This window comes from Palaemon carinicauda, chromosome 25 (genome assembly GCF_036898095.1).
Source record: "Palaemon carinicauda isolate YSFRI2023 chromosome 25, ASM3689809v2, whole genome shotgun sequence".
Classification (NCBI taxonomy): Eukaryota; Metazoa; Arthropoda; class Malacostraca; order Decapoda; family Palaemonidae; genus Palaemon; species Palaemon carinicauda.
Genome location: NC_090749.1, coordinates 102,460,588 through 102,524,033, shown reverse-complemented (window position 1 = coordinate 102,524,033; position 63,446 = coordinate 102,460,588). Strand labels below are relative to the sequence as shown.

Genomic DNA, 63,446 nt, shown 5'->3' with positions numbered 1-63,446 from the left:
AAATATACTTTGTATTAGAAAGGAAAAAAATTTTTTTTTATGCTCGAAAACCACTCTTGATTCCAACAGAGGCCATGATGATCATGTATGGAGTACCGATGGGTTACTCGACCCCCCTGACGATGACTGACCGTTCCAGCAAGATCAAGAGAGGCAGCAAGGGGGACTGCACGATCCTGCAGCCGACTATGATGGCCGCTGTTCCAGTAAGTATCGTTTGAAGGAACACATTACTGTAGGTAGCATCTCTTTAGGGGTGCCCTGTATTAGTAGACAACAGCTGTTTTATTTATCGTTCAGTCGTTTTTATCTATGGCGCCTCTTCTGCTTTTCGTCCCCAGCTGATTCTCGACCGCATCTACAAAGGCATTTTGGAGAAAGTACAATCGCAGGGCCCTTGGTTAACTCATCTCTTCAATTATGGTCTGCAATACAAGCTCAACTGGATGCACCGCGGATGGGACACACCCATCTGTAACTGGTGAGTCTTCTGCCGTCTCCCCGGCACGATTTATCCCATCTTCGCTATTGTCGAATCTACCGGCAATCGAAGTGTACTTTTCAGTACCTTTGGCATTCCAATAGGTGTATTAATAAGAAATATAGACAAAAGTTGACAGATATGCTCTGAATAATGTTTCATAATTATTAATTATTGGATGAATAAAAACAAATTACAGTATTGATAGAGAGAGCATTTGCATTCATAAAATAGGTCCTCAACTAACAGACATTCGGATGTTGTCAAAAGTTCATATACTGTAATAAGATAGAGAAATACTTTAAGAAAACAATATATCATTTCAGTAAGCAAAACTACATTTGCAATAACCTGATGTTAATTTCATATGAAAAGGGATTATTTGTTGACTTTCGCAGCTGGAAGTCTTAGGCATGAGGGTCATGTTAGGCCTAAACTAGGCCAAAATTTAATAAAATTCAATTTATAAATATCTTGGAATTTATATGATGTTAACCCTTTTACCCCCAAAGGACGTACTGGTACGTTTCACAAAACTCATCCCTTTTTCCCCCATGGACGTACCAATTCGTTTTTGGAAAAAACTACTATTTACATTTTTTTCATATTTTTGATAATGTTTTGAGAAACTTCAGGCATTTTCCAAGAGAATGAGACCAACCTGACCTCTCTATGACGAAAATTAAGGCTGTTAGAGCAATTTGAAAAAAATATACTGCAAAGTGTGCTTGATAAAAAATAACCCTCTGGGGTTGGAAAGTTCCAAATAGCCTGGGGGTGAAAGGGTTAAGAACCTTCTGTCTACCGTACCACATTCCAAAACCGTACCACATTCCAAAAAATTCCTCATACGACTATCGTCCCGCAGGATCGTGTTCCGCAAAATCAGAGCCCTCTTAGGTGGAAGCGTAAGAATTATGGCCGTGGGCGGCGCCCCTCTCTCTCCCGAGACGCACGACTTCATCAGGGCCAGCATCGGCTCACCCGTCTTGCAGGTGAGCAAATCTCTATCTTTCTCGGCTCTTTTTTAAAGTGCCTTTGCAGTTTCTGCTTCAGGGGTCTGTTGAGAGTCCTAAAGGATGTAAGAAAGCTTTTAAGGGGACAGAAATTTTCCTGTGTGCTTACTCGTAAGACTTTCCATTATTTGCTAACTTATAGAGCTCTCCTTGTTCGCAAGATTGTGGAACTTTTCCTCGTTTGGAAACTTATAGAACTTTACTTATTTACGAACTTTCCTTACAGTATTTGCATACTTTTAAAACTTTCTTTATTTTCAAATTTAACAATTTACATTATACATTAACGAGACAAATCACCATTAAGTTCATCCATAAACTTTCTAACATTGCATGCAATTCATTTTTAAATCCTTGAAAGTAGAGTAGTGTTCATTACTTTTTTTTTACTTCTCAACAATTGTCTAGGCAAAAAAGAATCACTAATCCTAAGTGCAATTGCTTCAATGATGGGGTTATCAAATTGTGAAGACTTCAGGAGCTGTGTTTAAACTCAATTATAGGCAATTTAAATTATACAAATTATGTAACATAAACATTGTGTATTTCTATGAATGTAGGTAACCTGGAGCATAAAAATAAGCATGTTATTGGTTGATTATAACCACGTCCCTTTGCGATTGTATTAAAAACTCCAAGGACACTCCAGGAGAACCTTCTTAGAACCGGGGACTTTAGATGAAAATCTTTAATAAACAGTAACAAACAAATGTAAAAAAACTGGTGGAGGAATTAGAAATTCTTATGTCATCCTTTTGATAACAGTGCAAAGGTTTCACGTAAAACGATTGTCTTTTCCGGGTTGTGAACGTACGAAGGAAAGACCTTTGGTGCGATGGTTAACTAGCATTCGTTAGGAAGGCAACTGGTGGCCCTATCTTAACACTGCTGTCACTCATGCGTTGGGTAGAAGCAGAATCCTAACGTAAATGGAAGTGAAACGGTCTCATCCCTGCCTTTGGAGATCTGTCGTCGTCACTTCTTAGATGTGTTGACTTTTACTTCCGTCAAAGTTGCAGCAAATGTACTCTGATAATCTCGTTAGATTTGTTGACATTTCCTTTCTGTCAAACTCGCAGTAAATGTCCTCCGATAACTTTTATCTCATACAAATATCCTCTCATAATCTCTATAATCTCGTGTAGAGTTTCTTCAACTAAAAAATCCATGATTGTACCTAGAGGTATGTCTCTGTCCCAATAAGTTGATAATCAGAAAGGTGTGCAGCATGAAGATTGTGCAAAATCGAATCAAATTGTTTTCTGGTATTAACTAGATCATTTACTTCTAGACAAACCAGATTATTCTTAATGAAGGCCCAGTGGTGGTTCCCGACATCAGCGATTATTTTCTAAGAAAAAAACAAATCTGCTCTCCTCTTTTTAGGGTAAATTTCCAATACATTTGTGCTAGTTCCAAAGAATTGCTATGCGTCTAAAATATTCTAAAACTTTGTTAAATCACCTTGACATTTAAATTAACTGGTCTCTTGACTTTGAGCTACCCTAGAATTATACTGTATGAAACCTTTTTGCTGGAGATGATAGAGAAACTCCTTCATTTAAAGCAGTAAGCAGTAACTAACTTAGAAGAAACTGTTACAGTACATGCTCTACAGAGGGAACTGACAAACACAATGTTCTGAAAATGAAGGTTCTGTTGTAAATAATTGAATCCCACCAATTTCTGTTTTTAATATTCCCAAGCCAATAAAATCAGATCAGCTATGTCTTTTTAATTCACGACTAATCACTTTTACACGTTGAATCCCCAAATCACTAACGTGTTCTACTCGGTAGAGGAAGAGGAAGAGAACGATGCAACCTGAGAAACAACTGACCTCAAACATTTGGCCTTTCCTAAAGATCTAGTCTCGGCTATAAGCTCTGCTGATAAATGACCACAATTGCGATGATCCGTTCATGTCGCTGCATTGAAAATTTATCCAGCTTTCAAATGCTAAGTTTCTCTCTTTGTTCCTTCGTTAGTTATGCTAAAAACCGTCGACATGAGTAGGTCAATACGATATTGCTCGATGTGATCCTGACAATTTTTGTCACGGCCATGATCACCAGGGGGTTTAAATGAGTCTCCACTTTGTCCGATAGCTTATTATATTTTTGTTTTCTAAAATCTTGGCCTTACAAATTTAGAAGATATACAGTACCTACATTATAAATACACACAAGAGCCCTTGTCGCCGATTGAAATGGAAAAGTGTATAAAACAAAAAGTTTGGATGAGATAAGCTCATTATAAATGTAACTAGCAAAAAGAGGCATTTCAAAAATGATAATTTATTACCATTTGATTAATTCTCTTTAAACAAAATCGAAAAAAAAAAAAAAACGGCACTGTAGCAAACAGCTGTGTCGAAGGAACGAGTCGCAGGAACGTATAGGGGCACTCGAAGGTGATAGGATGAACAACGGCTCCCTATATTTCCTTTCCCTCAGTGGATTAGACTGGGTAAGGTCTGTTTGGGGTGCAGATATCTATGGTTATCTTAGGATACGTCCCTGATTATACATGATATCTTCGGATAGTCATTTCAGGGGGTTGGAACTCCGTGATACCCGACATTAATTCTCTCGTAATATCAGTCGCAGAAATATTATACTATAGAATTTGCCGGAAGGAACTTTCCATCAGGACGACATGGCTCAAGCCCAGAAAACTCTTTGAACAAAATCTTCCTTTTTCAGGGCTACGGTCTCACCGAAACCTGCGCGTGCGCCACCTTGATGGACGAGCACGACATGTCCGTGGGTCGCGTCGGCGCCCCCTCGTCCATCTGCGACATCAAGCTCATCAACTGGGACGAAGGCAACTACAGGATCACCGACAAACCAAGACCCCGTGGAGAGGTGGTCATCGGTAAGTGGTTCGAAGGTTCAGTATGAGGAACTGCGCTTAGATGACTCGTGTTCTTTGGCATTTATCGTAGCATGTGAGTTATTTTACTTTAGTTGCAAATGTTGACATTCATCAAGATATTTGTAGGAGCACCAGTCCTTGAACAATAGAGTAATGAGAGAGAGTTTTGCTGAATCAAAGGGAAAACTAACTAAAGTGAGGTAGTTCATATGGTTCTTTGCAATGTCCTTGCACCGACCATTGCAAAATCACGTTCTGCTTTTTGTTCTTCTTTCATTCTGGGAGAGTCTGGTCCGAATTAGCTTCTAGTTTCTTCCACTTTAACCTGACTGATCTGTCTCCTAAACAACTTGATAATACTGATTTTCAGATATTTTAATATTGTCACTGATCTTATATAATGTTCATTCCTCTTATAGCTTATTTATTTCCTTTACTCGCAGCTGTTTTCCCTATTGGAGTCTTTGGGGGTATAGCATCCTACTTTTCCAACTAGGGTTGTAGCTTAGCTAGTAATAATAACAACAATATGCCACTGGCTATAACCTGCCATTCAAATATGTTGAAGTGTTTGTCCGAGGATGTACGTCCTAACCAGCTACCCTCTTTTCCAGGTGGCAATAACATCGCTGTTGGCTATTACAAGAACAGTAAAAAGACCCAAGAAGATTTCGTAGAAGTCGACGGTAGGCGCTGGTTCTTCACGGGAGACGTAGGACAGTTTGACGAAGACGGCTGCTTGAGAATCGTCGGTGAGTTGAGAGCTTATCCACTGGTGTTTTTATAAAGCTTGTGTTGGAGGATAACCGAATCAGACCTTCTGTCTTTACTTTTATGCGTGTAAAAGAAACTCCTTTACATGACTAACTCCGTTGGGGTTTGTTTCTCTTAACATTTTATACCAAAAACTTATCTTTTATAATTCATTAGGAACTTCACAAACTCAAGGAAAATGAAAACCATGTTAAACATAGATAAGTTTTGTTTAACTTGTCAAAATTTACGTCTATAGCTTATAATGACGTGAAGCTGCACTGGTATTGACAGTACACGAGTAATTTTGTTGTGGAGAATTTATTATAAAAACGATTATGAAGACCCTTTGGAATATTGCATATTGTTCTCCAGATTTCACAATATATATTATACAAACAACAAATAGATACATTCCATCATCTTTAAAAATACACACTAACCCCTATATCGTCTCTCAGACCGTAAGAAGGACTTGCTCAAACTCCAGTTCGGCGAATACGTATCCCTGGGTAAGGTGGAGGCGGAGCTGAAGGTGTGCCCCCTGGTAGAAAACGTCTGCGTCTACGGAGAGTCCTCGAGCAACTACATCGTCGCCATCGTGAGCCCCGTGCAGAAGAACCTGGAGGAGATAGCGCAGGGACTGGGCAAGACCGACCTTCGTCGGGAGAAGCTGTGCCTGGACGAAGATGTTAAGAGTGCTATACTAAAAGAACTCGTAACAACGGGGAAAAAGGGTAGGTCGAGTTACTTGCTTCATGGCAGCTTCTGTCCAAGAGTAAATTTATGGTGTCGGGACAAGATCTCGTGTAAAATAAATGTTTTACGGCATGAATTTCAGCCGGAAATGTACTGGAATGTAGTAGTATTTAATTTGTTTTGCCATTAGAAAGTTAACCCTTTTACCCCCAAAGGACGTACTGGTACGTTTCACAAAAGCCATCCCTTTACCCCCATGGACGTACCGGTACGTCCTTACAAAAAAAGCTATAAAATTTGTTTTTTTTCTCATATTTTTGATAATTTTTTGAGAAAATTCAGGCATTTTCCAAGAGAATGAGACCAACCTGACCTTTCTATGACAAAAATTAAGGCTGTTAGAGCAATTTAAAAAAATATACTGCAAAATGTGCTGGGAAAAAAATAACCCCCTGGGGGTTAAGGGTTGTAAATTTCCAAATAGCCTGGGGGTAAAAGGGTTAAGGCAGGTAGATGTCCTGTAATTTATAAAGATTTATCTAGAAGTTCTCTGCATAGGTCGCAAGTCCGCATAGTAAATATAATGTTAAACTGCTATCTTTATCCAGTACTACATTATATTCAGATAACATGCCTCCTCCACCTCATTGGGTATTATCAAGTTATTAACAAGGCATTCAATCATCTAGGTTTGGTAAAATACTCTCAAATGACTACAAGGAACATTGAGACAGTTAAGGTGGCATTGAATCTTTGCACCAATTTGTTGAAGTACAGTAGGGTCCCGCATTATACGTGTTCGAATTATGCGATCGCTATTTTTCAAAAATAAATTTTCTGTATCTGCGAAGCTGTTCAAAGTCTGCTAGTCAAGGACTACAAAGCGTATCAAATATATTGTCTTTTTAAGTCTATTTGTAGCCCTAAATACGGTGATTTATAGTAATGTTACAAAACAATATTAACATTACATCTTATTAACATAATTTCATAATAAATAGCCTATTTAAGGATAAAATTCCACATCAACAATGAAATCAACTGTTAACTGTGCGAGTCCAGCTGACAAAATGTAAACAGAATTGTGGTTACGTTCTCAGCAATCTTTATCTTTCTACAACCTTTCGATAATTGTAATGGTAGTGTTAATGATGGTATATTAAAGCATTATTTTTGTTTAGTACAGTATATATAAAAGCTTTATTTTTCCCTTCGGGCGTTCAAGGTTTTCACGAGTAGACTGGGTTCGTTTATCGGCAGTGAATAGCCTAAACTTCGGTAACGAGTCGGCAATATTTTGTCATATTTTAAACAGTATACATTTGATTTGCAAAGATTGGTTTTGTAGAGTAGACGGTAAAATAAAAATATCTCTCTCTCTCTCTCTCTCTCTCTCTCTCTCTCTCTCCGTAAGAAATAAAACCTTAGTTCACATATGGCAACTTGTCTAAGAATGAAATTAACATGGAAATCGTTAGTTGGGGCTATAAATTCCTGGCTTCAGGAGGTTCGCGAAACAAAAACACGGCATTCAATTACAACAGCTGATTCTCTCTCTCTCTCTCTCTCTCTCTCTCTCTCTCTCTCGTGTTATACAATACTTATGAATAGATGAAGAAACCAAAATCGGTTTTCTTAAAGTGTCAATTAATACAAAACGAAAAAATTATACCGTGTATACATCCATTTCAATCATAGCTTAAAATATGGCATCCGATTTCGTCAGCAAACCCCTATTTTTTAGGAAACTCCATTCTATTCCAGAAAATTTTTACTCTTTAAATAGTCAATTGCGTTATAATAAAACATGTACTTATGTTTTTAAATTTCGGGTGTGTTTTAAAAATCGAGTATTGCTGACTTTTTGTTTTACTTTTGGCTGTGATTAGATCAGCTGATGTCTAGCTTCCGCTCTCACGAATATGCGCGTACGAATACGTTAACAAAGAATTGTTTACACCATGCCTTAATTTATTCAAACCATCAACACAGTTAATATCACATAAGCACCAATGTGTTATAACCTATCATATTTATTGTTTAGTACATTTAAACCCCTCTCTCTCTCTCTCTCTCTCTCTCTCTCTCTCTCTCTCTCTCTCTCTCTCTCTCTCTGTTACATCGAACATAATAGCGGTAACCTAATTGTTTGATGACTTTAAAAATAGGCCTTGTACTTTCTTCTTCTTTTACCTTTTTTTGCATATGGTTCCATAATTGAGGTGGGTACAAGTTGACTTATAACTGAAGTTAGGAAAAGTATTTTGGATATGGAAAGGACAATTATCTTTCGTAACAGTTTAGAATTATCGTAAATTATCATTCTGTCATTAGCGGCAGTTTGCTATTCTGGATTAAACACATAAGGAAAAAAAAGTTTTCCAGCTTTGCTACGAATTTAGGAATTTATATGGATAAGATAAGTAAAATATTTGTAATAACAATGTTTACTAAATGTTTGTAATATTATTAGTTATCACTTTGACCATGTGTGTTTATTGCGTTCGTTTGTTTATTGTGATCGAAGATGGAGCGTAAACAAATGGAAGGTTTCTGTTTCAGGCGGCGTCATAAAGAAAAACTTTATATAAATGGAATTAATTTCATTTATTTGGAAGTTCTAAGAAAAATTAAGTAGAACATTGGTAATAACAAAATCAACATATAATCTATACTTGGTAGAATTGCTGTCAATTAAAAAACTGACCTATACACAGACGTATAAATGCGTCTGTTTCTTCGTTGTGATCAGAGATAAACGTAAACAAAACATTGGTTGTCGTTTTCTATTGTGCTTTTTAGCGTGTTTAGGAAACGCATGATATAAAATCGCCTGTATTTTGATAATTCTGGATTTTCAATCATACAACAAAAGCTAGTCTATAGAGTGATCGTTTTGCAATTCACCAGTTGTCTTATACAATAGATATGACAAACAATAAAATTTACCTGTATTTTGGGTCGTGTTATAATGGGAAATATATGGTGTTTACACCTATCCTGGTTGTAATTTTAACCATTTTTCAAGTTATTAGAACTTTAAAGTATATTAAATGTTTGATTTATTTACAAGAACAATTTGATATTATAAAGAAATACAGTTTAGTACAAAGAAAGTATTGGAAATGGGTAGTAAACACATTTGAATAGGCAAATTGCTGGTTGCCATGGCCTCAATGGAATTATTTCTGTTAGGTGTGTGTTTCGAAATATGCGATTTTCCATTTATACGAGGTCATTAATCGACCAAATTCTCGCATAATTCGGGACCCTACTGTATCTACCAAAGATTTTAAATCATTCATTTAGCAAATGCAACCTTCGTATCACTCCCCTTTCCTCATTTTAAGAGCAGCTAAAATCCTTGGACATTTAGGTAAATCAAGTATAAGATTCTTTATCTTTAAATCAACTCGAGGGTCTTCTTGCTGATGTGCCTCCATCAACAATTAAGGAGTAGGAATCTGCAGGCTGAAAATATGGAGTTTAATTATGTAGTTTGTTAACCTATTTGTGAAAGATAAACTAACCCTCCGTAGTTATGTTGTTTAAACATATGAGAACCAAATTTTTCTCTTATATTTCACAGCTAAACTCGAAAAGTTCGAGCTACCCGCCGACGTCTACCTCACGCCAGACATATGGACTCCGGACACCGGCCTCGTCACCGCCGCCTTCAAGCTGAAGCGGAAAGACATCCAGTCGAAGTACCAGGAAGCTATAAACCGCATGTACGGTTAAGCGATTGTGGGGGGGCTGCTATTTCTGTAAATTGTGTTCTCGTTTTCAAGTTCTGCACGGTCGCTTCCACCGCTCGACGGTTGTTAAAAAAGGTCGAGCGGAGAAAAGCGTCGCTATTTATTTACGGAGAATGTGGTCGAAGTTAATTTATGGGATCGTTCCTTGATGCTTTGTGGGAAGGCGTACAATCAAAAGGCTGGACACTTTCCTTGTGTTAATTCATATTGGAAAAAATGCTCGGGCATTTCTTAATAGGCTTGTGAACTATGCTTTCTTTTTTGTGGAAAATATTTTGTATATAAGGAGTTGCATCAGCCGTCTTACTTTTTTATATTTTATATTTCTTCTGTTCTTCCGTTCACGGCCAAAGGGAATTTTTGGTTAGACTTTGTTTTGACTCGGATTTTTCTCAAGTAACGTTAGTTTTGGCGACCCCTTTAACCGAAGAATTACAAGCAGCTCCAAAGTTGTTGTTTATCAGTCTAAAATTAGAAATTATAACGGCGAAAAGCTATATAGAACGACTTTAAATTGGAGTTTCTTCAGTACTATAAGGTTGTATAACAGAACTATGTTTAGTGTTTTATTGAATGTTGGTTATATCCCAAGTTATGTGAACATCAGAACCAGCCAGTTTAACTTAAGCTATACAGTAATGGTTAAACGATGAAGAATCGTATCTGTGTTTGCTAGAGTAAGTACCGATAGAGATGCATTTTCATTCCATGTTTCCTCAAGTATTTTGAGCTGTTTGGAAATGGTTACTTGTCGTTGGGTCCGCTATTGTTGCGGCGGACTGATGTTTGGCAAATTATCTTTGACAAATATAGGTGCAGCTGTGCATAGGAAATAACTGTTAAGCCCTGTCCACACGATCGAGCAGGTTCGATTGGCACACCTGACCGCTATAGGTAGTAATACATACATACATATACCAAGGCACTTCCCCCAATTTTGGGGGGGTAGCCAACATCAACAAATGAAAAAAAAAATAAATAAATAAAGGGGGACCTCTACTCTCTACGTTCCTCCCAGCCTGACAAGGGACTCAACCGAGTTCAGCTGGTACTGCTAGGGTGCCACAGCCCACCCTCCCACATTATCCACCACAGATGAAGCTTCATAATGCTGAATCCCCTACTGCTGCTACCTCCGCGGTAGTAGCAGTAGGGGTTAATGATGTCAGAAGCAGGAAAATCGCAAGCGGTGGTGTTGCCAGATCCCTGTCCGTGGATTTTCCGCTTCCGACGTCATTAACCCTCATTATCACTACCTACTGTGGTCCGGTATCACTGTTTGCCCATCGAGCATACGCGATCGTGTGGACAGGACTTTAGAAGCTTTGTCAAAGTTTGTACGAATGATGGTTGGTTAGTTCTGCGAATACAATATTGGTGCCTAACATCAGTAGTAGTGTTATGTATATGCCATTTCATCCTCTCATTTGTCATAACAACTCATTCATGAATGTGTACATGTTGAACATTAACCCATAATCATTTCTTTAGTTTTCATTTTTGATAATCATCGCAACTTATTTCACTGACTGCACTCGGTCCTTGAGTTCCACAATGCAAGCAGGAGACGAGGATATGTACTACAGATATATCTATTGTTCTGGACAGTTTTTGTAAATCAACCCTCTGAGAGAGAGAGTGGCAAGGGCTAATAACGTCGTCTGCAAACTTTTCCGGCGAATATCGGTCTCATTTTTAGTTTCTTTTACAGCTTGGGTACAGACTGCAGAAACGCACAAATAACATTGGCCAGTACGAAAAAGATTACGGTCATTGAAAAATCTCGGAGGGTTATTATTGTATAGTATATTCATATGCATATTCTTTAGTCATGGCATAACACATTACCTGGTTACAAAGACTTCCTGTCCTCGCACACAGACGACAGCTCGGCCATCCCGCAGTTTACCCAAATCTTAAGTTCTTCAAAGTTTTGTTTTTCCAGTCTCATCCATCCTCAAGAAAGTGGATTTCAAGTCATTTCCCCCCCACAACAAATTGGGACCAGACATCTTCAATGATTTGAATTTAGAAGTCGTATCACCCTAAATAGTGTCTATGGGTTTTAGTCTCCCCTATTAGTTCATTTAGAATAAATCTTACGAGAACAGAAAGTCATTGGCCTATTTTTCTGTCGTTCGTTACGTGCAATTCTTGAGAACAGCCAGATTTTCAATTGTTATTGATGTTATTTTTTTTTTGGATAATGAACAAATATGTTTTATATTTATCATGAAGAACAGATTAATACATGGGAAAAAAATGTGTTTACTAAAAAAGACTGTAAAAAGTTATTTTCACTTATTAACAGTATAGAGATTTTCATCTAATTATCTTGCAAATTTAAAATGGAAAAAATGTTTATCATGAAATCAGTGTCGGGCGTTTTTGTACATCGTCAGGAGAGGCGATTTTGCGAGCTTCTTTTGCACTTAATTTTTATTTCAACCTGATTGAAAATAGTTTTATAACTTCATTTTTGCATTTAAACCAGATTTTTTTTTTTACTCTTCAGAATATTTGTTAAATGTCATTTTGATAAGTTTAGAAACAATGTGTTAACAAGCACTTAGAAACGTGTTAAGTTTTATAATCGAGCGATTATTAAATCGTGTTGAAAAAATTTGTGCTTTAAAGAAAATATCTTTGCAAATATTCAAAGATAGGAATAGTGTATGATTTTTTTTTTTTTTTTTTTATTAAATCCCTTAGCGTTCTATAATTCTTTCCCCCATTTTTTCACACGAATTTCATTACTGGTGAAGCGTGCCTTAACAGCCATGAATTTTCCTTCCTCGTCAAATCACGGATGTATAAATATTGTATTTATTTTGCATGTATTTTTGAATATGCATTATACAATACCTTACTTTTATCCCTTGCAAATTATAATAACCTTGTACGTGAGATTTTGTCCCGTATTATACGTACATTAAACTCGCCGAGGTCTTCTTTATGTTAGCAACTCTTAACTAATTGTTATATTTAAAATCAGTTTCCCCAAATAACCATATTTTTAGACCATACCAGTTTGAATTTCTAAGAATTAAACCGAGGCACAAAATGATGTACTTGTATGAAGTTTTACCTCTTTAAGTTTTAGCGTATTTTTGTCTTTGATATGAAAATCTGTTTCTTAAGTTTTACGGAACATTTCTAATTTTTTTAAAAGGCATTTAGTAGATGATTTAAAAGGCTTTAAAGCACTCAAATTGTACATAATGTAGGTAATTTTTCAATTTTTTTTTTTTAGTAATCAATGTGAAAATGGTAATAAATATTTAATATATTCTCTATCTTATTTTGTCACTTGATTGGTTCGTGGTTTAATCTAAAGGGAAAATCTAAGAAATATATTTCCTTTATAGCTATAAGAAAGCAAAGTTGGTTCAAAACTCTATATATGAAAAATATAAATTAATCAAAGACAAGATTTTATAGACTGGGAGCTTCAGACGACGCCACTAAAATGGTCTCTTGCAATCTGTCACTGGATTGGACGAGATTTGATCTTACAGAGCCACCATTAATAAGATATACGTTCATGGAGCCTTGGTGAGAATTTGGCTAAAAGTGGGTTAACATATAAGTTGGGGAACCTATTTTTTGCTATAGCTGGGCATTTTAAGCCTTTATAAACCTTCTACACACAGTTACAAGCCTTTCCCACACTTATAACACTTTTCTGCACACATGTGAACACTTTTAGTTATATAGTATACTTATTTATGCTATATGTATAAGTGCAATGCTGCATGCAGTACAAGTAAGGTTAGGATAAGCTATCCTAGCTTACTAATACAGAACTGGAGTACATCGTGCTACTCGCAGTCTCTACCGTATACGTACGGCACTAAATGGAAAACTTTAAGGCTACTAGACACGGAGAATTTCTTTAAAACAGTAAATGCCATAATCTTAAGTGGTTCTGTATCGGGTACTCGCCTAGTAAGATACACACTTCAACGAAACGAATAACAACGATGTCAATGAATTAGCTGTGCAGTAGATGTTAGACAATAATGCTATTTACTGCACGGCCTATCGTAGGATTTGATTGAATGTAACAAGTAAAAACTTTTAACAAAATTCTCACAAAAAGTAACACTTGCAGATGTACGCCTCACGAAAGGCAAAGTGAAATATGAAAAGATGATTTAAACCCAAGTGCTTCAAAAGGGAAAAGTAGCCCAGTGAGGAAAGGAAATAATTAACTATAACGAAAGTACCACAAAACACGAGTACAAAGTAACACTTTTAGAAATACGCCTCACAAAAGGCAAAATGGAATGTGAAAAGATGCTATATGCCCGAGGGCTCCAACAGGGAAAAGTAGCCCAGTGAGGAAAGGAAATAAATAACTATAAGAGAAATAATGAACAATTAAAATAACATTTTACAAACAATAACAACATTAAAATAGATCTTTCATAAATAAACTATGGAAAGGGACACGCCAACCTGTTCGACATAAAAACTTTCTTTACAAGTTTAAATTTTTCATGGCAATAAATGACCTAACAGCCGAAGGATTTGAGTACATCCACACTAATATCAGATAAAGATAAATGTGACCCAAGATGCCTGAGTATGGTATTAACCCATTTACCCCCAAAGGACGTACTGGTACGTTTAACAAAACTCATCCCTTTACCCCCATGGACGTACCGGTACGTCCTTGGAAAAAACTGCTATTTACATTTTTTCATATTTTTGATAATTTTTTGAGAAACTTCAGGCATTTTCCAAGAGAATGAGACCAACCTGACCTCTCTATGACAAAAATTAAGGCTGTTAGAGCAATTTAAAAAATATATACTGCAAAATGTGCTTGAAAAAAAAAAAAACCCTGGGGGTTAGGGGTTGGAAAGTTCCAAATAACCAGGGGGTAAAACGGTTAATCAATGGCAGAGGCAAGGGACTTTGACATTGCCCTATCAAGCACTACAATGCCCTAGAGACTGATCATATATACATATGATCAGCACCCGAGCCCCCTCTACACCCAAGCTAGGACCAAGGAGGGACAGGCAATGGCTGTTGATTAATCAACAGATATATTTAGACCTATAGGCTCCCCCCCAAACCAACCAACCCCGCCCTTCTTTAGCTCACAAGAATGACGGGGTTGCACCGACCAAAGGAACTAACAAGTTGAGCAAGATTTGAACCCCTTCTGGCGATCACTATTCAAGGGCGTTACCACTTTGGTTTGCATAGTTATGAAAAATACAAAAGACTTTTAAAAATTTGAAATTTGTTCTTACACGAATACACACCAACATCCGTTGCTTATAGAAAAACTTGTCCTTAGAAGGGTACAAGTCCCTATAACCAGAGACTGGCTGATTTACTATCTTAGGAAATGCCAGAGCACTTTAGTCCTGTGAAGGAAAGCGATAAATCTGGTCAAACTCCTAACTACCTGTGGATGAAGATGAGGCAGGTGTTAGGCTGGCAGGGATTCGCAGAAGAAACTACTGTATCTGAAAGGATTTGTAGTCTGAACGTGAGGTCTTTACAAGAATTGGATTTGTACACATTCCTTCCATGCTCCCCATTGTTTAGGATATGGGGCGAGATTGAACACAAACTCGCCTGTCAAGCTTACCTGCACTTACTGTCCGATCCAGCACGTAACGGAATCAATGGTGACCTGTCGGAAGAGGAGAATGGCCTGTAACTCTTCCAACAAGCCTGGAGTGATTGCTAGTGTAGCACCTCAAGTAGACAGATTCTCCACTGATGATAGAAATCTTTGATGACATTGCATACACTACTCCAATCCTCCATCTTCTAGTCCATGAAACTGAGCTTACAAATTGAACTGGATTCTCCGATCATGGCAAAAGGAAAATCGACTGTCCAGAAACGAGACAGGGAAAGTTGATTGTCAAGAAATCCCAAGAGGCTAATCTTATTCGAGTAGGCCCCCAAGGAGAGGCGAAAGTAAGCACTCTGGAGCGGTAGATAGTTTGAAGCTATGGGCGTTGAACTAGTAAGTAAAGCTCTAAGACTAAAGAAGAGGTAATTCCTGTATGACTGAAGGATGGGTATCTTGATATGTGTACCCCTCAGGTTCAGTGAGAAGTTTTCTTTCTTGAAGGCAGACCGCAAGGCACTTTCCGTCTTCATCTTCAACAGAAGAGGAAGAATGTAAGCCGCAGTTGACTTCTTCACAGTTAGAGTTAACTGTAAGGGCCTGCAGAACCATCTGTAAGACTTCTAGTACTTTCTTTTCCTTCATATTCCTTTGAAACACAAAGTGAATACTTTCTGCGTTTTGGGATTGTCAAATTCTGGGACAGACTGAAGTATACAACTACACCCAACCAGGAGCAGTGCCTGCTAATACTTCTTTGGCACACATCACATGTCTCTCTCCACACAAAAGATTGAGAGAAATTGGTCGATTGTCCAGGATAGTACAAGGAGCAAGAAGTGCAGAAACTTCTTTCCGGAATGGGGCTGCACAAACCTGTCTTAGAACAAGACGGTGCATAGGTAGTAGAAGTGTGTGCGAATACTACTTTCCAGAGGGTTAAGGTTCTTGGCACTCGCTGCTTCTCATAGTAGATCGTTCAGAAGGGTGGAAGCCATCGTTCCTACCGGCATTGTGCGAAGTCATTCCTGTAAAAAACAGCTGTCGTGCAAGTGTCTGTACCACATATTAATACGTCTACTCAGGAATGCGTATGTTCCTATTATGTATCATACCACCTAATACTATAATCCCATCTCTCAGCAGAACATTCTCGGTACTGCAATCTTTCCCACGGGCAGAGAAACGGTAAGAGTTGATCAGTCTCCCTAGACCTCTTTAAAGAGTTCTTCTACATGTTCCTCTCCTCAAAGTTGCAGCAAAAAGTCTAATGCAGATGAGAACATGCAGTTCTCTTCTACAGAGTCAAGCGAACTGATGGTGATACTCTCACGGGGAAAGACATCGCAATGGCACAACCTTGGAGTGTTTCTGGGATAGGAAGATGCTGAAGGAAAGAAGAAAGGCGGCACACTTCACACTCGATGGTAGCAGAGGTTTGAGGAAGTTGATTTTCCTTAGGTTTACGCTGTCATCATTGAACGGCCACACACGAGGGATAGAACAGCACTAGACATGCCGCCTAACAGAAAAAAGTATGTTGGATAACAGCAGAAAGCACAGAAAACTATTATATAATCACCAGTACGGATGTCAGTAAACACTGCACATCAATGGCTTCTTCAATCAATATCCCTTAAACATGACAATCTGTCAGTATGTTTACTCAATCTGAAAGAAAAAGCAAAAATATTAAAACAGCCACAATGAGAGGCTGCAGAGCAGTACAGTATTTCTGTAATGAACTGCAGGCAAAGGCAAATTGAAGGTTACTTTATTAATGGGGGGGGTGGGGCACTACCTCAACAGGTCAGATACTATAGCTACAGTAAACTTTGGTAGAAAGTATCTCCTTCAGATCTGCCCAAGAAGAAGAGTGCTTCAGCTTGACGAAACAATAATTGACCTGGTGGCCCTGCTTCCGAATGTAAGCCAATGCTGACATGTTTTCTTGATAAATCTTCGAGCACTTCCCCACAAACAGGGATTCCTAAGCTAGAATGGCCTTGAACACGGAGAAAACCTGCAGCTGATTATATACAGGGGTGACTCCTTCTCCGACAACTTCCCGACGGGCGAGTACAACCCATGGCTGTGCCCAGGCATTCATGGAAAGGCATCCAACAACACAGCTTGAGCCAAATGAAGGTAGTCCCACCATTTCATGAATTATAGCCGTTTTTGAATTACTGAAACGAGAGCAGCGTCTAGACCAGAGGTCCTGTTCTAATGATGATTGAGATAGAATAGGATATACGGCTACCTCGTATTCAAGCGACCAACTGAAATAAACTTCTTGAGGGACGCCATTGTCCTACTTATGAACCGACAGTGCTTTTGTTTGCTTGAACTTCTCAAAAAGAAATAAGGAAGGACAGAATGCTCCTTGGATTGAAAAACTTGAAGAAGAACTGATGCTATGATTATTCCCAAATACTTTTTTGCACCGACTCGAATTCCCAACAACCTGATGGACATGAATCTTTTCTAGGGACGAGTTCAAATCTAGCCAGTCATCCAAGTACAATAGAACTCGCGCCTAGAAATGTCATTTATTTTGAGCTTGGAGCTATAGCCATGGTGAATACCTGAGGAACAGTCCTGTGTTTCCTTGAGTCTATAGATGTGAATATAAGCATCTGTTAGATCTAAGGAAAATATCTCATCTTCTTTCCTTACTATCCCCATAACTGTAGGAGGGAGTCTATCTAAAACCTGCAGGGAACTCTTTATTACCACAATGCAATTACTCCTACCTACATATAAAATACGACCCAAAACAGTACAGTAATCAAACAGTGCTTCGGTGCATCTGAAACCCTCCTAACGAAGACGGAATACAGTTGTTTGCTACGCTTAACTACAAAGTTAACAACTAATGCAGTGGCTTCTAAGAGTGACATCTAAACAGCTTGAGTAATCTAAGATTAAAAATTTGGGGTCTCACAAACTATTCTTCAATAAAAGTCAATAGAATTCTTATCACCGAATTTGCAAAATACGTAATCTCCACTAAAATTCTCATGCAGTTACCCATGACCATCATCTCTTTTTTTTCCAAGTCAATTTTCATTAGTTTATCCAAATTGTCTGTGAAAACAGAAAACAGTCAAATATAAAAAGTCTTAGTAAATATAAGAATTATTTGAATTGCAACTTTCGAAAAGACCAAATCGTGCATTCGATATCCAAGTCAGTTTCTTCTAAACCAACATCTACATTGTCTTCTCGATCCATTCCTGTTGAAGCATCAGCTCTTGAAAACATATTTTTTTTTTTTTACTAATAGATGCATCCTTTGCGCCTTTGCTAGCCAAAGGAGATTCGTACCTTTTTTGAAGTACTAGCCCCAACACTAACACCAAATAATCAATAACCATATCGGATGAGATCGTTAAATTACAACACCAGGTTTATCTAATCACACCTAGCACAAGGTACACTCTAATGTAGGAGGGTGGACACAACCGCCCTCTTCCTATAATGTCGCCTAAAATACTTATTAAGACGGTGAACACACGCTACCCCTGCACGAAGAGCACATCGAATGCGGGTCTACCTCTGGCTTCGACAGCCACGCACCACAAGACTTACCGGCCTTAGGCCCGGGGCAACGGCGTTGGGATTCCATAAGGAAGTACTAAAACACCAAGCAACATAAGAACACTGGGAAGGGAGGTGGATGAAAGGGCAAAAGGGAATGGGTAAAACACGCGGTAACCACGTGGGGACACAAAGGGTCGGACGGGATGTGAGAGAGCGGCGAGATGTGAACTACGCCGCGACCAGGAGCTTACTGACGATCGAGACCTAGCAACATGCTCTCGTACGCTGACCCGGGTCGCCTCAGGGCGAGTATCCATCCACCACAGAGGGACCCCACTAGGGAAAACGGAGATAGGGGAGACTACACAAAATTCTGGTCGGTTGGGAGAAGAATCCCAGATACTCCTAAGAAAGTAGTTCGAGGTAAGTACTCCGTGTTGGAACAAATATTTATTATATAGGACATGTGAAAGTCGGGATGTACGCTAATCTCATCACCGATAGACTAAACCATGATATAATAAATGAAGTTTGACTAGCACTTGATTGTGCACTCAGTTGAAGCATCACATGAAAAAAAACGGTAATTATAACACCGAAATAAGCTGTTAATAACAAAACAAACCCCAGTAAAATGAACACGAATTAGGGACAATTCCGTCTTAAAACGGAACAGACAGAAAGAACACGCATGAAAGGTGATCCCGGTCAACACTGTGAAGATAAGAATAAACTGAGCACGGGTACTTGACTTAGTAATGCTTAACCCTTTCGCCCCTAAAGGACGTACCGGTACGTTCTTGCAAGACACTGTCATTTACATGTTTTAGCATATTTTTGATAACTTTATGAGGAACTTCCGGCATTTACCAAAAGAATGAGACCAACCTGACCTCTCTATGACAAAATTTAAGGCTGTTAGAGCAATTTCAAAAAAAATATATAGCAAAATGTGCTCGAAATTTAACCTTACCTTGGGGGTAAAAGGGTTAATTGATGCTCACACGCGGCTATTAATGACGTAGGCGCCTGAGTAGCAGGAGTGGTTTCTGATAGGAACTTGGGCTCTAGGACGAAAAGAGGAAGAAAAGCTTGAGAGAACAGATATAATAATGCTAAGGTGGGTTACGGGAATATCACTACTTGAAAAATTGGAAAATGATGCAAGAAGAATGGCACGTGTAGTAAAGATTTCGATGATAAGATTATAACGACTGAAATGGTGTGGGCAAGTGTTAAGGATGGATGGTGGGGAAGGAGTGAAGAGGGCTTGCGAGGAACCTGTTAGGAGATCAAGAGGGAGGAAGAGAATTACATGGTGAGATAAGGTGAAGGATGACATGGAGAGAAGAGGTTTGGTGGAAGAGGATCCCTTTGATGGAAGGCATTGGGGAAGGCGCATCCGGCAACCGACCACTTAATGCAAGAATAACGGTGGGGAAGAAGAATGATGTAGGTACACGGGTGAGAACTAGGACAAAGGTTACTTCGTAACACGGTGTGGACGACGACGTGCGGATTCAAAGGTGCTGTGGCGTTCTAGCGAGCCTGAAGTTGCAAGCTCTCCCCTATACTCGATGATTCGGTGCTCTGCATGTTGATAGTGACCCTAGAGCAGTAGAGCTATGTTTATTTGGTAATCAGGTCACATTGCATTGCCTATCCAGCACCTCCCCAAAAATAATTTCTGACGATGATGGCCCAAACAGCTTGGCCACATGTGCTTTCTTCATATCAATTTTTCTTTTTTATATGTATTTTACGTGACATTCAACTAGAGGCCGAACATATTTATTCATAAGAGAGACCGTTAACGCACGCAGTGCAACAATTATCTAAATCTTAACGCTTCTCTCGACACGGGATGCAAAATAAACAATCCCGCATTTAACACAGAAATGCATATCAAAAGGAAGAGGAAGACATCCCAGATTAACCCTTTTACCCCCAGGCTATTTGGAACTTTCCAACCCTTCACCCCCCAGGGGTTATTTTTTTTTTTTTTCAAGCACATTTTGTAGTATATTTTTTTAAATTGCTCTAACAGCCTTATTTTTTGTCATAGAGGGGTCAGGTTGGTCTCATTCTCTTGGAAAATGCCTGAAACTTCTCAAAAAATTATAAAAAAATATGCAAAAAAAAAATATAAACAGCAGTTTTTTGCAAGGACGTACCAGTACGTCATGGGGGTAAAGGGATGAGTTTTGTGAAACGTACCAGTGCGTCCTTTGGGGGTAAAAGGGTTAATATGAAGGTAAACAACACTAAACTCTAAAAAATAAAAAATGGATTCGCAGTCGTAATGATACAGCATACCAGAAGAGCTATGATGAGAAGACTGAAATGGATTTTCTTGTTGCTTAATAGTATACCACTACACTATATCAATACTGTACTTGAATCAAAGGCTACTGAAGTGAAAGAAACTAGAATACCTTAAATACTTGGAATAGATGTCAACATATTCAGTTTGAGAGGGAAGTCGGATGAACCGTCGGTTACATCAACAGACAAAAATCAAAATCCCCTCATATCTCGTAGGTATGATTCCGAGACTTGATATTCTAGAATCTAATACTGTCTTACCTGATGAGGTTGTTCACTGGTAACAGAAGCAGAAAGCTATCAAGGGTTGAATACAATGGCCATCGGTAGATTAATAAATAAACATGAAGACTTAGATCTTATTCTCTCTCCTCAGCTGGCCGACAGATGCGAGACTGCTTGAAGCGAGTCATCATAGACCCACTAAAAACAACTTCTTCCAGCCTTAGGGAGTTCTTTGGGCACACCTAACTTAGCTCCTAAGAATTTATATATTTTTTTTCAACATATAGCTAATTAGATTTAATTTCTATTAATATGCAGTATTACGTATTTTGTTAAACTTCTATTCACTCAAAAAATAGAAAATTACTGTACAGGGTACTTGAAATTACAAATTTTAAAGTCGATTTGCATATTTCTTAATTATATTTACTTTGTATTTTTCCTAATAATACAATCTTGAGTCCTTTTATATACATATGGCATTATCAAAGCTGGAATGGACGTTAAGATTTAAGTAGGTAGTTATAGCTAACGACAGATCAGCGAGACGATCACTTCTGACGTTCGGGCCTGGACGAATGCGGACAATTGTCCTTTAATAGGAAACTCATCCCTATAGGGAAGGAACTTCCCATGAACCAAAATCCAGCTGGTTTAACTTCTACAGGGAAATATCGAGAGCACTCGGCAATGTACACGAGGGAACGTGATCAACTACCACTAACCTTTTAATGGTCTGAGCATGAAGATGACGTAAGTGTTAGGTTAAGTCCATGCTATGAGTAAATGATAAACGATCATACACGAACTATAAACAGTACTGTAGTATGTTATCCAAATGTAAACACATTAAGAAACGGATTCTGAACGAAGCGAAAAATCTGTTTTTGGGCTCAGGCCATGTCGTCCTGATGGAAGTTTCTTTATAGTAGCTTCCTAGGTTATATTTAACTACAGTGATATAGCCCAGAGAATTTTACTTAAGGTATCCAGAATTCTAACTCCTGGCGCGAATATCCCTGGCTTTCGCCTTTAGGGATATCGCATAATATCAGAGGATGTATTCTCGACACGCCACATAGCTATCTACATCCCTAATAGCGTTTACGCTTCGAGAGGGAAAAGTGGCAAGAATTGGAGGAGAGCCGTTATTAAGGCACGCTCTATCTCCTACTGTTGAGTACCTGTATGACGTCACGTCCGGGCGCCATCTTGTTATTCTTGGTTTATGTATATTCTATTCATTCTTCCCCTTGTTTGCCATCCAATCCAACTCACAGCGGCCATCTTTGTCCGATGCTCATCTCAAAGTATGAATTCAGAATTCCTAAATACCGAGGAAATATTTCAGATATGAATATACAATTTTGCCGTCTAAATATATAAATTATTTCAAATTCTATATTAAGGAATTAAGCAATTATAAAAGATTACAAAAGTAACGTTTTGCAAATACGAAAATGACACCGATTACCGGAACCAACGCATCGTTCGCATGGTGTGATGTTTCCCATTTGGTACAGGTCTTAGTCAGGGACAGACACTCGCTTTGGGATGTGCGGCTGCAGCAATGGGTCTGCAACTCTCCTGAACACTTTAGAAGTGCCTCGTATAAAACTGTCGATTGCAGAAATTATCGAGACGAGAAATAACTACGTGTGTTCATTCTTTGTCTCTTATCTCCATATAAAAATTTATGAGTAAATGCAAAAGGAGAGATACTGCTGAGAGTGAACCAATACGTATACTACCATGACAGCTACCTCTCACTTCAATTCACATCTGTCGTTAGTGGAAACGAAGTCCTCGGTGTGTGTTACGTTTAAACATTAGGGCTGTGAACAGCACGAAGCCAAGGAAATCGAAGTGTCGTCTTGAAACACAGCACTCTGAACATTTTGGTAAAGCCTTGGAGTTTTTAAAAGGGAAATTTAGCAAATTTAGTAAACAGAGGCAGGCTTTCACAAAGACATCTACCACTGCTCTGCTTGCATCATCTTATAAAAGTTTCCTCCAGAATTTGATTACCAGATGCTGAGATTGTCACGACTCGGATGGTGTGGGCACGTGGTGAGGATGGATGATGAGGGAGTGAGGAGGGCTTGGGAGGAACCTGTTAGGGGTAGAAGATGAAGAGGGAGGCAGGGAATTAGATGGTAAGCTAAGGTGAAGGATGATATGGAGAGAAGAGATTTGGTGGAAGATTCCTTTGATGGAAGGCATTGGAGAGGGCAAGGCAACCGACCCCCTTAATGTAGGGATGACGGTGGGGAAGAAGAAGATTGACTTAGTGGAAATAATACTCGGCGAATCAAGTGCCAACCAGTCACGCATTCCTCTTGCAGATAATACAGTCGGCAGAAGATTTTCAGACATTAGTGGCAATCAGTAGGTCCTCAATTTACCTTAATTGGTTCCAAGAGCTGACAGTGACAATTTAACAGTAAATGAACAATATGTGATCTCAAAAGATAAATTATTATTATTACTATTATTATTACTAGCCAAGCTACAACCCTAGTTGGAAAAGCAAGATGCTATAAGCCCAAGGGCACCAATAGGGAAAAATAGCCCAGTGAGGAAAGGAAATAAGGAAATAAATAAATGATGAGAATAAAATTAACAATAAATCATTCTAAAAAACAGTAACAACGTCAAAAGGTAAAACGACAGTGGAGGTCCCGTAGAGAGTGGGGTTCCCCTGCTGTATGGGACCGGAAAAGCAGCCATCAAAGTAAGTAGAGTAAGTTTTGCTCAAGGTATTAAATGATATATTATTGTTTTATTACATTATTTCCGTAAGTCGAATATGTGTAAGTTCAGTACTTCCTGTATGTGATCAGCTGACAGACATACTTGAATATTTGCATTTTGGGCTAAAATTAGATGAAGCTACTGACGTAATGAGAGATAATCATTTAACCCTTTTACCCCCAGGCTATTTGGAACTTTCCATCCCTTAACCCCCAGCGGTTATTTTTTTTTCAAGCACATTTTGCCATGTATATTTTTTAAATTGCTCTAACAGCCTTAATTTTCGTCACAGAGAGGTCAGGTTGGTCTCATTCTTTTGGAAAATGCCTGAAGTTTCTCATAAAGTTATCAAAAATATGCAAAAAAAAATGTAAATAGCAGTTTTTTGCAAGGACGTAAAGGTACGTCCATGGGGGGTAAAGGGATGAGTTTTGTGAAACGTACCAGTACGTCCTTTTGCGGGTAAAAGGGTTAATAACTTATGTATAATATGTATCTGCAATTGGAATCAAGGAAGATCTCTTCTTGTGTCAACCTATCTTTGGTAAAGCCACAGTGGCAGAGATGTTCAACATGATTAACAATCCTTTTAGTGAACACACTGAACATACTGACATAGCCCCGTCTTGGACGCACTGCCTGCTTCATCAAGCATTAAGAATGAAGAATTAGGTAATTTGCTCAAAGAACAGTCTCTTAAAGGGAAGACTTTCCCATGTTACGTAAACATTTTAGGGCACAACACACCCCTCACCTATAGCACAGTGAATCACGCTGGCTATCCTGTGGAAAAGTACTTCAGAGAGTGTATGAATTTAGTACTGTAATGATAATGCTACATTCCTCTACGAAAATAAAAACTAAAGTGTACAAAATAAAATTTTCAACTTGTTTCGAAATGTACGAGAATTTTCAAATATTCTAACCCTAAATAGAAAGTAATTGTTTATCGGCCATTTGAACACTGCTGGGGGAGTTTCCGTCTTACTCTAAAGATGTAGACGTAAGCAGATAAGAATGGATAAGGAACCCAAGTGAACTTCATCCTACTAACCTCTGCTATTTTCAAGGTTTGCACATCCCTCTAATTTGCTCCTGAAACTGCAAATGCAGAAAATTACCAGCCTCTTTCCACAATTATACCTTTGTCCCTTGACTGTCGGATTGTCTAATATAATTACTAATCTCATTTACATCTTCTTCTTCTTCCCAGCTGGTTCCCATTTTTATATGGGGTCGCCGTTGCGGATGAGCCGTTTCCATCTTTTTCTATTCTGCGCTTCTGCCTCATCAATCCCCTTCTCCTGTAAGTCTCCTCTCACACAGTCCCTCCATCTCTTTCTTGGTCTCCCTCTTCTTCTTCTTCCCTGAACCTCCATCTCCATAGTATGTCTCCCAACGTGGTCCTCATCTCTCCTCATCAGGTGTCCATACCATCTCAGCCTCCCTTCCTGCACTTTCTTTAATATTTCCACCACCTTTGTCGACCCCCTTATGAAGTCATTTTTTATCCGATCCTCTCGTCACTAACCTCATTTACATCAACGAAGTAATATAACAAAATTGGAATTTGTATTTTTCTCTAACAATTAGTGATGACTCTAAAATCAGATTTCAGCAACTTGATTTGTCATGTGACGAATCACCGAAACATATTTCATGCGGAACTTTTGGTAGTAAGTTAAATAGTACCCTTCCTTGTCATCAGAGGCCACTGACATTTTATCCACTGAAAATAAAGCGAACCATTAAAACAGACAAAATGAGAGAGGCAGCCGACATCAAAAGTGTGTATAGCTGTAGATGGGAGGGCCTTCTACGCCCCCCCGTCGGTAGTTCTAACTACCTCGTTGAATTCTAACGGTCGTTCCAGCCTCGCTAGGACGTTCTCCTACCAAAGGACGTTGGTTTGTCTTCGCTTAGGAACAAATTAGGGTTAAATATTACTTGTAAGGACATATAAAACACTGTGATCTTCTTTTATTTATTCCAGGAGAATTTTTGATGCTCGCAAGATTTTTCTTACTTTCTTATAAAACTAACATGAGAAGTATAAAACTACATTTCATACAACCTGCATAACCATAAATATATTCGTAAGATATATTAAGTCTCCAAACACTTCTTAAGTTGGTTGCGAGACTTCGGCAAGATATATATATACTGTATATGAATAGGATTTTAATATTTATAAAATAGGATTTACGGTACTGTAAAACCTAAGATTTAATTATTTAATATGGATGTTTTTTCTGTGGCTTTCTTAGATTCTTTTTCTAAACTGAGTTTTCTGAAGATAAAAACAACACCTTGTGTGCGTCTATGCCGGTCTTTTGGTAGGTTAGACAACTTCCTAATCTCAAACTTTAACCTAGATCTGTTCAAATGCGGGTTATCTGTTAAGAGAGGACTGTGCGTTGGAGTGAATGCTGGATATTGCTCCAAAGATGGAAGTTTTGATACAGATCGTTGGAAGATTGACCAGGATATTTCCAAGCTATTAAGACACACAGGAAGGTCCGCACTGACGCATAGGTCATGCTGAGTGTGCAGGAAGGAGATCTTCGCCTTCTGGGAAAACAGAATCATCTGAAACACCTCTATAACATGACACGGCTAAGCACCTTGCGATCTGAGGGGCCGAGGAAAACGAGTACAACGATGAAGCCATCCTAAATATATCGTACAAGCAGGAAACGGAACGCTTGTAACTTGCTGCGGACTGACATCCATTCCACTTTTTATGGATTCAAGAACCCTTTAGTCTCTAAGTCCATTGAGGATTTCCAAGATTGGCAACAAGAAAAACTTGCAGAAGGTTGGCCGGAGTATCCCCGCACAAAAGGCTTTCTTCGGTCGGTGAAAATTACCTTTCGGAAGCTGTGACAAAAAATAGAAAAAGGAGAGACATCATTTAACAGCTGTTGAGTTACAGCACCTTAAAGAATAATACAGAGGTAATAGTATCTTCTTTAAGAATGATTTAGAGATAAGAGTGGTTAGAGAGCCACATTAGACTATTACATTAGGGCAGAATATTCCTCCTCCTCTTGAATAAGCAGCGATACCAGCAGATTTGATCAGTGTCTCCTTGCAGCAACAGAAAATCAGGAAAGTCATCCAACAAATAGTGTACATATGTGTGTGTCTGGGAAGCTTGTAGGAGGAGGGACTCAAGTAAAATATATTATTAATATTAGCCAAATTACAATCCCATTTGGAAAAGCAGGATGATATAAGCCCAAGGGATGAGGGAGGCACATCTACCTGAGGTGGTTTACAAGTCCAGACAAAACTTGGCAACGTTGCAAATGACAGCCATGTTCCTAAGTTTCTGCAGATAAGTTGTTGTCTCGGTTATGAAAAGAATCAATCGCATCTATAAAACATGGCCTTTGCAAAAACCTGCATTAAAATGAAATTCAAGTAAGAATCTAAACACAAAAATTATTGGAAAACTTAAGAGGAAATAATGGAGTTTATGACGAGTTGATTCTGCTTCGGCGACCAACAGAGGTCCCTCTCTCGAACTCATCGACCAAACCAGTATCGCAGAGTAAGATCTCTGGATATTGTCCGACAAACCAACATCGGCACGCGCACGTCCATTTGCTTCGCACCTCTTTTGTCGAGATCTACAGTATATATACTTCATCAAGCCACAATGGATGAAGGCACATCACATGATAAATTCTAATATTGCCTATAGTAACATGAATAACTCTTTAATAAAATATTCATTTTATATTCATATAAAGTATTACAGTACTTTATTTGATAAGAAATATACCATAAATCTATACGGGACTGTATATATAAAACCTTGACAAATTAACAAGTGCAGTAAGCTACTGCTTCACTAGTTTGTCAGCTCCCCTCCGACACGCTTCCGCTTCCAGAGACGTTCGGGCCCTTGAATTCTAACGCTTCACACACCGAAGATCGTATACAATAATCTCGATAGCTTTTCTGGACCGTCTCTCCCGTTTACTATGAACATCCAGAACAAACTTCCATAAAGGAGAGCTTGGCTAAACAGTCCCCTTTCTGATAACCTCATCGTGATGGTTAACTAAATTATTCTAATTACTTTAAAATGTAACTCCTTCAATCTATCAATGCCTTGTGATTAACCATCCTTCAACCTGATAACAGCTTCTCTTACATATGAAACTGCCGCGTTCTCAAGTCTGTGGGTGAGTGCGTACGTACGTTTGCGTACTGTGTGGAAGCAGGAAGAAGAATTTATGTATTTCTTTACGTTTACAAAATCGGGTGACTGTATCTAGTCAATATCTGTACGTTAAATCTCCGTACACAAGGCCACAGGAAAGTTCCTCATCTCCGTTATGAGTAAGATTGCAGTGCTTCAGAAACAGAGCACCTGGTTCACAGCCCAAGGAGCTTCACTTTCTTCTTGGGGATTGCGAGATGACAAATCTAGCTCGACTAGCTCCCGATGGCTAAGCCACAAACATCTAGCACCATTCAAGTTTTCACAGGAATTAACATATCAGTATCTAATACAAGATCTATAACAATTATAAGCACCAGCAGTTGGACTATATTTCGACAACTGTTAGTTCCAAAAGCCCCTTAAGACCCAAAGGTTACGCGAGATTTCCAAAAGTAGCATTTTTCAAAAGGTTCTATTCTCACAACTTAGAATGTCTTTCAACCTTACGAGTCTTTCTGACTGAAATCTGAATAGGAAAATATTGTACAATCTTTCTAAAATTACCAAGGCACCTTCTAGTCTCAATTCAGACTAGGTACCAGACACTTTTAACGAATTCAACGTGCGATTGCATCTGGATGGCACGCCTATAGTTGTACATTTCGCGCGAGGGCACCAACAGTTTGTGAAATCGAAGTAATTGAGTGATAAAATGTCCGAGTTGTCTTTAACAACGATGGAGAAACCATTAGATTCCCGTGGCATAAACCTGGAAAACATGTTAGCGTATTGTAAGTTTAACCCTCACCTCTCTATATAATGCCCATAGCACCTAGATTTTCTCCCCCAAAAAATCCAACAGATTCTATTGTTATTCTGTGAGCCCTATTTGGGACTTGGCAAAAGCCAAAACCACTTCCTACTGAGGACAGAATATAATGGAATGTACATACTGAACCCTCTGTACCGCGTGTGAGAATTGAATATGATCCTTCTCGCCGAGATAAACAATTCCCTCGCCTTCGTACCTTCAATTACACCTGATCTCTCTCAGAGACTTGATATAATTGTAAATTTCTTTAAATTTTAACGGGGCACAGTTACAAACAATAAAAATACGAACTACAAGACTATGTGTGCGTAAAAGAAGAGATTTTCAAGTCAAGAAAGACTTTGCTACTATACAAACAGAACTAAACACTATAGTGTACTAGAATCAAATAACAAAAAAAACAGTTGTACCTAATATGATCAAATACGTCGTACAAGGATATATAATTCAATCGGATAATTGATATACAATCTAATGGAAAAAATCCTAATTAAAAAAAAAGGAATTGTGCTTTGGAATGTACAAGTATATCCTTTGGTAAACAAATCAATTTGAATTAAAACTAGAACCATTTCGATTTGACTCTACAAACGACGAACCCTCTTTCCTCGACTTACTCGTCCGAATCCTCGGATTCGTCGATACCGTAATCGTTGTTGTCGTAGTTTAGAGGCTCGTGATTGATGTTGACCGTGGCCTCTTCTATGGCGGCGATGACGGACTCTCTCTTGGCGAGTTTCCTCGGGGTGCAGTTATCCCTGCGAGGAAATAGAAATGAATGGGATGCCATAAATGCGGTTTTTTATAACGGGGCAAGAAGACAGCTATGAGTTAAGCTCTACTAGACAGAAGCGACACTTGAGTATTAGTTTTCTTTGCACTGAGAGAACTACAGTTAGAACATTGTATAGTTCTCCTTGGAAAGGGAAGAGGTACTGTTTAATCGATTAAATGCAAAACTTTAACCCTTTTACCCCCAGGCTATTTGGAACTTTCCAACCCTTAACCCCCAGGGGTTATTTTTTCTTCAAGCACATTTTGCAGTATATTTTTTTTTAAATTGCTCTAACAGCCTTAATTTTCATCATAGAGAGGTCAGATTGGTCTCATTCTCTTGGAAAATGCCTGAAGTTTCTCAAAAAATTATCAAAAATGGGAAAAAAGAAATGTAAATAACAGTTTTTTGCAAGGACGTACCGGTACGTCCATGGGGGTAAAGGGGCGAGTTTTGTGAAACGTACCAGTACGTCCTCTGGGGGTAAAAGGGTTAATAGGAACAGAAAGAAAGCAAATTGAGAGGAAGGATAATTAAGTGTAGGTTCTCAACTTAAAACCCAGTGTCATAAAAATTTTCTTCTTTAACAGTTCAACAATTTAATTACATATGCTATTAAAACTTGAAAGATATTACCCCAAGGAGAGTACATGAATTCCAATTGATGTTAAAAAGCCAAAGAACAGTTAAGTAATTTTCATTGTAGATAAAGTATCTACTCCATCTATTTTTTTTTTTTTTTTACCCAAGTCACTTATTCATGTAAAGAACAACACCTTTACTGTGTTCTATGGTGCCGTGCAATCTCCTCGGCGAAAACTTCAAGCCACTACTGTACCAGGTCGTAGTTTCTGGTCCGCATTGCTTCACAATAACGTTTATCGGCTTTACTCTTTTCCCTGATCTTTAAATTACAGTAGAGTCCTCTAATATGTATTTATCTTGCCTTAATAGACCATATTTTAACCACGCCTCATTAAGTTTTCTCTCATCAATATATTCTAGTTTTCCTCTCCTTTCCATTTCTCAACATGTTCTTCAGTAATTGGATAATTCTCTACAAGATGACTCAAGAACTGAGCAGCACCTTACCTGTTCACAACCGAGGCATTTGCCTTGTGCTGTATCAACAACTGAACGACGTCCGTGTGGCCCCGGACGGCCGCGCAGTGGAGTGGAGTGTCCCCCAACTTGTTCTAAAAAAGAGCAAAGTAAAAAAATATAGAAATTCATCCAATATTTTCTACAACATCGATACATGATAATCTACCAGTCAGAAATATCAAGGCTTCTAAGTGTGGAGAGATGATTTTGAGGTGCAGTCTGACCGCACTATTGGTGAGTTTGCCATTTGCAACATTGAGAATTTATTCAAAATTATACACCAAATAACACATGCCTTGATACAAAAGCAAAAAAAATACATAGCAGTAAGTCCCCTACATATGAACAAGATGCAGAAGAACCACAGGGAAAATGAAAATACGAAATATACGCTTAAGTCCTGACTAGTTTCGTGATACTTCTTCAGAGTCCTCTGAAGAAGCATCACGAAACTAGTCAGGACTTAAGTGTATATTTCGTATTTTCATTTTCCCTGTGGTTCTTCTGCATCTGAGCATCACGTTTTCCTGTGATTTTTACGCATGAACAAGATGTGTTCCAAGTGTGGATTCTCAGGTACTATAATTCTTGAGTCCAATATGATCAACTTGCGACATCCCTCATCTCGATTGTTCTTTCGGTCAGATAATTTTCCTGACAATACCGAGTTATCCTCAATATTCACCATGAATTCCTACACCTAATTCTTCATGAAATACTTCTTAAAGAAATAAGAACATTGTTTCTTTATTACACAAACAGGTTCTTAAGTCAGTAAGTCAAAATGTTCTTAACCCTTTTACCCCCAAAGCTATTTGGAACTTTCCAACCCTTAACCCCCAGACGTTTTTCTTTTTCAAGCACGTTTTGCAATATCTTTATTTTAGATTGTGCTGGCAGCCTTAATTTTTGTCATAGAGAGGTCAGGTTGGTCTCATTATTTTGGAAGATGCCAGAAGTTTCTCATAAAGTTATCAAAAATATGCAAAAACTAATGCAAGTAGCAGTTTTTTGCAACAACGTACCGGTACGTCTATGGGGGTAAAGGGATGAGTTTTGTGAAACGTACCAGTACGTCCATTGGAGGTAGAAGGGTTAAAATCAAGGAGGATCTGACATTTCTTACCTGCAAATTGATCTCGATCCTGGGTTCCCTGAGCAGCCGAGTCACGCAGTGCAGGTGTCCTCCCTGGGAGGCGGCGTGGAGGGCGGACGACCCGGTCTTGTCCAGGGAGTTCACGGAGATCCCGGCGGCGAGGCATTCCTCCACCATCTCGAGGTTGCCGCGCCGGGCGGCATCGATAATGGGAGTTTTAACGTTGTCGCTCTTCACTGAATAATAATAAAACAAGAATATAATGAATACATCTAACTTGATAAATTATTTTTTTGTATATGAAAAGCAGTCTGGATAAAGTGAATATACCTAAGACATGGAAGTACAGGCTTCTTCAAGCTTAAATTCCATAATGTATTGCATAAATAAAAGCTTTGTTTTTCCCTTTTATCCTTGCATTCCGATGTTCCTTCTAGCAGTTCCCCTGTTTATTGCTCTATTCACTTCTCTCATCATTCAAAGGTATCTTTCAGGCCATCTTAAGCCAGCATATAAACAGTTTATCTGTTAACGACTTAATAATCGCTCAAGTTGTGAAAACACAAAAGGTATTTAGGGAACATCTATTCGCCTCGTTTCGCCAGTCAGGAGTGGAAGAAGAGAACAGGGGAGTTCAGGCCCTCGCAAGGCAGCCAAGCATGGTTAAGGAGCACTACCAAGGACTGATATGGAGAGAGCACGAAAATTCTAAAGTTTACATTCAGGGGTCATGACTATTGCAACCTGTCAGGAGACAGTGATAAACCTCACTAAGATTCACTGAAGTAAGACCTTGAATTCACCCTCTCTCTTCCTTTCTGGTTACAATATATAAAATCTCTTTTGATCATTCTTGGTCACCTTCCTACATTCTTCTCCTTTGCTTTCAGCTTTTCCCATTTCTATATGGGGTCGCTGTTCCTAGTCAGCCTTCCCCCATCTTCCTTTGTCCTGTACATCTTGTTTTCTTAGACCCTTTTCCTTCATGTCAATCAATAATTCAATCATTTATCTTCCCACCTGAACTTTGACCTTCCCTTCCTTCTTCTACTCTCTACCTATATGTTCATAAGCCTTTTACATATGCGTTCATCTTCTCTCCTCACGACATGACCAAACCATACCAGTCTTCGTCCCTGAACTTTCTTTAAAATCTCTAATAATTTAACTGTCCCCCTGATCAACTCATTCCAGATCTTATCTTTACTTGTGACACCAAACATACACCTCAGCATTCTCATCTTGGCCACTTCAATTATTCTTTCTTGTTCTTTCTTTATTGGCCAAGTCTCTCCGCAAAAAAAGAATGGATGGTCTTACTCAAGGTCCTTCATATCTACTATAAACTTCAAGATAATAAGTAAAGCCCTCCTGGTTTACTCTCGATAAAAGGTCGGCAAACTTCTTATACCATCAAGAGCTTCGTGGAATACTCGATTCCTTATTGACCTCTTAAGAAAGTAGATTCACTTGTTGAATACCAACGACAATTATTCTGTTTTTAAAGATGAAGTTGCCTTTGATTCATTCATTATTTCCTGATGGGAATTATCTATTTTGCAGTTTATCATTCATTCTTCATTATCAGATTCATTATCTTTACACCAATGTTAAACAAGATTCATAAATATGATATTTTAATTATAAAATAAATTTTTGAATATACTTACCCGGTGAATATATAATAGCTGAGCCTCCGGCGGCTCGACAGAAAAACACACAAAAACTCGCGAGCGATCGCTATGAAGGTTACGGGTGTGCCCACTAGCGCCAACTATCGGCCAGATACCGCATATACATGTAAACAGACCCAATTTTTCTCATCCCGCTGGGTCTCTATTTATATATTCACCGGGTAAGTATATTCAAAAATTTATTTTATAATTAAAATATCATTTTTAAATATTTAACTTAGCCGGTGAATATATAATAGCTGATTCACACCCATGGTGGTGGGTAGAGACCAGAGTTAATTAAGTTTACAGCGTATATGCTTAGAGTTTTTGACAGTTATATCATAACAAAACCCAAATATATAAAGGTACCTGGTAAGGAAGTTGACTTAGACGATTAATCTGCCTTATTAGTCTGTCTTCCTCACGAAGCCCAGCGATCCTCTTAGGATGCTGAAAGACTCCCAGGAGTTGAAGTATTAAGGGCTGCAACCCATACAACAGGACCTCATCAAACCCCTAATCTGGGCGCTCTCAAGAAATGACTTTGACCACCCGCCAAATCAACCAGGATGCGAAAGGCTTCTTAGCCTTCCGTACAACCCAAAAAACAATATTAAAAACATTTCAAGAGACAGATTAAAAATGATATTGGAATTAGGGTAATGTAGTGGTAGAACCCTCACCCACTACTGCACTCGCTGCAACGAATGGACCCAGTGTGTAGCAGTCCTCGTAAAGAGTCTGGACATCTTTTAAGTAAAATGACGCGAACACTGACTTGTTTCTCCAAAAAGTCGCGTCCATAATACTTTGCAGAGATTTATTTTGCTTGAAGGCCACGGAGGTTGCTATAGCTCTAACTTCGTGCGTCTTAACCTTAAGCAAACATCGGTCTTTCTCATTCAAGTGAGAATGAGCTTCTCGTATTAAAAATCTGATAAAATATGACAAAGCATTCTTTGACATAGGCAATGATGGTTTCTTAACTGAGCACCATAATGCCTCAGATTTACCTCGTAATGACTTAGTACGAGCTAAATAGAACTTAAGAGCTCTAACAGGACATAATACTCTTTCCAGTTCGTTGCCTACGATCTCTGATAAGCAAGGAATATCAAAAGATTTAGGCCAAGGACGAGAAGGCAGTTCATTTTTTGGCCAGGAAACCAAGTTGAAGTGAACAAGTGGCTTTTTCTGTAGAAAAGCCGATGTTCTTACTGAAGGCATGAAGTTCACTGACCCTTTAAGCCGAAGCCAAGCACACTAGGAAAAGTGTCTTGAGGGTGAGATCCTTCAGGGAGGCTGAATGTAATGGCTCAAACCTGTCTGACATGAGGAACCTTAGGACCACATCTAAGTTCCATCCAGGAGTTGCCAAATGACGTTCCTTAGAGGTCTCGAAAGACTTAAGGAGATCTTGGAGATCTTTATTGTTGGAAAGATCTAAGCCTCTATGTCGAAAGACCGAAGCCAACATGCTCCTGTAGTCCTTAATCGTGGGAGCTGAAAGGGAGCGAACCTTTCTCAGATGTAAAAGAAAATCTGCGATTTGGGCTACAGAGGTACTGGACGAGGACACAGATGCTGACTTGCACCAGTCTCGAAAGACTTCCCACTTCGACTGGTATACTCTAATGGTCGAAGCTCTCCTCGCTCTTGCAATCGCACTGGCTGCCTCCTTCGAAAAGCCTCGAGCTCTTGAGAGCCTTTCGATAGTCTGAAGGAAGTCAGACGAAGAGCGGGGAGGCTTTGATGGACATTCTTTACGTGGGGCTGACGTAACAGATCTACCCTTAGAGGAAGACTTCTTGGAAAGTCTACCAGCCATTGAAGTACCTCGGTGAACCATTCTCTTGCGGGCCAGAGGGTAGCAACCAACGTCAACCTTGTCCCTTCGTGAGAGGCGAACTTCTGCAGTACCTTGTTAACTATCTTGAATGGTGGGAATGCATATAAGTCCAGAAGAGACCAATCCAGTAGAAACGCGTCTATGTGGATTGCTTCTGTATCGAGGACAGGAGAGCAATAGATTGGTAACCTTTTGGTCAACGAGGAGGCAAAGAGGTCTATGGTGGGTTGACCCCAAGTAGCCCAAAGACTCTTGCCCACGTCCTGACCCCTCCGACTGAGACAGTCTGCCAAGACGTTCAAGTCCCCCTGGATGAATCTCGTCAACAGGGAGATGCCTCGATTTCTTGACCATAAGAGAAGGTCCCTTGCGATCTCGAGCAGCGTGAAGGAGTGTGTGCCTCCTTGCTTGGAGATGTACGCCAAAGCTGTGGTGTTGTCTGAGTTGACCTCTACCACTTAGTTTCGAAGAAGCTTTCGAATATCATCAAGGCCAAGTGGACTGCTAATAGCTCCTTGCCGTTGATGTGCATGCTCTTCTGACTTGAGGTCCACAGACCCGAGCATTCCCGACCGTCCAGGGTCGCACCCCAACCCAAATCCGACGCGTCTGAGAACAACACGTGGTTTGGGTTCTTGACTGCTAGGGATAGTCCCTCTCTCAGACTGATATTGCTGTCCCACCATTGAAGGCATGCCTTTACTGGTTCGGAGACTGGGAATGATACCGTCTCTAACGTCTTGTCCTAGTTCCAGTGAGAGGCTAGATGGAACCGGAGAGGCAGAAGGTGTAGTCTCCCTAGTGAGACAAACTGCTCCAGGGATGAGAGAGTCCCTACGAGACTGTTCCAACTCCTGACTGAACAAACGTTCTCTTTTCAGCCTTAGTTAGACTTCGAGCAGGGCTTGTTCTATTCGGGTGGCAGACGGAAAAGCCCGAAAAAAACTGGACTGCGAATCTCCATCCCCAAATATAGAATAATCTGGGATGGGATCAGTTGGGACTTTTAGGTTGACCAAAAGTCCCAACTCCCTGGCCAGACTCAACGTCCAATGTAGATCCTGCAGACAGCAAAGACTGGACGATGCTCTGAGAAGCCAGTCGTCCAAGTACAGGGAGGCTCGGATCCCCGATAGATGGAGGGATTTTGCCACATTCCTCATGAGCCTCGTAAACACGAGAGGAGCAGGACTGAGGCCAAAGCACAGGGCTCGAAACTGGTACCCCACATTTCTGTAAACAAACCTCAGAAACGGTTGGGAATCCGGGTGTATAGGAATGTGGAAGTATGCCTCCTGAAGGTCGAGAGAGACCATCCAGTCGCCTTCCATTAATGCTGTCAAGACAGCCTGGTAGACTTCATCGTGAAGTTTGTCTTGACAATGAATACATTGAGCGCACTTGCCTCTTACGTACTCCTGCAGTGAACATGGCTGCCAGATCATTGGAGCCATCCCTGAGGGACTTGTTCCTGCAGAGAACGTGGCTGTCAGATCATTGGAGCCATCCCTGAAAGCCTTGTTTATGCATGACATAATTGTACAGCAAAACTTCAAACGCTCGAAAAAACTCCTAACAGGAGATGGTCTAGCTCTGAAGTCGACCATAAAATCTTGGAGCGTCTCATGGCCAGGCGCCAGGGAGAGTCTATGAGGTTTGAGAAGTCTATCTGGACAGAGGCAGGAACTCCCAAGCCGAGAACTTCTCCCGTGTCATATCAGACTCTCGCTCTATAAGCCAGCTTAAAAGTAGGGAAAGCAAAGGCTGTCTCCCCCAAACTCCTCCTGGTGATTAACCAGTCGCCTAGCAAACGTAAAGCTCTCCTAGAAGAGCGAGAGAGCACTAGCTTATAAAACAACGGCTTCGAAGTAGCTAGGCCTAGTGTAAACTCTGACGTTTAGGCGAACGAGGAGCAGCAGTTACAAAAAGATCCGGACAAAGATCCTTAAAAATCAGCATGATTTATTTAAAGTCCATAGAGGGCTGAGCAGCTTTAGGCTCCTCTCCGTCTGAGAGTCCTCAAGGGAATATCAGTAGGAGGGGGATCAGCAACTTCCTCATCTGAAGGAACCTTGTCCGACAATAGCCAAGTCTCAAGCAAGGGAGAGACCTGCCGTGGTGGCAATGCTTGACAAGCAGAGTCCACACGCAAAGGAGCAATCAGTAGCAGTCAAGGACGCTATGTCATGTAACTGCTTAAAGGACTGACCAGTAACAACAACAGGTGCGGGAGGACGTTCGACGTCAACTCGAGACTGCCTTGACTGCTTAGAATGAGCAGTCAAAACAACTCTTGACGGCGGTGCTTGACGCTCAACGTCAAAACAAGTCAACTCTGCTGGTTGGTGAACGTCCTGAACGTCAACAAGAGCAAGAGGCAGCGGCTGAACGTCCACAAGCGGCTGAGAGTCAACACGGGACTGCATCGAGTGAGGCTCTACAAAACACGATTGACGTGACTTTGTAACGTCAAAGTCAACAGGACGAGCAAAGGCTCGTTTGGGCGGCTGACGGCCAAGATCTCGATCAGCTAAGCGGCGAGGATCATCGTGAACCTGCTCAACAGAATAGTCCTCCATAAGAGAGGCAAGCTTATTCTGCATGTCTTGCCGTACAACCCATTTAGGATCAACGGGAATGGTTGCGGTAAGAGACGAGGGTAACGTCTGTGACTGCAAAACCTTGCCTACAAAAAGACTCTCGGAGCCTGTGTTACGCTTTTGTTTAGGCGGCGAGCAGTCTTCCGATGACTGCATAGGGTCAGAGCTGTCCTAATGGTTACAACTAGGACGCTGGACCTGTCCTGAAAGGACTGACTTTCGCTTAAAGGGCCTCAAAACCTTGTTCCCCGGTTTCTTATGCGAAAAGCCTTCGGATGACGAGGAGAAAATCGTCTCGCTCGTCTTACGGTAGGGGCGGTGTTGATGAGACACGCCTGAAACCATAGAGGGAACGTTTGTTCGCTGATCAAGTCCTCTCGAACCCATAAGTCGTACGACATTACTTCTCCCCTGGGCTTGGGAGCTTGCAAGAGGTCTCGGACTAGGCGAACGACAGGCACGAACAGACGAACCCTCGGTCGCAACACTGATAACACTTTGCGCAATTATCACTTTATCACTACGATTTTCTGTTTTGCACTTACTTCACTGAAATCGAATTTTACAACAATTCACATTAGGTATGAATAAAACTGATTTCTACCTGAAGCACACAATTCTACCCTCATCAAAAGGTTATAATTGCGAAATCAGTCGTATAATGTAAGCACATTAATACAAGCAAAAAACAGTAAACATATATTAAGATAAAAAGATCAGTGGCTGGGAAGGAGACTAAACACTAGTTCATTCAAAACTACGTTTTCAATCTCTCACCGTACAGTGCCTTGGGACGAGAATAAAAACTAAAAACGTTTTATCCTTTCTCTCCGTACAGAGACTAGGGACGAGAGTAAGAACAACGTTACTCGCTTGGGACGAGAATAAAGATCGGAACGTTCTCTCTTCCTCTCTCTCTCTCCGTCTCTCTCTCTCTCTCTCTCTCTCTCTCTTGATTTCGCACCGAAGAGAAGAGCCCACTTACCTTTCGTCAATAAACAGGTTATTTGACCAAAGGAAAAAACTGAAAGGTTTTTCAATTAACAAGTTCCTTTAAAATAGTATTTAAAACATTTAAGTTTGAAAGAAGAATGAACAAAACGTCAGAATCGATTTACTCTTTTTGCAAAGTGAAACCGTGATTCTCTCTCTCTCTATCGTAACGATAGAGCGCAAACTGCGTAGCATAAATAAACTAAACGTTAGTTCATCTTTGAAACAGTACGTAGACTATTCAAAGAAAATCTTTCATAAAATATTTACTAAAAAAAAATTTATTTAATAAGTTTTAAATCATTTGCTCTGTAAAAGTTATTTACGATTGAAAGGGCTCAACGTTGTTTAACTTCGGTTTCCAAGTTAGGACCGCCTACTCTCGGATTAGAGGAGGAATAGGAAAGGTCGCATATAAACAAATCATTAAAATTTATCTTGATGTTTATTATAAATGGAAAGCTAATCGAAGAGGCCTAATAAAGGCGGTTGAGATATAAAATATATAGTTAACAACAACAATTTATAACGTGATAAGATAATTGCTAAAAGCCTAAAACACACTTCCGTACTAAGGGAAGGGTCGGCCATTTAAAAGTCAAAGAAAGTCCAAAAAACAATCCAAAGTCATCAAAAATTAAATCTATCCAAAAACGAGTTCAAGATTTAAGTTGAATATAAAACACCTGCACTGCGAAAGCTCAAACCAAAAGGAAGTACTTCACCAAATATGTTGAGAAAACTCCAGGTTATACAGCGAGTATTGATACGTCTTGTCGTTAAGGCCGACAGAGAAAAATTGGGTCTGTTTACATGTATATGCGGTATCTGGCCGATAGTTGGCGCTAGTGGGCACACCCGCAACCTTCATAGCGATCGCTCGCGAGTTTTTGTGTGTTTTTCTGTCGAGCCGCCGGAGGCTCAGCTATTATATATTCACCGGGTAAGTTAAATATTTAAAAATGTTATTTTCATTAGTAAAATAAATTTTTGAATATACTTACCCGATGATCATGTAGCTGTCAACTCCGTTGCCCGACAGAAATCTACGGTCGGGATACGCCAGCGATCGCTATCCAGGAGGGGGTGTTCTCAACAGCGCCATCTGTGGTCAGGTACTCAAGTAATTCTTGTCAACAAGAACTCAATTTTCTCCTCGGTCCACTGGTTCTCTATAGGGAGGAAGGGCGGGTTCTTTAATTCATGATCATCGGGTAAGTATATTCAAAAATTTATTTTACTAATGAAAATAACATTTTTCAATATTAATCTTACCCGATGATCATGAATTAAAGAACCCGCCCTTCCTCCCTATAGAGAACCAGTGGACCGAGGAGAAAATTGAGTTCTTGTTGACAAGAAGTACTTGAATACCTGACCACAGATGGCGCTGTTGAGAACACCCCCACCTGGATAGCGATCGCTGGCGTATCCCGACCGTAGGTAAGGAAGTCGACTTGAACCATTACTCTGCCTTTATTAAGAACGTCTTCCTTACTGAGCGTAGCGGTCCTCTTAGGATGCTGAACGACTCTTAGGTGCTGAAGTATAAAGGGCTGCAACCCATACTAAAGGACCTCATCACAACCTCTAACCTCGGCGCTTCTCAAGAAAGAATTGACCACCCGCCAAATCAACAAGGATGCGGAAGGCTTCTTAGCCGACCGTACAACCCAAAAACAACAATAAAAAGTATTCAAGAGAAAGGTTAAAAAGGTTATGGGATTATGGGAATGTAGTGGCTGAGCCCTCACCTACTACTGCACTCGCTGCTACGAATGGTCCCAGGGTGTAGCAGTTCTCGTAAAGAGACTGGACATCTTTGAGATAGAATGATGCGAACACTGACTTGCTTCTCCAATAGGTTGCATCCATAACACTCTGCAGAGAACGGTTCTGTTTGAAGGCCACTGAAGTAGCCACAGCTCTCACTTCATGTGTCCTTACCTTCAGCAAAGCAAGGTCTTCTTCCTTCAGATGAGAATGTGCTTCTCTAATCAGAAGCCTGATGTAGTAAGAAACTGCGTTCTTAGACATTGGAAGAGAAGGCTTCTTGATAGCACACCATAAGGCTTCTGATTGTCCTCGTAAAGGTTTTGACCTTTTTAGATAGTACCTAAGAGCTCTAACTGGGCAAAGTACTCTCTCCAGTTCGTTCCCCACCAAGTTGGACAGGCTTGGGATCTCCAACGACTTAGGCCAAGGACGTGAAGGAAGCTCGTTTTTAGCCAAAAAACCGAGCTGCAAGGAACATGTAGCCGTTTCAGATGTGAAACCTATGTTCCTGCTGAAGGCGTGGATCTCACTTACTCTTTTAGCTGTTGCCAAGCACACGAGGAAAAGAGTTTTTAATGTGAGGTCCTTAAAAGAGGCTGATTGGAGAGGTTCAAATCTTGATGACATAAGGAACCTTAGGACCACGTCTAGATTCCAGCCTGGAGTGGACAACCGACGTTCCTTTGAGGTCTCAAAAGACCTAAGGAGGTCCTGTAGATCTTTGTTGGTGGAAAGATCCAAGCCTCTGTGGCGGAAAACCGCTGCCAACATACTTCTGTAACCCTTGATCGTAGGAGCTGAAAGGGATCTTACGTTCCTTAGATGTAACAGGAAGTCAGCAATCTGGGTTACAGTGGTACTGGTTGAGGAAACTGCATTGGCCTTGCACCAGCTTCGGAAGACTTCCCAATTAGACTGATAGACTCTGAGAGTGGATGTCCTCCTTGCTCTGGCAATCGCTCTGGCTGCCTCCTTCGAAAAGCCTCTAGCTCTTGAGAGTCTTTCGATAGTCTGAAGGCAGTCAGACGAAGAGCGTGGAGGTTTGGGTGTACCTTCTTTACGTGAGGTTGATGTAGAAGGTCCACTCTTAGAGGAAGAGTCCTGGGAACGTCGACCAGCCATTGCAGTACCTCTGTGAACCATTCTCTCGCGGGCCAGAGGGGAGCAACCAACGTCAGCCGTGTCCCTTTGTGAGAGGCGAACTTCTGAAGTACCCTGTTGACAATCTTGAACGGCGGGAATGCATACAGGTCGAGATGGGACCAATCCAGCAGAAAAGCATCCACGTGAACTGCTGCTGGGTCTGGAATCGGAGAACAATACAACGGGAGCCTCTTGGTCATCGAGGTAGCGAACAGATCTATGGTTGGCTGACCCCACAGGGCCCAAAGTCTGCTGCAAACATTCTTGTGAAGGGTCCACTCTGTGGGGATGACCTGACCCTTCCGGCTGAGGCGATCTGCCATGACATTCATATCGCCCTGAATGAACCACGTTACCAGCGTGAGCTTTCGATCTTTTGACCAGATGAGGAGGTCCCTTGCGATCTCGAACAACTTCCTCGAATGAGTCCCTCCCTGCTTGGAGATGTAAGCCAAGGCTGTGGTGTTGTCGGAGTTCACCTCCACCACCTTGTTTAGCTGGAGGGACTTGAAGTTTATCAAGGCCAGATGAACCGCCAACAACTCCTTGCAATTGATGTGAAGTGTCCTTTGCTCCTGATTCCATGTTCCCGAGCATTCCTGTCCGTCCAATGTCGCACCCCAGCCCGTGTCTGATGCGTCCGAGAAGAGACGGCGGTCGGGTTTCTGAACAGCCAAAGGTAGACCTTCCTTGAGAAGAATGCTGTTCTTCCACCACGTTAGAGTAGACCTCATCTCTTCGGAAACAGGAACTGAGACCGTCTCTAGCGTCATGTCCTTTATCCAGTGAGCAGCTAGATGATACTGAAGGGGGCGGAGGTGGAGTCTCCCTAACTCGATGAACAGGGCCAGCGATGAAAGTTAGACTCATCCACTGCCTGACTGAGCATCGGTTCCTTCTCAGCATGCTCTGGATGCATTCTAGGGCTTGGTTGATCCTTGGGGCCGACGGAAAAGCCCGAAAAGCTCGACTCTGAATCTCCATACCCAGGTAGACAATGGTCTGGGATGGGACGAGCTGGGACTTCTCTAAATTGACCAGGAGGCCCAGTTCCTTGGTCAGATCCATAGTCCATCTGAGATTCTCCAGACAGCGACGACTTGTGGGAGCTCTTAAAAGCCAGTCGTCTGACGGAGCCGGACACAAGATCATGGTACTGCTGCACAGTCTGTGAACTGTCAACCATGGGGAAGCGAGGAAGTACAGCGACAACCCGAAACTGTCTAGACTGTCTGGGTAGTACAGACAACTCCTTATCGGGTTGCTGAGGTTGCCGCACTGCGTCACAACAAGTCACCTCTGCTGGTTGTTGAACGTCTTCCCAGTGACACACTGACTCCGTAAAAAAAATCCTCTATCAAGGACTAAGCTTGGACTGCATGTCTTGCAACAAAGCTCAAGGTCTATGGGAGCAGGTGTGGCAACAGACGGGGTTAGCGACTGAAGCGGAACCATTTACCCTCCCTGGAAGCATGTTATGCTTAAATAAAAGTCCATAGGAGGCTAAGCAGCTTAAGGCTCCTCTCCAAATGACAGAGTCCTCAAGGGAAAATCAGAAGGAGGGAGAACAGCACTTTCTCATCTACAGGAACCATATCCGAGAAAAGCTAGGTTCTCTCAGTGAGGGTTTCACTGGTGCAAAAGCAGCAGACCAGAAGGCAACGTTATGAAACTGCTTGACAGTCTGTGAACTGTCAAAAACTGAACTGTCAACCACAACAGGAGCGTGAGGACATACAGCACTGGTGTATAAGTAGCAGACCAGAAGGCAACGTCATGTAACTGTATGACAGTTTGTGAGTTGGCAACAACCAAAGTTGTGTGGGGAAGCCTCAACTCCTGACTGACTAGTTTGCTGCTGGCGAGTGGCGGTAACCACAGTGTGTTGCGGAGGCTGACACACCGTGTCAAAACACGGCAGCTTGTGGTAGCTCACGCACGGCAACGGAGTGCTCTGTGTGTGGGAGTCATCATACATCTGGCAGGGTTGACTGTGCATGGGTGGAGGAGCTCTCACAACAAGAGTGTGAGAGCAGGAAGCCATGCCGGGCGCACAACCGTGGGAGGTGTAGGCCCACGGGTGCATCGTCAACCTTCTCCGCAGTCGGAGTGTGGGAGCTGGCAACAACAAAAGCAGAGTGCTGGTGCGTGGGAAGGGCTGCGGTGGGTTGAGGAGCATGCGGTATGGTATGCGGAGCATGCTGTAAGGTATGCGGCTCATGCTGCATGGTATGCGGAGCATGCTGTAAGGTATGCAGAGCATGCTGCATGGTATGCGGAGCATGCTGTAAGGTATGCAGAGCATGCTGCATGGGCTGCGGAGAATGCCGCATAGTGCTGGAACCCGGCAGCTCTACAGAACCTTCCCACTGCTGATGCGGTAGCTCACGCATGTTAGCAGATGGTGCAGCAAGAACATGCGTCTGGCAGGGTGGACTGCGCATCGGTGGTGGAGCTCTCACAGGTGGAGGGTGGGAGCAGGCAGCCGCAGTATCTGCTGAGCGCACAACCTCGGCAGGTTGTAGGTTAACAGGTGCATTGTCAACCTTCCAGCATGATACTCCTGCATGAAGGAGCAAGCTGAGACTGTATAGTCTGCAGCATGGACCACTAGGGTCTATGAAAGACAACAACAAACGGAGCTACTGTCCGTTGTGACTGAGGGTCTAAAACCGCTGGTGCGGCAACAGACGGAGTTACTGCCTGTTGCGGTACCACCTTGCCTCTCTTGGGAGGTGTGCAGTTGTCGTACTGCAGCAAGTCCGAACTGACCCAGTGGCTACACCTAGGCCGTTGGACTTGCGCGGAAGAGACCGACTTGCACTTAAAAGCTGCAAGATTTGGTCCATGGTTTCTGCGAGAAACCTCTTCCGCAGACGAGGAATAAATGGGCTCTCTCGTCTTTGTGTGGGTGGGGTGATCACGTCGGCAACGTGTGTAGATACACCCGAAACCACGGAGGGAAACGTCTGTTCGTTGATCAAGGCCTGTGGAACCCATAAGTCCTTCGACATTACTTCTCCCCTGGGCTTGGGAGCTTGTAAGAGGTATCGGACTAGGTGAACAACTGGCACGAACAGACGAACCCTCGAACGCAACACTGTAACACTTTGCGCATATCACTTTATCACTTTTGATTTTCTGTTTGCACTTATTTCACTGAACTCGAAACTTTAAGTGGTTTGTACCTGAAACACGCAATCCTATCCTTCATTAAAAGGTAGAGATTGCGAAAACAGTATTACAATGTAACAGAAAAACATAATGAAAGATAAAGAATTCAGTGGCTGGAAAAGAGACTAAACACTAGATCAAATAAACTACGTTTAAAATCTCTCACAGCATAAGGCCTGGGAACAAGAATAAAACTCTAGAAACGTTTTACCTTCTTCCCCTATAGCGACTAGGGAGAAGAGCAAAAAACCAGAACAACGTTACCCGTTTGAACGAAACGTTTATCCTCCTCTCTCTCCCTCCGTCTCTATCTCTCTCTCTCTCTCTCTTGACTTAGAACCTGAGAGAAGAGCCCAATTATATAAATCGTTAAAACATATTATTTGTTAAAGGAAAAAAAACTAAAAGGTTTCCCAAATAAAAAGTTCCTTTATTAGAATTAAAACCATTTAAGCTAAGAAAGAATGAACGAAACGCTAGAATCGGTTTACTCTTACTGCAACGTGAAACCGTGAAATACTCTCTCTCTATCGTAACGATAGAGCGCAAGTTGAACGTTCTGAACGTCAACAACTGCGGAGACTAAACAAAACGTTAGTTCAACTTTGAAAAAGTACGAGACTATCAAAGAAATTCTTTCAAAAACATTAAAATTAAAAAAGCATAAATTCTTAACAGGAAAAACGATATGACGGGCTCAATGTTAATTAACTTCGGTTCCAAGTAAGGACCGCCTACTAGTAGGAAAGGTCGCATATAAACAAACATAAAAATTAATTTTTATAAGTTTATAATAAATGGAAGTTAATCGAAGAGGCCTATAAATGGCGGAGAGATATAAAATAAATCTATAACTTTGTTAAGCAAAATTACCAAAAACCTAAACACACTTCCGACTAAGGGAAGGGTGGGTATAAAAAGTGAAAGAGAGTCTATACTCTCTTCGACACCAACACTTCCGTCTAAGGGAAGGGTCGGCCATTTAAAAGTGAAAGAGAGTCCATACTCTCTTCGTCACCATAATTAAATCAAATTAATTCCAAAAGCTTGCTAAGCTAATGATAAAGCTTCCTGAATAGCGAAGGCTAAACTCTAGAGCAAATACATCACCAAATCGTGAACAATAACTCCAGAATCAACAGCGTATCCAAGTAGGTCTAGCCGGTGGCACGACAGAGGAAAAATTGAGTTCTTGTTGACAAGAAGTACTTGAGTACCTGACCACAGATGGCGCTGTTGAGAACACCCCCACCTGGATAGCGATCGCTGGCGTATCCCGACCGTAGATTTCTGTCGGGCAACGGAGTTGACAGCTACATGATCATCGGGTAAGATTAATATTGAAAAATATATTATGGAACTTCAAAAGTTCAAATTTGGTGAAAATGCTTTTCTGTTGAACAGATTGCAAAGTCTCTTTTTTTTCAATTTATATGAGCTGATCTATTTTAATGTTGTTACTGATCTTAAAAGATTTCATTACTTTCATTATTTCTCAAATATAGATTAACAGTTCAATTATGTTATTTCTCTACAATTTTTTCTGCTGGGCTGCTTTCCCTGTTGGAGCCCTTGAGCTTGTACCACCCTGCTTTTCATGATAAGGTTGTAGCTTGTCTAAAAATAACGACAACAATAACAACGCCTTTTTATTGGACTGGACAGAGTAGTGAGTGGGGGAATGATACGGTTGATAAGCAGTAGCAAAAGGGGCAACTGATATCTGGTTGAAGATCGGCGAGTCGTAGTCGTAAGTCACCACAATCTTCGAGGTTCATTCTTTCCACTACTTTGTTAGAAGAGCAGAATCTACATTCACCCAATAGCAACAGAAGGTTTATTTTTGAATAGCGATTCATCTTTGAGGTCCAAACATACACCGATTAATTTAACTTCTAAAATGAAATCAATGACTGCATTTTCTACTTCCAAATACAAAGTTGCAATTATCTATTTTCTCTAGATCCTCAAAATGTACTTTGAAGTCTTTTTAATTTTAAAATGGCAACATTGTATATTTTTTTCATTTGCTCTTTCTTACAATTGCAAAATCTCTATGGGAGACTGTTAGATTTTCTGAGCTTGGATAAATGTACGGTCAATCTCTAGGTAGTAGGTTGGCCAGGGCACCAGCCACCCATTGAGATACTACCACTAGAGAGTTATGGGGTCATTTGACAAGCCAAACAGCACTACATTGGATCCTTCTCTCTGGTTACGGTTCACTTTCCCTTTGCCTACACATACACCAAATAGTCTGGCCTATTCTTTACAGATTCTCCTCTGTCCTCATACACCTGACAACAGTGAGATTACCAAACAATTCTTCTTCACCCAAGGGGTTAACTACATCACTGTAATTGTTCAGTGGCTACTTTTCTCTTGGTAAGGGTAGAAGAGACTCTTTAGCTATGGTAAGCAACTCTTCTAGGAGGACACTCCTAAATCAAACCATTGTTCTCTAGTCTTGGGTAGTGCCATAGCCTCTGTACCATGGTCTTCTTCAACTGTCTTGGATTAGAGTTCTCATGCTTGAGGGTACACTCAGGCACACAATTTTATCTTATTTCTCCTCCTCTCTTTTAGTTAAAGTTTTTTTATAGTTTATAAAGGAAATATTTATTTTAATGTTGTTACTGTTCTTAAAACATTTCATTTTTCCATGTTTCCTTTCCTCACTGAGCTATTTTACTTGCTGGGGCCCCTGGGCTTATAGCATCCTGCTTTTCCAACTTGGGTTGTACCTTAGCAAGTAATAATAGCTAGTAATAATAATAAAAATTTTCACTGTCCGTTGCCTCTACTATACTGACCACTTACCGTAATTGCTGGGAATGTATCCACTCTTGTTGTCAAGTTTCGCCTGCCACCAGTTGGTGTCGCTCCTGTCCACTACGAAGAGTATGTCGCCCTCTTCGAAGGATAGTTCACAGTCCTGTAAATCACGTGTCAGACAATAAGAAGAATTTCTTGGATGGTTAAAAAATTTTCAATAGCAAGAAAAAACTGTATAATGTCAAAGTTCTTTAAATTTTGTATGATGTATTCATACAAACAAACCAATGCTGCGTAAAATGTGACTTCTTTATAGTAACTTGTACTTTTCCTAGCCATACCACTGCTGTGTAAAATACAACTTCCCGAGGATGGATAAAATTGGCATGGTTTGAATCTGAATGCAAGTGACAATAAACCTTGCAAGGCACCCTGTAATGGTACCATAGGCTCTTTAGCATACCCTTCTCAGAATTCTAAAAGCAGCCTTTGTTAAATCTTTTTCAGCACAACTGAGTGCTTTTTTCAATGCCGCAGGAGCATAAAAACTATTAGAATAGTGCCAACGTATCCCTGCGTGTCGTAAGAGGCGACTAAAAGGGATGGGACGAGGGGGCTGGGAACCCCCACTCCTGTATTTACAATCCTGAGAGACATCATCAAAGAGATGGAGCTGGGGGGAGAGTGACTGCTCCCCGCACTTTTGTTTCTTTTGTTTGATGTCGGCTACCCCCCAAAATTGGGGGAAAAGCCTTGGTATATGTATATGTGTGTATGTATGTACTGTATTAAAGAATGTATCTTTCTAATAGGACCACAGGTTCTCGTTAACATCTCCATACAGGAAACGAATCCGCTGTTCGAGAATATACGAACACTTTTTTTATAAGCTTCACAAGTACAGTATACATTTGTAGTTTAATCATAGTCACCACTGAGCTGCTCTTCTTCTTATGAAATCTGACCATAATGACCAACTATGTGGCCGGGGACATCGGCTCCCAAGGGCAGACGGGGGAAAACGGCGCAACGGCAAGGCAATGTAAAATTTCTTCTCAGATTTGGGACAGTATATAACTGGGACTGGACATTGGTTTGGCTAAAATGTAGGAACACCTAAGGGGAAATATAACAGCAGCAAAGGGGAAATGTAGGAGCAGCTAAGAGGCAAAGGGGATGTGTCACGCACATTCCCCCTTTGAGATTGCAGCCTTCCAATTTTCCAACTAGGGTTGTAGCTTATCAAGTTACAATAATAATGACAATAACAATAAAAGGGAGTTACTGTATTGTCTTGTAGAAAACTTATATTTAAATCTGTAGCTTCACTTCCTTTAGAAATAAATTCACTGCCACCCTCTTCCGCCCTTCTACTACGAGGAAAATTATAAACAATTCCTCATCATCGTCTAAGAAGCTACAAGTGACGATCATTACAGGGTGTTCATCTTGAACCCCCAGAGACGTACCCAGCGTAGAAATAAATTTCTTGACCATAAGAAACACGGATCACAGGGTCATAATTTACCAGGTTCTTAGGGTCGATGAGAGCAAACTTCACCTCGAGTCAGCTGTCTTACCCTTCTTCCTACTCGAATATATGTACTGTACCTCCACTAACAGCTGACCTTCATTACCACTGAACAGATAGCACAATTAATGCGTTTGTTTTCACCGATTCCCTCCAGTCTTAGTCTACAGAATGAAGCTCAACTTCCAGAGGGGGACCTGATAAAACCAGTGAGCTACTCTGCAAATTATGGGCATATCATCATCATACACATTTTTTCCATCACCTCATTGCTTTACAAGGTTAGACATCAAATGATTCCTTTCTGATCTCTACCTGAAGTCCCACCATCTATGGCAAGTTTCCATGATTTCTAGGTCCTTTAGAAGGTCTCTGTCTCGATGCTTTATCTAGCCAATGATTCCTCATCCCTTCTCAGCACACACAACTGTATTTAACGTGGACGACACGATAGCAGAACAGCCAAAAAAAATAACAGCTGCATTCGGATGAAGAGATAGCCCAATTTCATGATTCTGGTACTAAACAAGAGAGTGAATCAGCTGTGTGGGACTCACTAGTCCTACAGATATAATAATGTGCTGCACTCATGTTTAAACAATTGATTTTAAAACTAATTTGTACTTTTCCTATCTATACAAACCTAAGTCTACTGCTGGAAAGGCTGTCGAACCTTTTACAAGGTAGTTTGTTTAACTAAAAGTCGAGAGTGGGAAAAGCACACAACCGGTATGCCTATCACAGAATAGCAGCTTTTGTCCTAAGGCCTAAAATTGGGAGGGGCAGTTGAGGTGGGAAATTTAATCTAAAGAAACTCAGGTTTTAACATCTAGGAGAAATACTATTTTTAAAATCTTTTATTTATTCCTACTTGTATACAAACCTTCCATCCATTAAAATAAGAGAAACTCCATCACTGGTGGGGGGGGGGGGGGAAGTCCCGTAGACTCAAAAGGGAAGATTCTTTTCTCCCATGGACATGTCATCATTCCTGGTCCCATTAGGGAGAGAGGAAGGCGTCTTCAAACACCTTCAACAGCAAACCATAGATGTGTAGATGATGAAAGCTAGTCCAGGGACCATGAACACCTATATTGGAGATGGAGTCGGCAGTGTCAAACCAGGCATGTCAGGAGAAATGCTTGGCGAGACACTGACTCATCATCCAACTTGCCAGAAGGAAGGAAGGAGTTGCTTCTTGGCAGATATAGTCAGGAAAAAGGAGGGAGGTGTAGCGCTACGTCATGTAAGTCGCCTGCATCAGACGTCCTACCAGCCTGTAATGGTTGCAGCTGCTGCATCCCCTCAAGAGAGAAACAAGAAGTAGGTAGAAGAGTTGAGTGACTCAAAACTACTGAGCAGCCACCTCAGCACCCACAGAAAAGGGTAGAAATGGTCCATGGTCAACGTCAGTAAGGTACAGAGAGGCTCATGGGGATCCAACACTTGAAGACCCAGCTAGGGCTAGTGACACGAATTGGTTTGTGAGTCCTTACTTGAGATGGCAGATATACACACTGATCAGAGTCATATCTGCAACCAAACAACCTCACCAAGCCACAAGGAACAGTGTCTGTATACTTCCTTCTTGTTCCTGCTGGGGCTAATGAGAAGGCTGCAACACTCAGACCACTTTGTATCAACTTACATACAAGTAAGACAGAGGTGGTTCCGAGACTAGCTGGTGTCGGGTCTTCATCACAGTATGTGAGACAATGAAGGAGACAGAACCCTCATTTCTCAAAAGTTTGCTATGATAAAATACCGGCAACTCTGCTACTCCCTGGCTGCTGCCGAGAAAAAAAGAGAGAGGCTTGCAGGAGAGATTGCTATGATGACCTCCTCATCTCAGAAGTTAGCACACGGGCCACTGACCTTAAGGAAGGACCATCCCAGCCCAAGACCCAATTCCCCGGTGTAAGCAAGTGTGCTCTTAGCTCCTCTCAAGCGTGGACTGGTCTCCACAATACCGAGCAGAGAAGAGAGAGTGTCTTGATGGAAAGACCCTATGATGCCCTCCCTAAGGGAAGGAGACATTCCATCTCCAAGACCACTGTCCCAGGGTAGGCAAGACGACTTCAAGCTCCCTTCAAGTACGGATTATTCCCCCTGAAGAGGAGAGATCCAAACTCTTATTAGGGGCTTCTTCGGCAGAGGCAGGTATAGACGTCCGTGATCGGCTGGAAAGCGTTTGCAACAAGAAATACATGTTCTGTGTGACCCTCATCATCCTCATCACATTACTATCATTATTATTATCATTATTACCAGCTAAGCTACAACCCTAGTTGGAAAAGCAAGATGCTAAAAGTCCAAGGGCTCCAACAAGGAAAAATATCCCAGTGAGGAAAGGAAATAAGGAAATGAATATGATATGAGAAATAATGAATCAAGACAGTTTTAGAAACAGTATCAAAACATATTTCATATATGAACTATAAAAAGAGACTGTTCAACGTGAAAAAATTTGCTGCAAGTTTGAACTTTTGAAGTATTTTTCTCAGTACCAACTAGAGAGCTGGCAAAATGGGACGCCACCCGACTTGGAGCCACCAAGGACCGTTATTTTAAATGCTACTAGTATGTCATAAGTATCAGCTATACCACTCAGTGTCCAGCTGACCAAGTCACTCCCTCCTGCAGGGGAAGGGTGGCTTCAAGGGCAGCATATACCCTACCTTTACCTGGTCAACGGTGGCGGTGATAAGTGTGTGGGACCACTCGCTTGCAATTGGTGTCACACCAGGTTTACACTCTGCTTAATAGAGCCCAAAGGAATTTGTCAGTGGTTGAGCTCTGTTCTTCACTACTGACAAACGAGAGCAGCTCTTAACCCTTTTACCCCCAAAGGACGTACTGGTAGGTTTCACAAAACCCATCCCTTTACCCCCATGGACGTACAGGTACGTCCTTGCAAAAAACTGCTATTTAAAAGTTTTTTTTTCATATTTTTGATAATTTTTTGAGAAAATTCAGGCATTTTCCAAGAGAATGAGACCAACCTGACCTCTCTATGACGAAAATTAAGGCTGTTAGAGCAATTTAAAAAAAATATACTGCAAAATGTGTTTGAAAAAAAATAACCCTTGGGGGTTAAGGGTTGGAAATTTCCAAATAGCCCCGGGGGTAAAAGGGTTAAAGAATAAGGTATAGAATCAGTGTCGAGTCAAAGCCAAGCCTCTTCACCTAGCTCTAATCTAAGAAGACTTTAAGACTGTCGTATGAAGCTCAGTTCGAACAACCCAGAAAGTACAGGTTGTAAGACAAGAGCTGATACTCCCTTCAGAAGATGCAGAGCAGATTCCTAAGGGCTAGGGCATTCCTCCAATGTCATGGCAAAACAATGATTGATTGATTGATTTAAAGAGGCATCCTGACATCAAAGGTCATTGATGCCGAACAAACCAATGAAGGTAGGAGTAATACTCATCCTCCCCTGGCCTGCAGATCCACCTGAGAAAACCCTAAGACTGGTCAGCAGGTGAGATGTGTCACTCCCTCACAAAGGAGAAAAGCATGTTAGAACTCCCAAGGAACCTTTACGAGAGTCCTGTGTAACTACTACCGCTGCTGCTTCCATCTCAGAAGTGTCAGAAGAGAATAGAATTGGTAAAGTTATTCCTTGCTACCGTGAGTGATTCCGTATTTCCTACAGAACTGGAGAAAGTGTGCTACCTCTCCGAGTTTGCAGATAAGAGAATCATGAAAAGATTCCCAGTTGAAGTCTATTCGGGTATTTGTCCTTTGCTTGGGTAATAGATAAAACTCTCCTCCATCACAAATACTCAGGGGTTATTTCGATCTTGTCCTGAAAGGACACTGTAGAGGTTGTCACAAGCGACCCAAACATATACACTCGAGTGGACAATTATGAAGGCTTCCTTTCTGGAGACTGAGTATGGAGCAAAATATTCAACTTAACCCTTTTACCCCCAGGCTATTTGGAACTTAACAACCCTTAACCCCCAGGGGTTATTTTTTTTCAAGCACATTTTGCAGTATATTTTTTTTTTAATTGCTCTAACAGCCTTAATTTTCATCATAGAGAGGTCAGGTTGGTCTCATTCTCTTGGAAAATTCCTGAAGTTTCTCAAAAAATTATCAAAAATATGCAAAAAAAAAAAATGTAAATAGCAGTTTTTGGCAAGGACATACTGGTACGTCCATGGGGGTAAAGGGATGAGTTTTGTGAAACGTACCAGTACATCCTTTGGGGGTAAAAGGGTTAACCCATGCTTTGAGGGATACCTAAATAGGATGTCCAGCACCTATCTGATTCTTAAGGTTAGTACTGTATGTTTTAAGACCGAAAAGATACTACTGAGCCCAGCCATCCAATTGACGGTACCTTAAAGAAAGAGACTACGTGCATGTCAACTTGTTCTAGGAATATTTCCTTCCCTTAATATACAAACTCTCAATTACAAATGGATTCAGGAACATATCATCGTGATGCAGATCACGAATCAGGCTGTGCAAGGTCTCGTTTCAGGTCTGGGAAACAGTCCCTGGTGCCGGAGAACAAGAGCAATAGGACGAACCTTCCTTCTATCGATCAGATTCGGTCGAGTGGTCAGCCCGGCTCAGTGCTTCGAAGTCAAAGAGTGGGTACCAGGCAATGACTAGCTTAGCACAGTGTGCAGGACTGGTAGCAAGCAGAAGTACCGAAATACATTGGGAAGAAAAGAGACAGAAAAGGTACCACGTACACTTTCCTCCATTGATCATCATGGTTCCATGCTCATGAATGTGGGACTGTCGCCTCTCAATCACCTACCGCCAGTTGCCAGCTGAATACCAAAGGGAGCAGCACTCCTCCAATGCCAAGACAAAGCAGTTCCAGCGGTAGCTAAGCCAGCCATCTGGCTCACAGTAAAATAAAGGGGGCAAAAGACCCAGTAGTGCACCCACGCGCTGACCCCGGGTCGCCTCAGGGCACGTATCCATCCGCCATGGAGGGACCCGACAAGGGAAAACGATGATAAGGGGGTACTGTGCAAACTTCTTGGTCGGATAGGGAGGAGATCCCAGATGCTCCTAAAGAAAGTAGTTCGAGGTAAGTACTCCGTGTTGGAACATATATAGCTTCTATAAATGCAAAATCTTATGAATATCTTCCTGGACGCCTTGTTGAAACTTCTCAATTATCTCCCTCCCTTCTAGATATACCAGTTGGGAGAATTCTTCATGGTCTTCCAAACATCCTAGAACTTTTACCCTCCCATTTAAGTTCAACTAATATAAAAACAAAAGGGTTAAAGCATTGAAAATAAAAGAAACAATGTCTAATGCTATGCAACAAGGCGCAAAGAATTCAGATACTCACACGCTTGGCTTTGTAGCTCCCTAGGGCCTCAAACGCCTGAACTTGACCTGCAGACAGAACGCAAGATTAATAAAGCGCTTTCCTTTCGGAGTAAAAAATCATCTACTGTATATAACACTTGAGTTCGGATATGAATTTGCACGTGCACTTGAAGTAGAACTTGACAGACAATGAACATAACTCGTATTATCTTCCTGATATGAAACACGAAGTCTTTTTTTTCTTAAGTGTGGGTTTCTGTGGTAACATTGCAAGCAACTCTTTATATATTGTACAGTAAAAGCTAATTACTATTGTTTAGGGTACGGTACGTTCAAAATACAGTTAGACGGCAGTAACAATAGAATGGGATTCAACGAAAATATGTCTATCAAAAGTACTGTAGGTACATTGAAAGTACGTTTAAAAGTACGTGCGTACATTTCAGCTATAAGGAATGATTCTGGCGACAAGAAATATCCCAGTTGCTTCACTCACCTTTTCTTACAGGTGGGGGAGGTGGCGCTGGTCTATGGGGTTGCGACATCTTGGTAATAAACAATTGCTGGAGTGCCAAAAATTAGAGTAAAAAGATCTGAAAGGGAAAAATAATTAAGTTGTTATATTTCTGTAATATTTTTTTCTTTTATAATAGAGACAAAATTCTCATCACCCCCCACAATCTGAAATAGAATTGCAAAATTTTATATAGAGTAATTTACGAGCTTATTTGTAATATATACATACATATACCAAATTTTGGGGGGTAGCCGACATCGACAAATGAAACAAAAACAAAAAGGGAACCTCTATTCTCTACGTTCCTCCCAGCATAACAAGGGACTCGACCGAGTTCAGCTGGTACTGCTAGGGTGCCACAACCCACCCTCCCCCGTTATCCACCACAGATGAAGCTTCATAATGCTGAATCCCCTACTGCTGCTACCTCCGCGGTCAACCAAGGCACCGGAGGAAGCAGCAAGGCCTACTGGAACTGCGTCACAATCGCTCGCCATTCATTCCTATTTCTAGCACACTCTCTTGCCTCTCTCACATCTATCCTCCTATCACCCAGAGCTTTCTTCACTCCATCCATCCACCCAAACCTTGGCCTTCCTCTTGTACTTCTCCCATCAACTCTTGCATTCATCACCTTCTTTAGCAGAAAGCCATTTTCCATTCTCTCAACATGGCCAAACCACCTCAATAAAAACAGAAAAAAAAAATTTTTCTACTGTATAGTACAGCACTGTATCCATAAAATACTTTCTCACGTAATTTTCCTAGGCACTCAATCTAGACTTCCCATGGTTTCTTACGTTCTCATGCCCTTTTTAATGGGAGAATGGACCATGATATACGGGACCTACGATAATAGCATGCAGCCTTTATAACGACGCGTGTGGTTTTTTTTTTGGGGGGGGAGGGCGTTTGTAGATCGTAAAAAAAATAACAACTCCCTTATTTTCAATCCTTTTGCAATCATGTATAGAAGGCTCACAACTTTTAAACTTGACACGTTCCAAGAAACTGTTTGTAAATTAGATTGTTTGTCAGTCAAATTTTTTTTTATTTTTGCCTAGGGTACGCCCAACCTGTATCCCATGCCTATAATTTCCATCTACAGAATTCAACAAATAGTTAGTTTTCATATGAGATAGATATCAGATTATTACAAACATTATTTTGTTTACTGTAAGTAGTAGGCTGGCCAGGGCACCAGCCGCCCATTGAGATACTACCGTACAGAGTTATGGGGTCCTTTGACTGGCCAAACAGTACTACATTGGATACCTCTCTCTGGTTACGGCTCATTTTGTCTTTGCCTACACATACGCCGAATAGTCTAGCCTATTCTTTACTGCTTCTCCTCTGTCCTCATACACCTGACAACACTGAGATTACCAAACCATTCTTCTTCACCCAAGGGGTTAACTACATCACTTATTGTTCAGTAGCTACTTTCCTCTTGGGAAGGGTAGAGGAGACTCTTTAACTATGGTAAGCAGCTCTTCTAGGAGAAGGACACTCCAAAATCAAACCATTGTTCTCTAGTCTTAAGTAGTGCCATAGCCTCTGTACCAAGGTCTTCCACTGTCTTGGGTTAGAGTTCTCGGGCACACTATTCTATCTAATTCCTCCTCCTCTTGTTTTGTTAGTTTTTAAGGTTTATATAGGAAATATTTATTTCAATGTTGTTACTGTTCTTAAAATATTTTATTTTTCCTTGTTTCCTTTCCTCACTGGGATATTTTTCCTATTGAGGCCCCTGGGCTTATAGCATCCTGCTTTTCAAACTATGCTTGTAGCTTAGCAATTAATAATAATAATAATAACAATAAATTATATAATATTATTTTACTACAGAATTTTTGTAATAGAATAAAAACTGTTCAGTATGTTCTAAAACTACCCCAATTTATGTACTTATTGGAAAGATTAAGAATATTTGAAAACCATCAAAACTACCCAAAAATTGTACATTGGCCGAACTCATTCCCATAGTTCATAGAATTTTCTGTATATGACACTTAGATCCCTTTAGCACCATGCCGCCAAACTTTGGGCAAAGGCTACATGTGTCCCTGCAGTGTGTTTGGGTGTGTGAGCAACTGCGTTTGCCTATTTTTTCCCCGAATGTAAGAATTTTAGCAATGGAAAATTGAATGAATAAACTTCAACCAATTTTTAATGTTACCAGAATGCAGGGCAAGGACCGTACTCTAAAAAAACTGCCGCAATTTTGGCAGAAGGATAAGATTTAACCATTCAATAGATTTCATCAAAATATTTGAAGCATCTGTACATCAGCTGCCAGTTCCTCCTGGTTGGATTAAAAATGGACGTCAACTAACTTAGATCAACCCCCATAACCTACAAGCCGTGTGTAAGAATATTGTTGAAATACGTCCCATATATTAAAAAGCAAGTGTCTGACTATGCAGTGAGGGATTGCCAAACGTACGAATCTATGTGCGAGCGTATATCTAAATATTTAGCCGTCATGTTTGATGTGTAGCGTACATTAAAAGTTTAATATTTGATATCCAAAATATATTCTTTACCTATGACAGTCTATGGAGGGTCGCAGCCCACCGATAGGTAAGTAGTTAAGGATACAGTTCCTAGATTAGGTTCGGTGGTGTTTTCAAGTTTGTTTGCCTTTTAAAATATGGTTTTTCAATCATAACGTTTGAAAATTTGGGGTGTACGTATCATAGCGGCCACCTGTATGTTGAATTACAGCTGACTTAGAATGCGGCAGTGGAAGGGGGCGGTCACAGGGAGGTGTAAGCCCCCCCCCCCTCCCCCTTAGGTAAGGACACGGCTTCATGGTTAGGTTCGGGGGAAAGTTTAGGTTAGTCGACGTCCATTTTTAATCCACACGGGAGGAACTGACCGCTGATATACAAACACACCGAAAATTTAACCCAGGTCCGGGAGCCTTTGTAGGGTGACGGCCAGATCCGTTTTCATTCATAGAAAATGGGAATACAGGTATTATAAAATGGGTTGGACTGTGGCCGTCATTCTAAAATCGAGTTCGTAGAAAACGGGAATACAGTGAACCCTCGCTACTTCGCGGTTCGACAATCGCGGATTCACCACTTCGCGGGGTTTTCCCATAACCCATATATATATACATATCGCGGATTTTCCGGAAAATTCGAAAATACCGCGAAATCTGAAGATAACCAAATACGATATTTTGTTACCTGTAATTCCATTAATACTGTAATTAGTAATATCTGCTCTTACTGATTGTTCATTGCATTACATATGATATATAATTCAGCACAGAAAGAAATAAAACACGAAAAGAGAATGTGATCATACGATAATTCAGTACGTAGTAAAATTAAATCGAACATGAAACGCAAATCAGATGCAGTCATACCATATTAGAATGGTGTGTACTGTAATGGATGTGCTTCTTTTCCATGAATCTTTTGTATGTATACGTACGTAGTACAGTACTGCATCCAATAATATTCTTTGTTGCAAAAATCACATTTCGAATAAGTACTGTAAGCGTACGAGAGAGAGAGAGAGAAAGAGAGAGAGAGAGAGAGAGAGAGAGAGAGAGAGAGAGGCGTAAAATAGCGTACGTACGTAAATTTTTATTATTATTGTTATTATTATTATTATTGTTGTTGTTGTTAATAAAATTATTATTGTTATTATTATTAATCATTATTATTATTATTATTACTGTACAGTATTATTATCATTATTTATTATTATTACGGTATTGTACTTAATCTACGTACGTTCAGTATGCGCGGGGCATCTTCTATGAGTAACCAACGCACCATGTACTGTAAGACGGGTTGTGATTGGTTCAAGCGCTGATAGATGACGAATCAAAACTCAAGTTTTGTTATCTAGCCTGTGATTGGTGTTTTGCCCGCATCTTCAACTTCCAGCATCACAGTTCTCGCGGGTCTGCATCGTTCACTTTCTCTTTCCGCGTATTGCTGAGTAGACGTTCTTAACTTTGTGAAGTTTAATCTGTGCTGTGTGCGACTGTTTTAAGTTGAACTTTCTGTTAAACCCTACTGTACAATGCCTCCCAAGCCTTCTGCTTCTACTAAGGCTGGTAGTGAGCCTAAACAGCACCGAAAGATGATGACGATTGCTGAGAAGGTGACGCTTCTTGATACTATGTTAAAAGACAGTAGAAGTTACGCGGCCGCAGACCTCGAAGACCTGACGAAATCGGGCAGTGAAGACAGTGAAACACAGGAAGAGTTCCAAGAAAATGTCGAAGAAACGGTCTTAAAATTAGAACGGCTTGCCAAGCTCTGCAAGCTTGCGAATGAGGTGAAAGAAATGTCGCAAGAGTGGGACGAGGATATGGTTCGTTCTGTACAATTCTGCACCAAGATCGATGAACACATGGCTCCCTACAGGATGCTCTTGCGAAAGAAGAAGCAGCGGCAGCAACTTCCGATCACAATGCCCTCAGAAGAAATTGAAGAAGTGTCTCAGGAAGAAGTTGAAGAGGTGTCCCAGGAAAAGACACCTCCGTCTGAAGAGACGTAAAATACTACAGTATTATTGGCTGCACAGTAGAAGACATCATCAGCTTCATCATCATCATTTCTACTGTGCAGCAAATTCATCGCCATCATCATTCAAGTTTTTCTTGAACTTCTTTCGTGGTGAGTACAGTAACAATCTTTATTTTTTACTTAAACATTTTAATATTTGTGTCTGTTTTATAGTTTAGTACTGTATGCATTAAGTTAAAGGGAAGGTTTTAAAAGCCTATCATATTTTTTTTGTTTAAAATTTACATTTACGTACGTAAAACAATCTCTCTCTCTCTCTCTCTCTCTCTCTCTCTCTCTCTCTCTCTCTCTCTCTCTCTCTCTCTCTCTCTCTCTCATAAATTGTTTTCCTGCTTTGCTACGTACAGTATGTACTGTATGATTTTATATAGATACGGTAAATAATATTTGTAATAACATATTTTGTAAATGCTTTTACTGTAAATATCATTATTTATCACTTTCATCATGCGCGTTAAATGCCTTCTTTGTTCTGAGCGTGGTTGTTTACTGAGCGTACAGTACTTTATGACGCCGTCGTTTCAGGTGGCGTCATAAAGAAAAACATTTCATTTGGAAGTCCTAAGGAAAATTAAGTAAAACATTGGTAATAACAAAATCAACATACTGTATACATCAATATAATCGATGCAAAAACTAACCTATACATATATGTGTACAGTACACTAAATGAGTTTGTTTCTTCATTATGATCAGAGATAAACGTAAACAAAACATTGGTTGCCATTTTTTATCGTGCTTTTTAGGTGTTTAGGAAACGCATGATATAAAATCGCCTTTAATATTTGTGCCTGTTTTAGTTTAGGGTACTGTAGTACATGCATTAAGTGTTCTGTACATTAAAGGGTAGTTTGTTAACAGTACTACGTACAAGGGAAGGTATTAAAAGTCCGAATATACATGTTAAATAAATAGGTAAATATGGTGTCAATACTTCGCGGATTTTCACCTATCGCGCCCGCGTCTGGAACCTATCTACCGCGATAAACGAGGGTTCACTGTATCCTGAACTGTGGCCGTCGTTCTAAAAACGATTTTGGCGGGAGAAGCTAACTTAAAAAACCCACCTAACCTATGCTAAAAGCTGTATCCTTACTCAGGGGAGCTTCGCCCCCCCGGACACCCCCCCTTACCTACTACGGGAGCGAGAAGATTCGTGGCCGGAGTAAGAACTCGAGCCACAAATTTTCAGGTAATTTAGGGTTTTCGGCAAAAAAACATAAAAGTGTGCGTTTATGCACATATTTAAGATCCGTAGACCATTTCCAAACGTTTTTATTCTATACAAGATAACAGTTGGAGCGATAATAAGCAAATTAGGACGCTTGGCCGTAGCGCTACAAACTACCCCAGGTCCGTCCTAACCAACTACAAAGGCTCTGCGCGGACCAATAGACCAGTAAATAAGCCTAAGTAAAACATGGGGTTTGCAGTACAACGGACACGTCTATGGGTTGCTAAGAAACGGAACTTGAAAATTCCAGTTTTCTATGCGCACGGAAGACCCGATCTGTCATTCTACAATCAAACGGGTTTTTATGTTTTGTGTTTTCTAATATTGGTTTAGAATATTTATTTTTAGCTTTAAACAATAAATGAATTATATTACATATATAATTACGATTTTTTAAAAGATATCCATTAGCGATTGCATAATTAACGAACCCTTTTTTCTACCCAAATCCTAACCCTATAATATTGCCTACCCAATTATAAATTAGCCGAAAAAGCCGATAAAATCTACCCAATATACAAAAAGTCATTAGTAAAAAGAGAAAAATATAAAACGAATAAAAAAATTACCAAAATAAATAGGAAAAATTGCCTCCCACTTACGGTAACCAACAATATATTTCGCAACATCAATATATCAATTATTACCATTAATATATATCACTCAGGAGGATATTTATAATATATAACATCAACAGAAAGTAATTATAGTATTTAGAATGTGTTAATTACCTAAATAATTAGTGAAAATAAGTAAAAAACGAGAAAATGTCACACCAGGAAGATTCGTAGATGAGTCACTCAAAACAAACACGGTGTCAACAAATGGGGAGGAGTTGTTAAAGGATCGCTAGAGAGGTGGCTTCTCGGCAAGGAGGTCGCTGTGTTTAATGCGATTAAAGTGTTTTTTTTCTATTTATTCATTATAAATTGAGAATTTAGTGTTTTTTTTCTATTTATTCATTATAAATTGAGAATTTAAAGTGTTTTTTTTCTATTTATTCATTATAAATTGAGAATTTAGTGTTTTTTTTCTATTTATTCATTATAAATTGAGAATTTAGTGTTTTTTTTCTATTTATTCATTATAAATTGAGAATTTAGTGTTTTTTTTCTATTTATTCATTATAAATTGAGAATTTAGTGTTTTTTTTTCTATTTATTCATTATAAATTGAGAATTTAGTGTTTTTTTTCTATTTATTCATTATAAATTGAGAATTTAAAGTGTTTTTTTTCTATTTATTCATTATAAATTGAGAATTTAGTGTTTTTTTTCTATTTATTCATTATAAATTGAGAATTTAGTGTTTTTTTTCTATTTATTCATTATAAATTGAGAATTTAGTGTTTTTTTCTATTTATTCATTATAAATTGAGAATTTAAAGTGTTTATTTTTCTATTTATTCATTATAAATTGAGAATTTAGTGTTTTTTTTCTATTTATTCATTATAAATTGAGAATTTAAAGTGTTTTTTTTTCTATTTATTCATTATAAATTGAGAATTTAGTGTTTTTTTTCTATTTATTCATTATAAATTGAGAATTTAAAGTGTTTTTTTTCTATTTATTCATTATAAATTGAGAATTTAGTGTTTTTTTTCTATTTATTCATTATAAATTGAGAATTTAAAGTGTTTTTTTTTCTATTTATTCATTATAAATTGAGAATTTAGTGTTTTTTTTCTATTTATTCATTATAAATTGAGAATTTAAAGTGTTTTTTTCTATTTATTCATTATAAATTGAGAATTTAAAGTGTTTTTTTTAATAAATTTATTCATTATAAATTGAGAATTCATTATTCATGAGTCACTCTCCTACATTTATATTATATATTACTTGTTTAAGATGGCTTCTCGGCAAGGAGGTCGCCGTGTTTAATGCTATTAGTGTTTTTTTTTTATTCCTTCATTATAAATTGAGAATTTAAAGTGTTTTTTTTTAATAAATTTATTCATTATAAATTGAGAATTCATTATTCAAAAGTCTCTTTTACATTAATAAAATGATATATTGCTTATTTAAGATGGCATTCTTGCCCTAACAACTTCAGCAGCTAAGAAGGTCGCCATGTTTAATATGATTAAAGTGGTTTTTACAAATTTATTCATTATAAATTTAAAATTCATTATTCATAAGTCTCTTCTACATTTATAAAATGATATATTGCTTGTTTAAGACGGTAGTCTTGTCCTGACAACTTCAGCAGCTAAGAAATATATTGTAATGAGACTAGAGAACTCTAGTGAACAGATGGCTGCCATCTTTAATATAGTTAATATGTTTACGAAA

The 63,446-nt window shown here is 40.1% G+C and overlaps 2 protein-coding genes across 3 annotated transcripts; one reads left to right on the top strand and one right to left on the bottom strand.

Annotated features, from left to right (window-relative positions):
- The first annotated feature begins 74 nt into the window (after window positions 1-74).
- Window positions 75-12,833, top strand: LOC137618761 (long-chain-fatty-acid--CoA ligase 4-like). Its single transcript, XM_068348946.1, has 7 exons — window positions 75-206; window positions 342-481; window positions 1,350-1,476; window positions 4,203-4,374; window positions 4,989-5,126; window positions 5,589-5,864; window positions 9,416-12,833. The coding sequence occupies exons 1-7, from the start codon at window positions 75-77 to the stop codon at window positions 9,565-9,567; spliced, it is 1,137 nt and encodes a 378-aa protein (XP_068205047.1). The 3' UTR covers window positions 9,568-12,833.
- A 13,941-nt stretch (window positions 12,834-26,774) lies between these two features.
- Window positions 26,775-61,984, bottom strand: LOC137618760 (osteoclast-stimulating factor 1-like). Of its 2 annotated transcripts, none has more exons than XM_068348945.1 (7): window positions 61,928-61,984; window positions 55,341-55,437; window positions 54,864-54,910; window positions 48,052-48,166; window positions 32,051-32,256; window positions 30,913-31,016; window positions 26,775-29,803 (listed from the first exon to the last, which is right to left on the bottom strand). In XM_068348945.1, exons 2-7 carry the CDS (start codon window positions 55,387-55,389, stop codon window positions 29,659-29,661), a joined length of 666 nt encoding a protein of 221 aa, XP_068205046.1. In that variant the 5' UTR covers window positions 55,390-55,437; window positions 61,928-61,984; the 3' UTR covers window positions 26,775-29,658. The 2 variants fall into 2 exon arrangements, with proteins under 2 accessions (XP_068205046.1, XP_068205045.1); XM_068348944.1 differs by having other exon boundaries at window positions 61,883-61,977.
- Between the last annotated feature and the right edge of the window lie 1,462 nt (window positions 61,985-63,446).

Excerpts from the sequence above, each read along its gene's own strand:
- LOC137618761 (XM_068348946.1), top strand. The coding sequence starts at position 75 with ATGATGATCATGTATGGAGTACCGATGGGTTACTCGACCCCCCTGACG. Across the intron at positions 207-341 it reads CTATGATGGCCGCTGTTCCA|CTGATTCTCGACCGCATCTA; the intron begins GTAAGTATCGTT and ends TTTCGTCCCCAG. Across the intron at positions 5,127-5,588 it reads CGGCTGCTTGAGAATCGTCG|ACCGTAAGAAGGACTTGCTC; the intron begins GTGAGTTGAGAG and ends ATCGTCTCTCAG.
- LOC137618760 (XM_068348945.1), bottom strand. The coding sequence starts at position 55,389 with ATGTCGCAACCCCATAGACCAGCGCCACCTCCCCCACCTGTAAGAAAA. Across the intron at positions 54,911-55,340 it reads TCCCCCACCTGTAAGAAAAG|GTCAAGTTCAGGCGTTTGAG; the intron begins GTGAGTGAAGCA and ends TTCTGTCTGCAG. Across the intron at positions 32,257-48,051 it reads ATACATTCCCAGCAATTACG|TGAAGAGCGACAACGTTAAA; the intron begins GTAAGTGGTCAG and ends ATTATTATTCAG.